This window comes from Tiliqua scincoides, chromosome 5, assembly GCF_035046505.1.
Source record: "Tiliqua scincoides isolate rTilSci1 chromosome 5, rTilSci1.hap2, whole genome shotgun sequence".
Taxonomy (NCBI): domain Eukaryota; kingdom Metazoa; phylum Chordata; class Lepidosauria; order Squamata; family Scincidae; genus Tiliqua; species Tiliqua scincoides.
This window is the reverse complement of record NC_089825.1, coordinates 89,168,488-89,240,247: the sequence shown is the minus strand read 5'-3', so window position 1 is coordinate 89,240,247 and position 71,760 is coordinate 89,168,488. Positions and strand designations below refer to the sequence as shown.

At 44.5% G+C, this 71,760-nt stretch overlaps 1 protein-coding gene and 1 non-coding gene across 2 annotated transcripts; one reads left to right on the top strand and one right to left on the bottom strand.

The window, feature by feature from the left end:
• Nucleotides 1–2,495: 2,495 nt before the first annotated feature.
• On the bottom strand, nucleotides 2,496–2,567 carry TRNAQ-UUG (transfer RNA glutamine (anticodon UUG)). Its single transcript has one exon. It is a non-coding gene; the product is annotated as a tRNA-Gln (tRNA).
• Nucleotides 2,568–30,988: 28,421 nt separating this feature from the next.
• LOC136652334 (beta-1,4 N-acetylgalactosaminyltransferase 2-like) lies at nucleotides 30,989–65,816 on the top strand. Its single transcript, XM_066629269.1, has 10 exons — nucleotides 30,989–31,017; nucleotides 36,896–37,033; nucleotides 51,264–51,370; nucleotides 53,943–53,983; nucleotides 55,645–55,825; nucleotides 56,829–56,915; nucleotides 58,832–59,019; nucleotides 62,074–62,214; nucleotides 64,266–64,485; nucleotides 65,605–65,816. The coding sequence occupies exons 1-10, from the start codon at nucleotides 30,989–30,991 to the stop codon at nucleotides 65,814–65,816; spliced, it is 1,344 nt and encodes a 447-aa protein (XP_066485366.1).
• The last annotated feature ends 5,944 nt before the right edge of the window (nucleotides 65,817–71,760 follow it).

Below are 71,760 nucleotides of genomic sequence, written 5' to 3'. Positions count from 1 at the left end.
CTATGATGTGTCTCTAATATTATCTTTAGCCTATTAAGAGTTTGCCCCATCTAGGATGCGGATTTTCAGTGAACAGAAAGTCTATATTTCAAACAAAGAGCCTAGAATTGTATAAAAAGTGTCCCACTCCTCTGAAGAGTGCTTTCTGGATTTAATCTGAGTCTCCCAGAGGCCACGGGCATGCCTTGCTGAAACAATAAACAGTCCTCATAGCCTTCCACCTCTCTGTGTCTTGCTTATTTGGTCTCAGTGGCACTGGACAGACCCACCCCTGTCTACCAACTGGCACTGCCCATCTGGGCAGGGCACGACATCCCCCCCCAGATTTTGTGGTTTGAAAAGCAGAAAGCAGTGTTTTGTGTTTTTATTCCAAGTTCTAATTCCATTCTAAACTCTAATTTGTATTAATTTTAAACACTATAAAAGTGTACCAGGTAGGTGACTTAGGTGATACACTATCAGCAGATGCAGCCAGTTTTTTAAACTGGAAAAGTAATCTATTTTAATTTCTGGAACATATCTTAAACACCAAAATGGTGGTGTTTTGTGTTTTATTTGGATATTTTTAACACCAAGTGACAGTGTTTTTATTTGGAGATTTTAAACACAAAATGGCAGTGTTCTATGTTTTTATTTGAATATTTTAAACACAAAATGGCAGTGTTGTGTGTTTTTATTTGGAGATTTTAAACACAAAATGGCAGTGTTATATGTTTTTATTTGGAGATTTTAAACACAAAATGGCAGTGTTTTGTGTTTTTAACAAAAAAACAAAAAACAAAAAAAGCACCCCTAGCAATAACTCAGCAGTTCAAGAAAGGTACTCTGCACATGCTAGGAGGCCCTCTTGCCTTAGCATATTCCAAGATTGTCCCAGCTTTGAAGAAAAAAAAAATTGATCCCTAGTCAACGGGATTTTGCATTTAGTGTTGCACCAACAGGAAACAGTGTTGCAAAGTGAATGCTTATTTGTGCCTCTCTGGCAAAGCTAGTCCCATGAACCTAAACCACAGAGTGAAGCAATGATTAAGAGCAGTGATTTTCATCCTTTTTCATCTTAAGGCACACTGATAAGGCACTAAAATTGTCAAGGCACACCATCAGTTTTTTGGAAATTGACAAGGCACACCACACTGACAGCAGGGGCTCACATCCCCCAGTGGCCCTACTAACAAATGATCCTCCCCCAAATTCCAGTGGCACACCGGCAGACCATCCGTGGCACACCAGTGTGCCACGGCACAGTGATTGAAAATGGCTGATTAAGAGAGTGGCGCAGGGCATCAAGCTTTAGGGGGGGCAACAAGTTGAACTTGACACTAGTGACCAAAATTGTGAAAATCCAGGTTTATATGAATAATACCATCATGTTATATATCATTGGAAAGGTAATTTAATGCTGAATGCAATGAAGCAAACCACATCGGAATATCTGTATTCGATCAAAGGTTATGGCCAATTAACCAGAATATGAAAACACAACTGCCTTATGGAACAAAAAGTGAATTTTTGTAACTCAAAACTGACCTATGAGACTGATTGTTCTGAGAGCCAAAGACATTATGTTATTGACATGTTGCAATGACATGTTATCATGATACAACATGAAACCAATAAAGTGTTAATATGACTCAGCTCACATTTCCATGTATCATAATTCAGTTACCCCTGCTAACTGAGTAAAGAGGCACTTTTTCAAGTGGTGCCCCTCTTATATTTAGCAGGGGGAGGGTAACCATTCCTCTTCACCCCAGCACAGTATCTCGAATGAATCAGGGGCACACTTTTTATTTATTTACTTAATTAAATTTGATTGGGGGGGGTACAAATCTTCTTTGACTCCCAGGTAGCAGATAGATGCCTTAGCTATGCCACTGACTGGGGGAGGGGAGCAGAAGAGAAAGTGGGTGGCGAGCTGCTGGGGGAAGGAGGTGGGTGCCTTCCAATTTTTACTTTTAAAAAGCCTGGGTGGGATGTCACTTCCGGTTGTGACATCATGTCCAGGGCAACATTTTGAGCTTGGCACTGAGCTACACAATCATTAGCTACACCCCTGCCTGTTAGGCATCAGCTTAACTTAAAATGGGGGTGAGGTGAAAAGAAGAGCGGTGTCAGCACAAAGACAAAGGACAGGAGACAGACCCCTATCAAATGCATTGCACCAGCATTCCACCTCGGGAGAAATGCGCATTGCTTGTTTCAGATCCGCTTTCCTGGGTTTGCGCGTCTTAGCCAATGGCTGGGCGTCAGAGGGAAGCGTTCCAACCCCGCTGTCCAATGAGAGGCCAGAGAATGTTCGCCTGTTCTTCCTGCTGCTGCTGGATTTCCCTCCTCCCCCACTTTGCCTTCCAAAAGTTGCATGCATAGCCGTTGTAACGCTGTGCTCTTGGCGCGGGCACAAAATAAGCCCCCTTCTTCGCTCTTGGTTGCCTACAGGGGTTTTCCAGGGGGATCCCCAATGCCCTGGAACTCTTGTAGTGCAAAAATGTCCCACGAGGTCCCACCGAGATTTGAACTCGGATCGCTGGATTCAAAGTCCAGAGTGCTAACCATTACACCATGGGACCTGCTGACTCCTTTCTGCACCAGGAGGCTCTCTCAGTCACTGTATTTGTCTTTCTGGCACGGTTGAGCACCGCTTGAAAGCCAGAAGCAAGCGGGTTAGGCTGCAAGAGGATTGCAACGTTAAAAATGGGGGGGGGGAGAAGCAAACATGAACCCAGAAAAGGGGTTTCCCCTTCAAGCTGTCCAGGCAAACGTACTGCTCAGCGGTTAGGCTACTGGAGCGTGTACCGATTTTAAACAGGAGAAAGGGGCATGCACCAGATCAGTGCACAGTGTTTGCACCAAAGGCAGCCTCTGACATTGAGCGTCACGCTGCTCCCTGCAATTAAAATAAATAGCTCATTAGGTAAAACGTTTGACGCTGATGTGCTATTTTTCTACCTGCAGGGACATTTTTTTCCCCCATCGGGGAAGCATTCAAAAACATGATCTCTCTTCAGTCTTGAAATGCTACGATCCCCCTCCCCACGTCATGCGCTTGCATGTGCAGGCCCAGCTATTCCTAGGGCACAAAGCCCACTTCTGCCATACAAGGCTTGGAAATGAAATGAAATATAGTTGCTGGTCTAGGGCTGCAGTGGTATGTACACCCAGTAGAATCATTGCAGTAGCCTGACAGCCCAATCCTAGGTATGCCTACTCGGAAGTAAGTCCCATTGTAGTCAACACGGCTTGCTCCCAGGTAAGGATTGCAGCCTGAGCGAGGAGGAAAAGGGAGGTGGTGGAATTCTGGAACGTTGCACTTGAGAATGGAGATGTGGGCGGGGCATATTTTAGAAAGCACCCCATGCAAAAAAAAAAACTCCATGCATGTACAGTAGTAAAATGAGAACATGGGGGGGGGGATTTAGCTCAAGCCTCTGGGATCTGTTAGATTTCCTGGTCTGTTAGATTACCATATGCAAGATGCAGAGTTTTTGCATGGCAAAGGATTCAAAAACATAACTCCCCCCCCCCAGCAAACTGAAATGGAACAGTTTAGAATTCTACCCCATCAGTTCCTGCATAGATACAGTAATCAGCACCTTAATCACTGAGTGTCTCTTCAATCTGTGCTCTTACTTTGAAGTAAGCGCACTGAACTCGGGGGAACTTGCTTCCTGAGTAAACATGCATAGGAATGGCATGTAGATCAAGCTTTGCAGGGAAAAAGGAGTTCGGAGAGTGGATATGGCCAGGAAGGGGTTTAACACAAATCATCTGTTTGAAGCTCCCCAATGAAATTCCGCAGGCAGTCTGAATGTATTATTGAGCTATACCCTGCTAAGATGTTCTCTTGTGCTAACCCAATCGCTATGAATGGGAACTTCATAGGAGGCTCTGGTGCAACTCCCATTCATTTAAATAAGGCTTGCACAGTTCACAGAATGTGTACATTGTGACTTGGACTGCGGCCAGACATAGGGAGAATGTGGAAGGGGGTGGGTAAGTGCCCCCAGACAATGAGCTTCACTTCCCATCCCCCCCCCCACATCATTGCTGGACTCATTGAATCATGAACTGGAAATACTGTAAAAGATTGCAATCCCTTTAAGCATGATTGCTTGAAAGTTAATGCCATTGTTGCAAGGTGCAAAAACCAAGATGTTACAAGGGATCCTAGATGTTACAAGAGATCTCAGATGTTGCACTGTAATCCCAGGTACCAAAGCAAACTCAGTAGACAGTGGTGATCAAATCCAGGCTTTTATTGTAAATCCATCAGCAAAAGATTGTAAATCCATCCACGTCTCCAAAGGAGACTGTGTAAACCCCAAAGGAGACTGCTTGCACCAGAAGTGGGGAGAAGAGAAGCGTGTAACGCCTCCTTTAGCTGACTTTTATTACAATCTGGGGTTCCCTCCTTGAAACACATTTGGAGACAATTCATTGGTGGGTTCAAAACATCCATTGTTTTATAATAGGCCATCTTATACATCCATCATATACAATATACCCCCAGCAGTTAGCCAATGGCACTGCACACAAACCTGACCTCATCCATAACCATCGGATGATGTTCTGTGGCCTTCGTAAGGCAACCCGTGAAATGCAACATACTTGCTATTGGTGTGTGTGTTCATCTAAAAACTGCTGTGAAATGATTTTCTCTGGGAATCTGACCTTTGCAATGTATTAATCCGGAAGTGCTTTGATATCATGTTTCTTTAAACTCTAGAATACAGTTAGTCCACTAAAACTCAGTTAAAATATTACTATTTGTTAGTCACACTTATGTGTACCCCAAAACTGATTTCAAAATGAAAAACAAGGAAATATAAGAAAGCTAAGCTTACTAGTGTTCTTCTATGAGAGCTGGTGTGAATATTTGCTTTCTAGCATGTGTGTGCACAGCTTAGTGCTCTAAAAGTCTTCACACTGGACGTTAAAGCAATGTTAAAACTTCAAGCCAAATTCAAACTGCTAGATTTTTTTTTTCTGTGCTCTGAAGACAAAGACTTCATTCAAATGTATCAACATTGTTCTAAGAGAACATCTTGTGGCAGGCTGCCCAATCCCGGCCAAATGCTTGTGAGACTCAAGTTGAACTTGCTTGGACATTCAGAGAGAGAGAGAGATCAAAAACCATGCTGTTTACATTTGCAGGTAAGCATCCTATACCATAACTAACAGTCCTTGATACCTTCCAACACCATCAAAACCAGAGTAATTTCAAAGAAAATATGATTAGGATGGAAACATAAGCATGAAATATATACTGTAATTCTTTCACTTTAAGAAATCTAACAACGTTTCTACCTCCCCCAATGCACTATGCCACTTTGGTCCCTCTCCCCACTGTTTTACTGGGTGTTCCAGAGGTTTCAGATCAGATAGTGTGGCTTCCAACTGAGTAAGGGAGATCCAGGCTCAGGCAATGGGCAAGTATATCATGTCACAGACTAATGTACGTATTCTTCCAAGTCTCATCCACACTCCTTACCCGTCCCTGTCAGTCTGAAACCTGAGGAACTGATAGAATCAAGGCTCAGCCCAAAACCTATTTTCCTTTCCAAGGCTGAGGCCGCAGATCATGTGACATTAAGAAGCTGGTGTTCCTGCACATGTGCAGAGTACTTTCTCCTCATCACAGCCTAAGGAACCATCATCACATTTTGGGGTAGTGAATTTCATAAGCAAAGCAATATGAGAGAAGCAACTAGGTCTGAACTGGGAACATCTCAATCTGCATTCAGTGGTTGAGTGTGGCAAGGTATCCAGAAATTAAGTGGAAAGACATTATGCTAAGTACTTTATCACAACACCCACTGCTGAATCTTTAACTTGAGTCTTGAATCCCTGGTACCTCATTTTTTACACTTTAACACAGGGCCAACCCAAGACCCCGGTTGGCCTCATGAATGGACTGGACCTGCTTTAACCCTTGGACACAGGAAAACTAATTTCTGCAGGGGCAACCCAAAATTAATATGTTTTCCCTTCATAGTTGTAGCTGGACCTATGTGCCACTGCCCTTGAGGAGTTGGATGTCTTTAAGCTGGAGACTACCTATACAGTACAACTTACAGGTGTCCCAACTTAAGGAATGCTGAATGACATTTTTACAGTCTGTCCACTTTGATGTTTTTGCTCAGGTGCAATAGCGCAGGTTTCTGGAATGGAACAAAAGGCTGGTTTGGGAGATGGAGAGAGATGCTGTGTTTTTGAGAGGGAAAGAGACACTGCATTTTGGAGACACAAAAGTGTAAGAAAAGGAGAGCCAGTGCAGTACTTAATACAATTGTACTCAGGTTCCTTTCCATCTAATATAAATGCAATTTGTAACTTGTTTTAAAATGTAAAATGCAAGTTGTAAAAAAAAAATGCAATAAATTCAAATGTAGTCCCCCCCCCCCATCTAAGCTGCGCTAAAGCCCACTGTGTGGCTTAAAAAAAAAAAACAGGGTTACCACAGAGTATGTGTTCACTAGGGAGTGATTATTATTATTATAGACCAGTGGTTCTCAAACCTTTTAGCATTGGGACTCATTTTTTAGAATGACAATCTGTTGGGACCCAGATTGCAGACATGATTGCAGTTCATATTTCAGACATGGCCAAACCATTGCAGTCTGCATTTTTGGATTTGTTCTTTGACTCATGGTTGATGATAGTACCTTATCTAAATTGCCTTGTTAGGATGGCAATCATGAAGAGAGACACCCAGGATCTGTCTCAAGCTAGGTGGATGCAAGGGCCAATCGGGAAGGCATATTCATATGTCATAGCTTCATATATCATAGCTTGTGCAAGGCACCCTGTCCTCATACAGATTTTTGATTCCTGAATCAGCATGCAATAACTAGGAGCAGGATAGGCTATGAGTGATCCTAAATTTTGGATACACCTGGACAAATACAGAGGCTATTCCAAGGGAAAGTCAACACAAGATTCCTGTTACTGATTGTGGAGACTGACCAGGCCTTTCTGTAACAGCTTAGGCTGTCATTTTGCCACTTGAGAGAAGGGACAAGCCACTCTATGTCTAGAATGATTTATAACATAACTGGCCCAAAAAGTATTGAAGGGCTTGAGACATCAACACCTGGGAGACAGGCTAATAAAAACTTTTTACATAGTATTTGCTGCACCTGTGGCTGCTTAGAATTGGTGGACAGCAGGTTCTTGAAGGCCCCTGGCTACAGCCTGGAGGGTAGAGGTGGAGCTAAAGGGATTTCAATACTAAAGGCAAGGGTGGGGTTTAGATACACCTGTATGAATAGAGTTCACAAGTTTGTACAGCTAGTTTAGTCCTTTGCTGTCTTAGATGTTTTCTAAGGTGGGCTCATCAACATGTTCCGAAAGTGCTGGAGGTAAGTGGTTCTTGGAATTCTTATAGTAGCAGCTGGGATTCAAGAAATTGTTCTGATGAGGAAGAAGAGCTCTCCAGTTTCTCTCTGAGATCTGGATTTTTAAGGGCAATTGGAAATGTCTATTTAGAAGCTATAATGTATGATTCTTTTTCAGTTGATTTTTGTGGTGGGTGACTCCTCTAGATTTGCTGGGTGGGCTGTTCCTGGCCTGAAGTAAACTGGTGAAGGGAAGGTGAAGGAGAAATCCTTGGTGAGGAGCAAGGGGATTGAGGGTTGCCAGTCAACTGAGTTGCCCTGGGAAGGTCTGAAAGGATAATTACACCCTTTTGCCTGGAGACTGACTCCCTTGGTCATTTTTTTTCTCGTTATGCAAGAATGTCTCTCAACGTGGAAATATAGATAATGTTGTGTTGTCCTTTAGTGCCTTGCTTCTCTGGCGACATACGGCTTAGAGTTTTAAGATGTATAGGACCTATTTCTAAAAAAATATATACAGTATACCTTCTTTATGGTGCCCTTTTCAGATAGTGAGAGACTGCTCTCAGGCATGTTTCTTCTTCTGCTTCCCATTTTAAGTAGTGGCAAAAAAAGGGAATGAAGGTATTGCAGCCCATGCTGCCTATCTCATGCATTAGAGCGCATGTAGGATTTGCATGACCAGCAGTGCAGGTTTCAACTTGCATGGCTTTGTAGGATGTCTTCGGCATCCCTGTAAAAAAAAAAATTGTAGGGTGCAATCCTAACCCCTTATGTCAGTGCTTTCCAGCACTAACAGAAGGGCAATGCAGCTCTGAGATAAGGGAACAAACATTCCCTTGCTTTGAGGAGGCCTCCGTGACACCCAGCTGCAGGATGCAGCACATGTCCCATTAGCACCGCTATACCAGTGCTGGAAAGCACTGACATAAGGGGCTAGGATTGCGCCCATAGTGTGTGAAAGGCAAGTTTATCCTGCTGTTGCCAAAATAACCCCGAGACAAACACCCTGGCAAAATGGCAGATGTGTTTCAATGTGAGTAAGTGAAAGGTAATGCATGTTGGGGCAAAAAAAATCAAAACTTTACATGTAGGCTAATAGGTTCTGAGCTGTCTGTGACAGATCAGGAGAGAGATCTTGGGGTGGTGGTGGACAGCTTGATGAAAGTGTTGACCCAATGTGCTGCAGCTGTGAAGAAGGCCAATTCTATGCTTGGGATCATTAGAAAAAGTATTGAGAACAAAATGGCTAATATTATAATGCCGCTGTACAAATCGATGGTCAGGCCACACCTGGAGTATTGTGTCCAGTTCTGTTCCTCACATCTCAAAAGGGACATAGTGGAAATGGCACCCAATTGTTCTTTTGTTTTTCAAACTTTCACTTAGAGCCAAATGTTAATGCATGCAAGACTAGGTCAGAAAGGAACCCCCAAAGGCCAAATCTGATGGAGAGCTACATGCTAATTGAGGCCCTGCCTTCAAGTCAAGGTACAAAAGAAGAGGCTCCCATCTTTGTAGAAACTGGTTTATTGATAAGTTAGAAGTGCTACACAAACTTTAAATAGCAGTTCAGAAGTTTACCTTCACCTCTTATTGTTGCATTTGTGCAGTTGTGGGGGGGGGGGGACTGCGTGTGTGCATAGTTCCCAGTCACCTCCTTGCTTTCTTCTTGTGATCTGCACTGAGCAGCAGCTGGTCAGGCTCATAAAGCCGCTTTAAAGGGTTTTTGCAGGTTGCAAAATGTGATAAGGTGCAGCAGCAAACAGTGAGGCTATTGGTAGTTACCTGCATGTGTGTGTGAACACACACACCCATTTGCGGGGGGGGGGGGGGACAGAGGGTTGCCAATTGCCTCACTGCTTGGGGGGGGGATAGTGTGTTGAACCCCATTAGTTCCTTCTAAGATTGTGGCCTGATATAGGCCAGTTAATGTTAGGAGAAAGGATGGCTTGAGTAGTAAGCCCCAGATACAAAAAACCTGAAGGTGGCACATGGCATAAAAAAGGTTGGCCACCACTGTACTGGTGAATAGCTGTGTTTGGATAGCAAAAGTTAATTGGAGAAGGTGACTGAAGCTTTGCGGGGGGGGGGGGGGGGGAGGAACTGTTAGGATCAAAAAAGGTGGGGGGGAGGAAGAATACAAATCCTATTTTGCTGGAGTTTGAATACAAAGTCTTTTTGAGCAGCCAAGGGCAGGGTTGCAAGGACTGGGAAGCATGATGTGGCCATCTTTGTTGTGGGGAGGAAAGATGACTCCAAGATGGAGGAAAAAGAAATCTCCCAGATGCAGCTTTGCTACGGAGAGTGAGATCTCCTCCAAAATGGAGCAGAAAGAAGCTCAGAAAACACAGAGAAAGGACACTCCCAGAAGGCTTTAAGGAGTGACCAATTTCAGCTTCCAGTGTTGCAAGGCGTTGATGTTGTGTCTACAGCAAACTTCAAACAAGCTCAAACATGAGCTTGAAAATCAAAGTTGAAATCAAACTTAAAATAGACTCGGTAAGCAAGCTTAGTGAAATGAGCAAACATTTATTCATTGCTAGCAATGGGCTTCTCTCAGTGGTTCAAAATGGGGAACACAGAGAGCTGTGGTCTCTCAGTGCCCCAGAGAAAAAGCAACTTTCCAATGCATGTGTCAGCTTAAATACCCCTAAGGTTCTTTGTTTGAAAAGTCTTACTGCTATTCGTTAAAAGCCCATGATGTCAGAAATGGAACTTTCTTTGATTGTCTACAGGCCTCTAGCATTGATTGGCTGTGCCATATATGGAGAGTACATTTGAATATCTCAGGTTACCGCTTGTGCCATATTTGGAGAGCTCCTCCCTCCTAGTGCTATCATATTTCCAGAATGCACTGTCCTTAAGATTCTTCAGGGGGCACTGTGTGCCTATTTTAATTCTCTTAATTGTTCTTGTTTCTTTAATTATGCTTTTAATTAATTAGCGTTTAGACTTCTTTTGTTTGTTTTCAAATGTACTAACTTATTCTGATCTTGAACAGTCTATATTTTGCTTCTAAACAAAGTTTTTAAGAGTTTTATTTCTTCTGTAAAATCTCAGCTTTGCTCTGATATAAGTTGTATTTTCAAGAAATATCTCCAACATTCTTTGTACCAGGCTTCATTAATGTGTTGCTGACCAGTGGACTTTCAAGAATGTTGGCCAATTAGAAAATCTCATAGACAATTTATTACTCTGTCTAGCTGTTTTCTACTATTTGTCCTCATTAAAGTATCTATGTCCAGTCTTGTTAGACAAGATTAATGGCTGCTTAGCTCAGACTTTCTTAAAATGATTTAAGTTATGTCTTTTGTTTCCAAAATGCTCTTTTGTCCAGCTTGACTTTCAAGCTTTGGGGGTGTATTTTCTGTTCAGCCTGGCTCCATTTATCAATTCAATTAACTTTTAACAACTGGATATTCTGAATTCAAGATCATCATTTTGGCAGGCTGCCAAGAGCAACACCTTTCAGCAACTGCCTGACCAGCTTCCACTCTCTGAAGTTTTCTGAGCATCCCCCTAAATTTGCCTTTGTTTATTTGTGAAATGCTTAAACACTTAGGCTTCTAGCATTTAAAATGTTCTGAGCATATCTGTAAACTTTATTTGTTTATTTGGCTAAAAAGGGGAAAACTTGTTGAATCACATTCTAACATTCAACTTAGCTTTTCCTATTGCATCCTTTTTAGAAAGAAAAGCCTATTAAAACTATACAAAATACAACTTTTGCTAATTAGCTAATCATTTTGACATATCAGTTCCTTTGGCAGTTTGTCTGGACATTCCTTAAAACTGGACATTCCTTAGGCTCATTCAGTGCCTGCTTGAAGCTGGGACCTAGCATTTGATTTTTGATCATTCAGGTTCTATCACATTTACCAATAACTAATCCATTGGTGTATTTTAATCGTAGAGAAGCCTAAATGAATTTTATTTCAAACCTTTGCTTCTCCTGGGTCACTTACTTAAAAAGGGAATTTTTCTGCATTTTAGCTGGGGTCCTGTTTGACTCTCTAATTCCTTCAAAAGAACATCTGCTGGCTGTCAAATAACACTTTAATTGGGCTTATTTATGGCTAGCTGTACCTTTGGCCTACATCAGACTGTTTCAAACTTGAGAGAGGGCAGAAATGAATCTAGCTGGTTGTCTATGGCAGGGGTGCCCAAACCCAGGCCCGGGGGCCACATGCGGCCTGCGAGGCTTCTCAACGCGGCCCTCAGGGAGCCCCCAGTCTCCAATGAGCCTCTGGCCCTCTGGAGATTTGTTGGTGCCTGCACTGGCCCGATGCAACTGCTTTTAACATGAGGGCAACTGTTAGACCTCTCACGTGAGCTGTTGGATGAGGGCTCCCTCCACTGCTTGCTGTTTCACATCTGTGATGCAGCAGAGGCAGCAAAGGAAAGGACAGCCTTGCTTTGTGCAAGGCCTTTTATAGGCCTTGAGCTATTGAAAGACCTTCATTCATTCATATAAGTTCATCTTTAATATATTCATTTATGTAAACTTATATACAAATTTATTCAAATTTTAAATGTAAATTAATTGTTTTCCCCCCCAGCCCCTGGCACAGTGTCAGAGAGATGATGTGGCCCTCCTACCAAAAACTTTGGACACCCCTGGTCTATGGGAACATATACAAACCTGACTAATTTACCCATAACATTGCATTAACAAGCATTTGCATAAATGATTAGTTTCAGCATAAGTAAACATGAGTAAACATTTAGCATTAGCGGCTTACACTAGCCTCTTGCACAAACAGACCCTCTCAGAGAGAAAGAGAGAGCAAAGTTGCTTTTCTGGGCCTGCTTGAGCAACCAAACGAAGACAGGAGGTTGCTTCTGAGCAAACATACATTTTGGCTTACTTTGGGTATGCTGGACTCTTTAAACATACATCTTCTCCTTACATAACATAACATTTGGTTGGCATAAGTTCTAATAACCCAAAATGCTCTCTCATGAGTCTTGTTTGTGAGATGCACTTGAACCTGGAATATTTTGATTCAGCATAATGGCTACATACAACTTGTAGCTTCCAGGGCCTTCTCTCACCAGAGCAGAACCTGATTACAGAGCTTTTTACAAAGGAAGTTGAGCTTCTCTTTTGCTACGCAGCATGAGCTTCCTGTCCATCCAGGAGGCACATGACAGGCTGACTGGTTCCACAATCAGAGAGGTTCCTGCAGGACCATAGGCATAGCCAGGTGAGTCCAGAAATCTAAAATGGAGTTAAAGCCCTATACTGCTCTGGGCCAGGGTATCTCAGAGATCGCCTACTTCCGTAGAATCCGGCTCGTCTTCTTAGGTCATCAGAGAAGGCCTTTTTACAAGTGCCGCCGCCTAAGGAGGTACGTGGGGCGGCGGCAAGAAATAGGGCCTTCTCAGTAGTGGCACTGCTGCACGGCGAATCCGAGTTCAAAACAATCTCAGCAGACTTAGAATTGTGGTTATCTTCAAGCTTTATTCATTGCCAGCAATGGGCTTCTCTTGGTGGTTCAAAATGGGGAACACAGAGAGCTGTGGTCTCTCAGTGTCCCAGAGAAAAAGCAACCTTCCCATAGGTGTACATTGTTTAAATAGTATTTTGGCTCCTTTGTCTCTAAATCTCACACTCTCATTTGCTAGAAATTATGACATCAGAATTAGCTCGTTTTACAGACATTTGGTTGGCTAGGTTGAACTGACCTATAAGAAAAATAGAAATTTGCATAAAACATGTCCAGAGGCGGCACTGTTCACCCAATTATTACTGTCTTTGGCTGTCTCTGCTTATTCTTCTATTGGCCTGACCTTGACTTCATCTCTTTAACATTCTTAGTACCAGGCTTCATAGGGGCTGTGTGCCAGCATTGTTTAAACTAAGTTTTCTCTTATATGTGTACTTTAGGAGATGTTAGCAAGGTATAGTAGTAAACATATATTTATTCTGTACAGGGAAACTAACTTTTAAATAAAGATTTCCTTTTTAGAACTCTTTTCCTATTTATTTTAATTAAACTTAACTTTTTCTGTCAGCTTTTAGAAGCTTCATTAATGTTTTGCTGACCAGTGGACTTTCAAGAATGTTGCCAATTAGACAACTTCATAGACAATTTATTACCTCATTATTTTATTCTTTTGCAGGTGTTTCTCTTATCTTTGGTTAGCTGAACTTGATTTACAAGTTTCCTTATTAGAGGGACTAGATTAATGGCTGCTTAGCTCAGACTTTCGTGGTGCTAAGAGATAAGTTCTTTAATTATCTCATTTCCTGGCCAGGTGCATCTTTGACTTCTCATTATTTTCAAATCTCCTTATGAGTTATGTTTCAGTTAAAACATTAAACAAGACTTTGAATCTTACAGAATTGGAATGTACTCCAACTAACTTTTATTCTTACAATTAACCTATTAAATTCATTTAAAATACCATACTTGTATCAATTATACTTTAAAGAATAGCTTCAGTAATCATTAAAGCTATTTTCCTGGTTTAATTATGTCCAAATTGCTCCTTTTGTCCAGTTTGACTTTCAAGCTTTTGGGGGTGTATTCTCTGTTCAGCCTGGCTCCATTTATCAGTTCAATTAACTTCTTGACAACTGGATCATTCTGAACTCATCATTCTGGCAGGCTGCCAAGAGCAACACCCTTCAGGACTGCCTGACCAGCTTCCACTCTCTGTCCTCTGAGCATACCCCTAAATTTGCCTTTGTTTATTTGTGAAATGCTTAAACACTCAGGCTTCTAGCATTTGATATGTTCTTAAGCATTATGTATACTTTATTAGTTTATTTGGCTAAAAAGGGAAACTTGTTGAATCACATTCTAACATTCAACTTAGCTTTTCCTATTGCATCCTATTAAAACTGTACAAAATACAACTTTTGCTAATTAGCCACTCATCTTGACATATCAGTTCCTTTGGCAGTTTGCCTGGACATTCCTTAAAACTGGATATTCCTTTAGCTGGGGTCCTCTCTAATTCCTTCAAAAGAACATTTGCTAGCTGTCAAATAGCACTTTAATTGGACTGATATATGGCTAGCTGTACCTTTCGCCTACTTCAAACTGTTTCAAACTGAGAGAGGGCAGAAATGAATCTTGCTGTTTGTCTTATGGGATCATATATATAAGCCTAACTAATTTACTCATAACATTGCATGAACAAGCATTTGCATAAATGATTAGTTTCAGCATAAGTAAACATGTGTAAACATTTAGCATTAAGTTGCTTACAGTGGCCTGTTGCACAAGCAGACCCTCTCAGAAAGAAAGAGAGAGCAAAGTTGCTTTTCTGGGCCTGCTTGAACAGAAGGCTGCTTCTGAGCAAACATACATGTTGGCTTACTTTGGGTATGCTGGACTCTTTCTCATTGATATATCTGGGCATCATACATTCATTAGCACATGAACATGTATGCAGTTTGATTACCTCTGCCAGCTTGCCTCAGCACCAACATTATGGAACTCCCTTCCCCTTGACTTGAGAATGGCTCCCTCTCTTGAGACTTTTCGGCGAGGCGGTCTGAAGACATTTTTGTTTAAAGAAGCCTTCTGAGTGCATGGCCTTTTTAAACAACTTTTCTGTATCTTTTTTAGTATATTTACAGGCCTGATTCCTCTGATCTGCTACGTTTTGCTCTTTTTATCTGACTATGGTTTTTATGGGTATATGTTAATGTGTTTTTAATATGTTTTTATTCGTGGTTAAATTATGTTTTTAATCTGTTTTTAATAAGTTGTGAGCCGCCCTGGGTCCCTTCGGGGAGAAGGGCAGCATATAAATAAAGTTTTTTATTATTATTATTAAACCGACATGGAGTTAGTCTGAATTGCACACATATTGGGAAACTGAGGCTGCTCGTAACAGCCTCCCTATGGGTGTTTAAGGCAGTGGTTCTTGAACTTTTCTGGCTCGCGCCTCCCCTGATCCTTGTAGCCAATGGCCACAGCTCCCCATTACAACACCTCACCTCAGTTACCCCCAAAATGGGAATGAAGGTGTTCTAACTATACACTAGAAACAACAACAACAACAACAAAACAGCTGCCAGCACTCTGAGGCTGCAATCCTAACCACACTTACCTGAGGGTAAGCCCCATTGAACAAAATAGAACTTACTTCTGAGTAGACCTGGTTAGGATTGTGCCCTGAGTTTGTTAGCAGCACACTTGGAAAGTTTTGGAAAGGGGGGGGGGAAGTTATGAATTTGCTGGGGGAGGGGAAGACTGTTTTGTGTGTATCTGCTAATTGCAAACTGAGACTGTTTGGCTGCAATCCTAACCTCACTTTCCTGGGAGTAAGTCCCATTGAACACAAAAGGATTTATTTCTGAGTAGATCTAGCTAGGATTGTGCCTTTTGTCTTACAATAGCAGCCAACATTTAGCAGCCAACAACAGTTAACCCCTGCTAACTGGTAAGAGGCACTTTTTCAAGTGGGTTCTCCTCTTTTATTTAGCAGGGGGAGAGTAACTGGCCCACCTCCCCCCAGCAGTGTTTTTTTCCAGTGGCTGTCTGCTGATGTTGCATCTTTTTAGATTGTGAGCCCTTTTGGGACAGGGAGCCATTAGCTGTTGTTTTTTTTCTTCTGTAAACCACTTTGGGAACTTTTTGTTGAAAAGCGGTATATAAATACTGTTAATAATAGTAATAATAATAATAACATGGGAAGTAACACCCCCCCCCCAGGAGGCAGAAGGAAAAAGGAGATGGCTGAAAAGGATGACATCCCTAGTGACATCCAGATTAGATTACTGCGATGCGCTGTACGTGGGGTTGCCTCTGAAGACGGTCTGGAAACTGCAACTACTGCAGAACGCTGCAGCCCTGTGGTTGCTGGGGCTCGTTGGTTTGACTCAGTCGGGCCACTGCTTCGGCGGCTACACTGGCTGCCAGTTTGTTTCCGGGCTGAATTAAAAGTGCTAGTTTTGACTTTTAAAGCCCTATACGGCTCGGGTCCAGGGTATTTGAGGGATCACCTCCTTCCATATAATCCAACCAGTCCTCTCAGGTCATTAGAGGGGGCCTTTTGGACTGTGCCACCACTAGTGGAGGTGTGGGGGATGGTGGTAAGAAAGAGGGCCTTCTCAGTGGTGGCTCCCCATTTGTGGAACTCCCTCCCCCTGGAATTGAGAACAGCTCCCTCTTTAGAGTTCTTTCGGCGGGGGCTTAAGACCCTTTTATTTAGGGAGGCCTTTTATGCTGACACCAGGGGGCATGGCATTTTTTTGAATGGATTTTAATTTGGGATCCAGGTTTTTATTGTGTTTTATTGTTTTTAATGTCTTTATATATGTATATTTTATGTTTTTAATTGTGAGCAGCCTTGAGTGTCCTCATTGGATAGAAAGGCAGGATATAAATAAATAAAATAAATAATTCATGCACAGTTTTAAAAAACCCAGAATATAAACAGTATAACAAACACTACTGACTTTTTTAGGATTTAAAAGGAAACTAAAATGGTTGCTGTTCTCTATAAAACCTGCAATGTGGTGTTAGGTGTCTGTTGCTATGAGTGGTCTACCCTACCCTCTTCTGCTGCTCCATCATCCTCTTACCCTAGCACAAGGGCCCCTTAAGTGTGGGGCCCAATTGGTCCTGTAGCTAGTTTTAGCTTTTTGTGATTGAATCCTTAATATGTAGGCCTTTACTTGTGCACTTCCACTTAATAGAAGATGAACATTCCCAAAGCATATAAAAAGCATTAAATGATGTACCAGATATTTTCCCACCCTGCCTCCAGACTTGTAGGTAGCATGATGCAGTCACAGTCACATGGGGTATTCTGGTCATAGAATTCCACCTGCACCTCCAGGAAAGCAAGGCAAAGCTTCTCTTAAACCAGTCAACTAGAGTTAAGGAGACAGTTACTCTGATGAACCAAGTTTTACCTTCCTGAATTCTGTGAAACCTGAGACCTCTTACCATTAGCCCAACTGAAGAGGGATAGTAGAACTCAATTCCATTCTCAAAATGCAGCAAACATCAAAGTTGCAGGTGGCACAGAACAGTTGAATTGCCCATTGAAAATGATGGCTAAATTAAACAAATGGGAAATATGAATGGTTAAAATCATGTGTTTTTGTTTTGCACCTTCCTTTTCTGCACCTTCCTAGAAAATGCTATGCCATGGTTCGATTACGGTTTCTGGATGTAGGGGAATTATTCTGGCTTCCCTTTTCTCTTTTACAAGAAAATGAGCATTTTGTGACTTGCCTATTGTATATTATCCCCTGTTTGGGAAGAGCTGGGGAGGGTGCTGATCTATGGTGGCTCTCCTCTTATTTGTCAGGGAGTCCCAGAAAGTAGTGTTAGGGGATTGTGCTTGACCTTTGGTATATGCCAGGGATGGCCCAATTACAGCTCATGTGCCACATGTGATTTTTTGACATATAATGTGTGGCTGACCTCCTTTTTGCATCACAATTAATATAAAGGGTAAATTAAAAAAAAATTCAAGCTTTATAGTCAGTCGGTCAGTAAGACCTTTATTGGCATAAAATAGAGAAAAACAAAATTTAATTATTTACCGGGATAAACTGAGACTCAACTGGATTAAAATGTAAGTTTAAGGAGTAAAAATATTGAAGAATGTCAATGCTTCTTAAATACTGAAGCTCTTAAATATTGAAGCTCTCAAACATCTCTCTAGCCGTTCTCAAACTTCTGAATTTTAATGTATGTGGCTTTTATGTTAAGCAAGTTTGGCCACCAAGGGCTTTCCTCAGCCTCGGAATGCCTTAAAAGGCATAAAAAATATCTTCCGGTATCCCAAGGGAAATCAGAAGTAGCGTTCTTTTTGGCTCTAACAGCCATTCTGAAGCCGGCAGAAGCAGCAGGCAGACTTGCACTGCCTTTCTGGGCTTCATAAAGCCCTCTGGAGGGGATTGGCGCACAGCACTGGTCATTTCAGAGGGCTTAAGGGGGTGAAGGTCACAGATTTAATCTTCTGTATCAGCAAGGGTTCCGAGAATGGATCCCCCACAGATACCGAGGCCCCGCCTCTGTACTGATGCCACCTGGCTCTACCTTCCATTTTCATCTGGTATCAGGAAGCTATGGACTGGTGCTCTGTAGCTATAAGTGGCTGGAGGTGGGTAAACAAATTGAAACTTAATCCAGGTGAAATATAGGTGTGTTTGTCAGTAGGAGAGTGAATTTACAATCTGTCCTGGATAGGGTTTCATTCCCCTTAAAGGATTAGGTTTGCAGTCAGGGGGTGCTCCTGGACTTAGCTGTGCTCCTGGAGGTGTTGGTTGGTGTTGTGGCCAAGGGTACATTGTACAGCTTCAGTTAGTGCATCAGCCATAGCCTGTCACGAGGATATTGTTAAACAACTTTTTTTCCTTTAATTTAAATGGCCCTTCTAATTGCATGGAGATAAAACCATGGATAATTAGGTTATAAGTGTGGAAGATTTATCTTCTCTTGAATCTTTGCTTTTCACATGAAACTGTGCTCCCCTTTCCATCACCATCGAGATACAGTTAATGGGATGTGGCCCATTTTTTAATGGCCACCCACAACTTGAGGAATTCCTTTCCCTAGGAGGCCTGTCTAGTCTCAACACCGCCCATTGCTGAACACTGATTTTTTTGGGGGTGTGCTCTCTGTTGTGTCAGTTCCATACTGTATACTCTATGATACTGTGGCTTGGTCCTTACAAATCTTTTAAATAAATGCTAAACTGATCCTTCACCTTGTCTTCCTGCAGCTGGAAATACTTCTCTGTTTCTTTCTTGGGCATAACCATTGTGTTTTACATTTCTACTCTGAAATTTTGGAAAATGAAACTTGAAAGCGAATTGGAAGTCCTGACTCCTTTGAAGCTCCTTCCAGAAGAAAAATATAGATCTATGTTCATGTCTGATGGAGTTTGGTAAGTTCTGGAACCATAGCTTTCCTCTTTAAAGATGAATGAGACAAGGATGTAGCATTGTTCTCACTTTAGCTTTTCTCACCACAAAGTCTGGAATCTACAATTTTGGCTCCAACCTCCAATTTTAAGAGCCCATTTTTTAATGACTGTGTTTGGGGGTCTGATTTTAGATTACACCATGTTAGCTGCAATGCCACTGTGTCCGCCAGTTTCAACTGATGAAGTGGTGGCACTTATTGGACAGATCAAGAATGGCAAAGCGGCCGGTCCAGATAAAATCCCCCTGATATGATTAAGACTGCACCCCTATGGTGGGCTTCCATTCTTGCTGACCTATTTACTTGGGTAGACAAAACTGGTATTTTGCTCAGATCTTGGTTACAATTAACGATAGTACCTATCTTTTAGGTATCTTTTTTTAAAATCTGAAGACGACATTTGATTCGGTCAATAGAAATTTGTTATGGTCCAAATTATCTAATTAGGCAATTATAGAGCTAGTCTCTCAAAGTAAACAAGGGAAAGCTCCTGGGCCAGATTTGGTATTGTCAGAGATCCTGAAAGTTGACCCCGAATGGTGGGCCCCTATTCTATCCTCATTATTCACAGTGGTGGACCAAACAGGTATAATACCAGCTGAATGGACATATGCTACTATAGTGCCTATTTACAGAAAAGGCGACCATCATGATCCCTCCAATTTTAGACCTATAAGCCTTTTATCAGTGGGGGGAAAACTTTATGCAAAACATCTTTTAAACAAGCTGCTATCCTGGATGGAAGATCTGGGCCTTCCAGGGTGGGATCAGATAGGATTTCGAAAAGGATCTTCACCAATTGTTCACTGTGCTGTTTTAGCTCATCTGATTGACAAGTACACAAGGCTAAAAAATCAAAAATTATATGTTGCTTTTCTGGATCTTAAAGGAGCCTTTGACTCCGTTAATAGATCGCTGCTATGGGACAAACTAGTTAAACTCAATATAGACCCTAGACTTCTAACTCTTATTCAGAAACTTTATACAGGCACCACCTGCCAAATTAAATTTACATCTTCGGGGAAATTGACCCCCAAAATTCAGGTCGAAAGGGGAGTGAAACAGGGGTGCATTTTAGCACCCACTCTTTTTAAATCTTTTTCTACATGATTTTACCCCCTTTTTGCTTCAGATAGATGGACATTTTTCCAAACTAGGTTCAATGCATATTCCAGCATTGCTTTATGCTGATGATGCAGTGCTAGTATCCTGTACACCTATTGGACTTAAGCGACTTTTAAATAGAACTTCTGACTATCTGAAATGTAACAAACTTGAACTGAACTCTCAAAAAACCAAAGTTATGGTCTTTTCAAAATCATGGAGCCCAGGCACTTGGTCTATTGGAGGGGAGAAACTGGAACAGATCAAAAGCTTTAAATACCTTGGAATTCACTTCCACTACAATCTTTGCTGGGGTACTCATCAAAAATTGGTTACCAACTTGGCCCGTGTCACTTTGCAGAGCACCAATCGATTCTTTTTTAGTCAGGGCAATCGTTATATACCAGCTGCTCTCAAGGTATTTAATGCCAAGGTATCGGCACAGCTCCTGTACGGGTGCCCTATCTGGATTAGCTCTATAAATCACACCCTTGAGAGTATCCAAGCTAAATTTTTGAGGGCTATCCTGGGTTTACCTAAATCTGTACCATACTCTGCATTATGTTTGGAGACCGGACAATCGCTTTTAATATCAAGAGCATGGCTTTTAACCATACGCTATTGGCTCCAATTACATTATAACGTGAAACCAGGCAGTCACCTATCCAGAATGCTATCTGAGTCTGGTTCTTCTAAATGGTATAGCCAAATTAAATCAAAAATCGAATCAATTGGTTTTTCATTGGATTTTTTAAGTTTCTATCCATTCCCTGGAGTTTATCAAAGGATAAAGCAAAGAATGCTAGACATTGAGGCACAAAACCTCTTTGAACTTGCTTCTAGAATCTGCTCCCCTCTTAATTTCTCTATCCCATTAAAGTATGGGCAAATGGCTCCTTATCTGAGTATTCTGATCAACCCTTCCGAACGTCGTGCAATCTCTTTGGCAAGATTCAATGTGTTTCCATCCAAGGTCACAGAAGGCAGATATAGGCAAATACCATATAAAGAACGCCTCTGCCCTTGTAATTTGGGAAATGTTGAATCAATCATACACATTCTTTTTTATTGTCCTTGGCACACTAGATCCCGCCACACTTACATGACACCACTTCTTGGCAAAATGAATGGGCTTTTGGATGAGGCAAAACTGAAGTGTCTCCTAAAAGACTGCTCACCAGATGTGCTAGAGGGAATTTCTAAATTTTTATTTTGGTGATTTCTAAGCCTTCTTAATGTAATTTGTCAAAAATGTTGATACTTTATGTTGAACTGTAAATGTTTTATTAGTAATTTAGTATCTTAACTCCGTTTTTGATAAACGGGATTAGGACTAATTATGTTTGCTTTTATGATTTCTCTATCTATGCCTAATAAAGGTTCATTCATTCATTCATCTAAATTAGGCATCAATCCCAGATTATTGTTTTTAGCAAGAGGCTGCATTCCAATACTTCATGTTGAGTCAGATTGAACCTGCAAGATAATCTCTCTGACTCTTTTTGTACCAATAAAGCAAGTGAAGCAAGGTAGTGTCCTTGCTCCTGTTTTATTCAATCTTTTTATTAATGATTTAATATCAAACTTGACCTTCATTGATTTGCACTGCCTCAAACTTGGTCATTGGCCAGTACCTGTATTATTGTATGCAGATGACACGGTCCGATTTCTTGGACACGTGTCAGGCTAAAACGCCTGATAGCAGGATGTATTCAATATCTTTCTGTCAACAATCCTAATTACACTAAATCTAAAATTCTTGTGTATGAGGAATCTTGGCAGTATCGTTCCTGGGTTTTCCATGGCAAGGCGATCCAACAAGTTAAGACATTTGGGTATTTGGGTTTGAATTTCCATTACAGATTGTCATGGTTCCATCAATGCATTTAGCAATTTATTCTGCTAAACTTTCATCTCAGGCCCTTTTTTTACCCTTTTTTTACTTGAAAAGAAATTCATTCATTCCAGCAGCTCTATGTATTTTTAATGTCGAAACTTCAGCCCAACTCCTTTACAGGATTCAGATTTGGCTGCCAGCCGTCAATCAGGATGTTGAGAGTTCTCTCAACCTTTTTATATTTGGCTTGGTCCACTGCATTCCATATGCAGCCTTATGCCTAGAGGCTGGGCAGTATAGACTTGAGATTTAGCTTGGGCCAAATTGATCAGGTTATGTCTGGAGGCTGGGCAGTATAGACTTGAGATTTAGCTTGGGCCAAATTGATCAAGTTCTGGCTCAATGTTTGCTTCAATGTGGGGCAAGCTCCTCTTTTCCAAGCCTTACTTTCTGATTCCTGGCAATCTACAGGTTTTCATTGTTTCATCCTTAAAATCCGTTCTGTTGGCCTCTTGCTGGATACTTTGGACAATGATACTTTGAAGAGGAACAGCATGAGCATCTTGTGCAGATTATGGGACATAAAGAACATAAGAACAGCCCTGCTAGATCAGGCCATAGGTCCATCAAGTCCAGCTTCCTGTATCTCACAGTGGCCCACCAAATGACATTGAAAGCCAGGAAATTAATGCAGCTGCTAATAAGACCTGTTCCCCTTTTCAGTGGCAGTTACCATTGTTCCTTGGTTGTCGTCCTAGATATCTGTGTGTGCGAAATGATTCACAGATCCGTTGAGCTTTTACAGTTGCTCAATGTAATATGTTTCTATCTCATGAGCTAGAAGCTAGATTTTGTCAGCATTCTCAGATTTCAACCAAATGTGCATGTAATCTGGGGGATACTGAATCCTTAGCTCATATAGTACTGCACTGCCCTTATTATATGGATATTAGAAGCAAGTTTCTAAATCTACTTTCAGGTGGCCCTTTATGGGCACGGGTTGATGAAATTCTACGTCTGCCTCTAGTGTCTACTGACACACTGGTCATAAACCAGCTGGCTAAGTTTTTGCATGATATTGTAACTAGATGCAGCATCATATTCCCTATCCAGCCTAACAATTCTATTTCTTAGGCAGAGAGTCTGTTTATATTTTGCTTTGTCTGTATGTCTGTTTTTTGACTGACTGCCAATGCCCAATAAAGGTTTTTGAAATTGAAAAACTAGCTTTTCATTTGGAATAGGGGCAATGGGTGTAGCAAGATCAGTGCTTTAATGACCAATATATAAGTAGGAGGGCCTTGTGCAGGTTGAGTTCCCCTAGGCCTGGGGTCGGCAACCTGCCATTCTGGAGCCACAAGCGGCTCTTTCAGCCTTCTGCTGCGGCTCCGTGCGGGACCAACCTGGCTGGGGGGAGGGGCTCGCCCCTCCCGCAATGCAGCTGCCGCTCACCAGTCTGAGCGCACTAGCACAGCTCCCACGCATCCCTCCTGCCTGAGCCACAGTGCAAAAGCAAGCAATTGAGTGCAGCTGCTCAGTCCTCTTGTGCATGTCTCCTCAAAAGTAAGTCCCATTGTGCTTGCTCCCAGGAACGTGTGCCCAGGATTACAGCCTTCAAGCTGCGCAGTCAGCATTCCCCCCGTCACTCACTCACACTCTCACTGCTCCATTTCCTTCACTTGGAAACTTGAAAGGGGTTTGGAGACCCCTGCACCAGATGGTATTCTGTATATGTTTGTATACTGTATGTGTAACATACTGTATATGTAGCATCAAAGCATATTTCATTGTTGGGAAGTAATCACTGTTAGTATGCCTTTTATTTTATGCAGTTTTGAACTCTTAGCTTGTTTGTTCAGGAGCACTTTTGTGAACAGTGTTAAGTAGTACTAAGTGGTCTTGTTCAGAGGTAGTATTGTGTGTAAAGGCATTTACAAAAGTACAGAAGTAAATGACTGTAAAGAATGACAGTATCTTTCACAAGCAGTTCACCTGTGCACAATCTAAAACAGTTGTTTTCCAAGTGTGGGTCTGGACCTGATTTTTAGTGGGACCTATAAGAGGGGAGTGTATTATATAACTGGGACCTATAAGAGGGAAGCACAAACTATTTATGCAGTGTTATCTTCATTTTAGATGTCAAAAGGGTTTTGTGGCTCCCGAGGTTTTCTTTTCCTGGAAAACGGGTCCAAATGGCTCTTTGAGTGTTTAAGGTTGCCGACCCCTGCTCTAGGCTCACACCCAGTGCTTTTTTTGTAAATAAAAAGGTGCAGGAACTCACAACTTGTTAATCTTTTATTTATTTATTTAAAACCATTTTTTATTGGAGAAATAAAATATTTTTTATGTGCTTCCCCCATAAAGATGAACTTACTTCTGAGTAGACAGGCATAGGATTGGGCTGTCAATCTCCACATCCCCTTCCCCCTAGCTGTTTTTCCTACACATGGGGAAAAATACTGTACAGGTGCAATTGTAGCATGTAGTATGTAGTGTGGCACTACTTCGAGGAGAGGAAGCAGTGAATGGATTCCAAAAAATGGCTTACATGAGTTCCATGTAGTAAAATTCCTCTAAGCAACTGTGGGAGTAAGAACAAAAAAGGAATTCTTACACGGGCGGGGTCCTTAGGTGCACACAAACAGCTACATTTGCAAACAAGCGATTAAATATGGTTTAATTCAGGTATCAGAATACTCTGTGTCTTTGGGAAGGTGCTTGGCATGCAATTGTATGTTCTCTGCTGCACTGAGCAGCTGCTGTGCATTGCTGGAGAGGAGCTGCAAACGCTGGCTGGTGGAGGGCATGATTGTGGGGGAAGGATGAGGAGGATCTCTAGCAAGGCTGGACAGCATGTTGTACACATGTAGAATCCCTTTTTACCTGCCCTTAGCATGTGAAAACGGGTGCAGATTTATATCTCTGCCAGGATTAAGAGCCCAATCCTAGGTATGCCTACTTTGAAGTGAGTCTTGTTCTATTCAATGGAGCTTACTCCCAGAAAAGTGCCTAGGATTGCAGTCTAAGAGCCCGATCCTATGCATGTCTACTCAGAAGTCCACTTTAGTGAATGGGGCTTACTGTGGATAGGATGGCAGCCTCAGGGCCCAATCCTGTGCCTGTCTACTCAGAAGTCAGTCCCATTAGAGGCAGTGGGGCTTCCTCCCAGGAAAGTGTGGAGAAGACTGCAGCCACAGAGCCTTTCCTCTGCCTGTCTACTCAGGCTGCAAGGCTATGACACTTTCCTGGGAGTAAGCCACATTCAACACAATGGAATTTACTTCTGAGTAGACATGCTTGGGCTCTCAGGCTGCAAGGCTATGCACCCTTTCCCAGGAGCAAGCCGCATTGAGCACAATGAGACTTACTTCTGAGTAGACACGCCTAGACTCATGCTGCAGATTGGCACGGGGGCTGCACCAGCCAGCTTCCTTCCCCCCCTCCTCCGCCAAGCCAGTACCTGGGCATTGTGTGGGTGCTGCAGCCCATCTCCCTGGCTGGCTGGCTGCCCGTCCTCCTCCTCCTCTGCATCGGCGCATGCCCCCTGCGCCCTCCACTGGCTTGGAAGCTGCGCTGGGAAGCAGAGTGTGGGGGCAGGAGGGGGTCGTTGTGCGGTCAGGCAGGGGCCAGGCGCCCGCCCACCCTGCACCCCCCAGCACCCACCCAGCAAATGCCTCTATTTTGCTCCCCCCCTCCTGGAATGCCTCCAAAGGGGAGGGGCCCCTGCAAAAAGGTGCCGGAACTCCGTCCCCCCCGCGTTCCATTAGAAAAAAAGCCCTGCCCACACCCTTCTATGGATGGCTGTGACTCAATGGGACTTCCTGCTCAATAGATAAGTGTAGGATTTCACTATAGGTCTCTTACAGCCGTTGTGTACATGAGAGAGAAAACTGGGTGAAAAATTAATACATCTTATCCTTGTTCTATCCATGTTTGCTAAATGCCATCTTGGGCATTTTTCTAAATAATAGAGGACTGGGGAGCAGTCGTGCTTAAGACCACTTCACTTGTGTTTGCAATAAGAAAGCTGGATATTTAAATTTGTCCTTGTGGAAACCAGAGTGACCTTTAGGTAGGGTAATACAATCTGTAAAAGCATGACAGGGTATTGGAACCTAAAGGGGGCAAAAATACAAAACACCTATTTGTTTTGGATACTTTATTGCTGTGATTTGGAGTCCTTGATTGTAAATACATGCATGGTGATTAACTTATTTTTTTAACCTTTTTCAGAGGTTGAAAAAAAATTTCTTTTTAAACCTATTTTTAATTTTGTTTTTCAGATAATGAGAACTTTTCTAGGAACCAGAGTTGCATTCTAGATTAATTCATCTAGAAATGTACAGAAGTAAAAGCACATAAATATATTATACTTTAAGTAAGGCACTTGGTTTTATAGCTGAGATTTATATACTGTAACAAAACAAAAATATAAACACAACTGAAACACAAAGCTAACATTTACAACTTGGTCAATGGAATCAATATTGCTCCAAGCAGTAAGTAGATTTAACCTCATAATCAGTTTGAAAAGAACAACAATCATAAGGTGGGGGAGGAAGAAAAACAAGATCAATAGAAATAAGTTAAAACAAAATTCATATAAATGACAAAACCACTGTAGCTACTTATAAGTTGATCTCACAGTTAAGTCGAGGGCAGGTTTTGAGCTAAAAATCCTGGAATCTTTTGACTGCTGAATAAATCGGGCGGGGGGTTAAATTTAGGAGGGTGTCTGATTATAATTTTGTCTGATTTTACCCAAGGCCAGATCCTGAAAAATAACCTACCAGTAATTGGTACCTAAGAACTGTACAGCCTCTAATTTATTAAAAATACAGTAAATGATCATAAGGTAGAAGAGGTCAATGGCAAATGACCAAAGGGCTGACAGAAGTAGCACTGGCTTGACACACTGCATGGCGACATGAAAATCATTCGCCTACACCCAGACTAAGCCCACAACCGAGAGAAATGGCGACTCCGATCCAAAATAGCAGACCCCGCCACCACACCGGACAAACGCTGAGGAAGACAGTAAATGATCATAAGATATATTTGTATTCATTAACACTTTAAATTCTGGTCTTCACAACCTTTTTGTAAACACTATCAGAGTAAGTACACTGCAGACAACATGCCAGTAGAATCATTAATCAAATCCTCCTTCAAGGTGGCTGGTGTGTGAAGCCAGAAACTCTCTATATAACATATAACACATAACTGGGAGTGTGCAATTCAGTTCACAGCAGAGAGACACTCAAAAACCAGATGATAAAAAAAAACCAGACCTCTGCCAAACATTTGCAAATGAGAACAAGGGGCAGTCTCCTTGTCTAATTGCTGGCATTTCAATATCGTGAAATATTTGAGTTTGCAAAGAAAGGGGGGCTGGTAGTATTCTTATTTCTATATTTGTAAGCAAGGCCTCTGAGAGGAATTTTATCAGAGGGTACAGAGTTTCTTTTGGGCCCCTTTGCAAAGGGAGAGAGTGGTGATGGGCAAGCAGAATAGGGGCAAAACAAGGTGGGGGGAGGGTAGAGACAGCTGGAAAAATCTTTGCTGCCCAGGTCTACCAGCCCACATGGGTTGATAGTGTCACCAAGATCCCCTGTGGGTCACAAGTCTGAGTACTGTAGATAGGAAACTGTAAGAACCCAGGAAATTCCTGGGCCCCTTCCTTTGGCTCCTGGGCCCCGCTTTTGACCCTGGGCCCCAGGTACAAATTACCCCCTTTACTCCCCCCTCTCCTAGGCTCTGTTTGTAAGATGTATAATCTTACAAATTTATCAAACTCCTCCCTTTTACCTGCATCCTTTTCCTTGGCTTTTAAATACAGATGTGTGCCACTTAACAATAGGGATAATTCTCAGATCCCTTTTATGCACTTAGGTCATTAAGTGAACATTTAGTCCAATCTATTGCCTTTGTTGTGTAAACACACACTCTCTGCCAGACACTAGCTGGCTGTACAGGCTAGAAATAGATTGCCTCTTTGCATTAAGAGCCTCTCTGCTGCAGGCTATGGGAGATATGATTGCCTAATTAAGAGCATCTTTATTGTGCTTTGACCACCTGCATATATGCAGTCCCTCAAGCAACCAGTTAAGTGGCACATGCCTGTAGACTCTTGGTATTATGTTTTGTTTCCCCTTTTGCTCTCCAATTGGTTTATTCCCCCCTCCATAAGTGTATCAATTTTTTTGTAAAGTGGCTATTTGGATGGAGTATGGATGCTAGGAGAGGATTCTGAGTTAGGGTGATTACTTGCTAATAGTTCACTATAATCGAAAGTTTGTTTGTACTCTACTCTCTGTTTGTACTTCTTCTTCTTTCTGAAACCTTTATTGGCATATCAAATGATAACAATTGTACTTTACAATTGACATGACAATTTGCATAACACACAACAATTTAAACAAGATACTAGAATTATTTAAATTCTAACAGTGTTACTTTAAGGATCTCGGATAAATAACCAGCAACAGCTGCAGTTAAGGAATCACAAACATCACTCATAAACTTGGAGAGAATAATATCAGAGGGGATAAGGTCAGAAGGGATCCAAGAACCAAGGTAATGATTCTGAATATCAAAGTGTGCTGGGCAAAGAAAGAGTATATGAAACAAAAAATCAGGAGTCTCATGACAAAAGAGACAGAGCCTTTTCTCCTGAGGAATGTTAAAAAAACGGCTAGAATGAACTGCCGATGGGAAAATGTTGAGGCGAGCTAACATAAAGGCTCGTCTATGTAACGGATTGGTTAATGTATAAAAATAATTAGATGCATGATTAAAGGATGGGGCCAAACCAAGGGAAAGAGGGGAACAAACAGAATTGAGACTATTACTTAGATAATTAAATTCAAATGCTAAGAGCTTGTCTTTTATGAATGAATATGCTCTTGGAAGACTCATATATGTTAGGGATTCTAATGAGAGGTCGAGAGAAGCAAGTTTATTTTCTACCAGCCGAAACCAAGAAGAAAAATAAGAATCTCTTAACAAATCATATAATAAGGAACCGGAATGAGAATTTAAAAACAGTTTAAGCCAATATTTAAAAGTAAGTAACCAGGCAGTAGTTGTTGGAAGATGGATACCTAATTCTAGGATAATTGTGGAAACACGAATTAAATTTGGAATCCCTAGAATTCTATAAAAAAAGATGCTGCGATCTGATCAATATCCTTCTTAATTACTTTAATCCAAATTGGGGCACCATAAAACAAATGAGAAAGAATTTTGGACTGAAAGATCTGGATAGCAGCAGGAACATACTGGTTACCTTCATTATAAAAAAATTTTAAAATTGCTTTAAGTTGGGGAGAAAGAGATGAAGTGATAGCTTTCTTATGAAGAGACCAAGGAAGTTTATAATGAATTATAAGACCCAAATATTTATAAGACTGGACTTGCTTATATATATTTGGACCTATCGTCCATGTTATAGGGGACCAAGAGCGGGAAAACACCATAATTTGAGTTTTGTTTGAGTTGATTGTTAGGTCATTTCGTGTACAATACTCCTGAAATTTAGCCAAGATGCAGCGAAGTCCAGATTTAGTTAGAGATAATAGTACTGCATCATCTGCATATAAGAGAGTAAAGACAGGGACCCCGTTTAGAACCGGAGTAGAATGAGTAGAAGAAGAAAGAAAAGAAGGTAAATCAGATAGAAACAAATTGAATAATAAGGGAGCAAGGACACAACCCTGGCAGACACCATTGTGAATAGGAAATCTGTCAGTGAGATTAGAATTTGGAATCCGAACCTGACAAATTCTGAGAGTGTAATTGACGTAGCAGGAATAATAAGCGCAAGTCTATTCCCCATTTAAGTAGTTTGGACCATAAAAGGTCTCTATTCACGGAATCAAAAGCACCTTGGAGATCAACAAATGCAGCAAAAAGGTTAGCTTTATTATAAATAAAATACTTCTCTGCTAAATAAGTCAACGTAAAAATATGGTCAAGGGTAGAAGCTCCTGCCCGAAAACCAATCTGTTCCTTTCCGGGGAGGTTTTTAGAAATTGCCCAGGAAGAGAGTTTTGTTAAAAGATACTTTGAATACAATTTTCCAATGTTTGATAACAAACTTATTGGGCGATAATTTGAAGGTGATGAAGGGTCACCTTTTTTATAGACTGGAATGAGAGTAGATGTCAACCAGGCATCAGGAAAACGACCTGTGGAATTAACCAAGGTAAAAAAAGATGCAAGTGGTTCTGCCCACCAATTGGGATTATTAGACAAAATCTCATTCAAAATGTTATCGGGTCCAGGAGCTTTACCGGGTTTTAAAGAAAGAATTAACTCATATTTCATTAGGGGAAACTGGAGGCCATTCCAAAAGATCATGTGGAGTATTGCTGGGAGGTTGAATTGGGGACAAGGATGAGAATTTTTTTGAAAAAAAGTCAACCCAGGTAACTGCAGAGATAAATGGAAGCAAATTTGAGATTGAACAGGATGACCTGGAAACTAAAGTCCAAAAGGCCTTTTGATTATGGGAAATAATTGCAGAATGTAATTTATCCCACTTACGCAGAGCATACTGGTGTATTTTCTCATCAAATAAATCATAGCATGTTCTGCGTAAATAAAAATATCTCTTAAAAAAGATGGAATTGGATGAAAACGGATTTTAAAAAAAGAGCGTATTTGTTTCTTTAATTGCCAACAATCAACATCGAACCAAGAATTATGGTTAAAAGGAACCCTGGATGGTTGTGAGGAACTAGAGGAGCTAAGAAAATTAACTAGAGAATCAATTAAAGAATCATAATCTCTTATAGCTGAGGATGGAGAAGAAAAAGAAAGAAGGTTACGGGTAAGAACAATAGTCTCCGGGTGACTAGTCCACTGGGAAAAAGCTTGTTGTGAAGTAAAGGACCATTTATAAGATCGACTGGGGTTAGAAGGAAGTGAAGAAGAGTGGGCCACATCATGGGGAAAAGAAAATGTTAATAAAAGTGGAAGATGATCTCCCTCAGAACGATGGCCCACTGAGAAATCAGAGAGGAAAGGTAAGAGATCAGGGGAAACAAGGGCATAATCAATAACACTCGGGCCTCTCACTGAAAAATGAGTAAATTCTCCTGGGGAATCATTACCTCTAGAGCCATTTAATATAACTACATTAGCAGAGGCACATAAATCGACAAAGGAAGCAGCATAACTATTAAAGGATAAATCTTTGGAAACCCTTGGAAGATGGAGCCAAGGAGGGATTTGGTCATCCATAAACCAGTTCATATGTTGGACTAGCGCAGAATTACTGGGGCCAATTCTAGTATTAAGGTCTCCTATTATTATCAGCAAAGCAGAAGGAAAAGCTTTTAAATTTTCTTCTATAAGTTTTTCAAGAGATTCCCATAGATTGGAGGGAGTAATAGCAGCAGGGGGGATATACACATTAAACTGCAAAATCTTAAGAAAATTTATCTGTAAAAGAAAAATTTGACAATACAAGGATTGAATTGGAATATGAGAAAAGGAAAAAGGTGATGATAACTTTACAAGACAACAAAGACCAACAGGTGGACGTCCCAAAATATTATTTTTGAAAGCTGGTAAATGCTAGGGAGTATAACCAGGAATGGTCAGGGAAGACAAAGACCATGTCTCCTGAAATAAAATTACATCAAAAGTTTTCAGATAATTGATGAAATCTTTATCTGAAGCTTTTCTGGACCACCCCGAAATGTTCCATGAAATTATAGTAATAGTCATAACGTTATGCAAGGAAGGAGAACAACAATCAGTTAGTCAACAGGGAGAGGGGAAAACAGAATGACTTTTAGGAGAAGCTTGAGGATCATGTGAAACCTCTAGCTGAGTTATAATTGAGTTAGGAGTGGTGGTCTGAGTAACTAAAGGAGGGCCAGATGTAAATTTGTTAATCTCGTTGTTCTTTAACGTACTAGAACCAATAAAATCAAAATTTAAAGGCAGGGGATATTGAGAGGAAGCATCAATTAAACGAAAAGAGTCAGATAAAGAACTTTTCTTAATAATACAAGTAGGAAAAAGGGATGTATGTGAAAGGGGCATCAGATTCGGGTTAGAAGGAACAACTGGAAGAGATAGAACATCATTTGGAATCAGAGCATCAGTAGAGATTTCTAAATTCGACATAATAGGCATTGGCGAAGGCTGACTAAAACAAGGATCATCTGGTCCTACAGAAGAATTAGACAACAGATTTTTTTTGGAAAATGCAATTTCTGGTTTAGCAGCCTCCAGAGGGCAAGGAAGGGGAAATAATTTGGAAGCAGACAAAGAGCAATCCAAAAGAGGTATAGTAGAGGAACCATTCTTTGCCGAACAGGGAGACTGTGCTGACGCAGGAATGTCCATATTTCCTCCTTGAAGAGAAATTTTAGATGGAACCAGTTTGGTTATGGAGGTATCACGAAAATAACAATGGACAGATATGCCTACTTCCTGGAAAGAGCTGGTGGTGGCAAATAGGAGTCTTGGAAAATATGAGGAACGAAATTCCAGGAGGAGACGAAGAGGGCGACGAACGGAAGGTAGATGGACTGAATTCCGTAAATCCACTTTAGAAACAGGAACATTCAGCAAGGAGGCCAGATGTCTTCTGGCCAAATGGATTGTAGACCGGGCTGGGTGTCTCCTAGGTGCCAGTTGATCGAAAGATAGCACAGCTGCAGAAGCTTGATAAACCAGTTGGCTTGAATGTTCCATCGAAGTTGCAGAGACAGACTTAGAGTGAGATGTTGAGGCTAAAGTAGAATGTCTCATCTCCAATGCAGATTGAGAAAAATTTTTAACAAAAAAATTTGATAGCTTAGAAATCATTTGGTGCTGCTCCTTTAAAAGGCTCAATATATGGGAGATCTGAGAAAATATAGAAGATACTGTCTGGGCCGTCAATTGAGAATATTCCTTGAGCTTCATAGATAATTCACAAGGATCTCCATCAATCATTTGTGCACTCCCCTCCGACTGAGATGACTGCTGAGTTTCCAGCAAAAGTTGTTCTTTCGAAAGGGGAGACACAGGCTGGAAAAACTCTTGCAGAGGCGGTTGACTCAGAGAGAGAATTTTGGAATTAGAGTTGCAGGAGGGCATAAACTTCTCTAATTTAGTTTGTTTCAAAGAAGGTAATGATGCCTCAAGGTCAGGACTAGACGGAGACAAAGCTCTTTTACGCCTCATTTGGGAAGATTGATTAGCTGTAGTTTTACAAACAATTGAGCTCTGCACAAGGAAATGGTGGTCAGATAACGACAGACTGACTGAAGATAAACAAACTCAGGGGCAAGGCATATCAAACTCGAGCACTTGAAGTCTATAAAAGCAAAAACATGCTGGGAAGAAGTTCCTTAGTTCCAAAAAAAACTCTCCAAATTAGCAGGGAAAATTAAAACAAAGTACAGTTACCGGAGCTCCGAATTCCAACGTCCTGTGGCTTGGACTCTCCCACGTGACCCCCCCTGTTTGTACTCTTACCCTGGGAAGGAGGTCTTCCTGAGGAAAACTACGTACTTCTGCCTTGCTGCTTAGCTTTGGAGGATAGCAGTGAGTCACATCACTCTATTCCCAGTTTCCCCTGTAAATGGAGGAGGGGGGAGCCAATGACAGGCAGCCCGATTCAATTGCAGGACAGTGTTGGTGGCTTCTGCAGTGGCAATGGCTGTTGCAAATGTACTTAAGGCATGTTGCTGTAGCTGGGAGCCAAAGGGCACTGACAGAGAGGCCACCTGCAGTAAGTTCCCCACCAAGTGGTGGGGAGGTATTTCTGGGTAGGTGGAAGGCAGGGAGAGGGCAAAATCAGGTGGGCGTAGGCCCAGAAGGGGGATGGGAACTGCTGCCACAGAATCCTATCCCTCTTTCTGTGCCTTGGAGCTCCACACAGTTCTCCTCGGTTCTGCACCAGCTTAAATAGATGGCGCAGCCCCTAGGACAGGGGTCGGCAACCTGTGGCTCTTTCAGCTTTCTGCTGCGGCTCCTCCAGGTGAAAGTGGCAAAGGGGTTAACAGGAGGCACCTGTGTTGGGAGGGCAGGCTGCTTCCCTCCGCCCCCTGAGCTCACTGCCCTCCTCTCCCTTCACTCCCACCTGCTCCACATTGGTTTCCCTTTTCAATTTTGCCCCCTCTGCAGGCTTAAGCTCCCTGTTTTTCCCTTCCCCAACTCTCCAGCAGGCTCAGCCAATCAGCATCCAGCAGGCTCCTGGCTTTTTCTGTTGGAATGGCTCAGGGCTCTTCACTGGCTGACCACCAGCCAATCCTGAGCTGCCCTCCTCCTCAGCCATTGCAAGCCCTTGCAGCCCACCTTTCCTTGAGCAGGTCCCCACTCAGTGCAAGGAGAGGCTTTTCCTCCACAGCAGAGGAGACATCCTGTGTGTCTACTCAGTAGTAAGCCCCATTACAGCGGATGAAGCTTACTCCCAGGAAAGGGTGCCTGGAATGGCAGCCTTGAAGCCTGCTCAAGGCCAAGCTCAAGGATAGGTGAGTGGGAGCCCGCGCAGGTCTGTTCCAGAGTAAGCCCCGATGTAGTCCCTGGGCTACTCCCAGGAAGGTGTGGAGGGCTGTAGCTTCAACCTCCTCCTGTGCAGGTCTACTCACAAGTAAGCCCCGCAGTAGTCAGTGGGGCTTCCTCCCAGGAAGGTGTGGAGGACTGCTGCATCAGCCCCCTTCTATGCAGGTCTTCTCATAAGTAGTCAGTGAAGCTTCCTCCCAGGAAAGTGTGGAGAGGACTGCAACCTGAGAGCTCCAACCAACTTGTCTGCTCAGAAGTCCCATTGTAGCCAATGGGGCTTACTCCCAGGATAGTGTGGAGAAGGTTGCAGCCTGAGTGAGGGAGGGCAGGCAGGCAGGGCAGAAGCTGGCCTGTGGCTGCCCCCCCTTCTTCTCTTCCCCACCTCTGGAGTCTGTGTCTTTTTTCCTTCCAGCTGGGTGCCTCTGGAAGGTGGGGAGAGTTCTTTATTATTCATGTAAGATAAGCAGATGTCTTAACCGCCATATGTATTGGAATCCTAGAAGATCTGGTGAGGAGGTAGATGTGGTGTCAGCAGTGGCCCCTTTAAGGGTAAGGCCTGGGCATCCAGCAGAGTGTGCTGCACAGCTGCAGCCACTTGAAGGCAATTGGGCCCTCAGGGATATAATGGGCACCTGAGGAAGGGGGTGTGGGTTGTAGAAGGAGTGCAGGTTGGAGAGGAGACTGACTGGGCTTATTGACTTGGATACTCTGACTGATTTGACTGACTTACTTTGGAATCTGACCTTGGACTGTGACTTGGCTTATTGACTTTGGATTCTGCCCTGGATACTCTGACTGACTTTGTGACTAACTGCTGGAGACACTGGAGTTTGAAGTGTGGCTGCTGTGCCCAAGACCTGCTGAGGACCAAGGGGCTGTTGTAGTGGTAGGAGGCTGCTGGCAGGAGAGAGGACCTCTGCAGGTTAAACAGGCAAGCTACCCTGGAGGTGGGGTCCAGCAGGACTACAGGGCAGAACCAGGGTCATTTGTTGGGGGAAAGAAGGGGAGCTAATTTGCTTAAAGTGGGCATAATTCTCCAGGCAGAGAATGGCCTTGGAATCAGGCAAAATACCATAGAGGACCAGGCGTCTGAAAACACAGGCCAAGAATGTATGACAAAACTAACTAAAAGCTACAAGAGGGGGCTACATTATAAAAATGGGACCTATAAGAGCATAAAGGTTAAAAAAAAAAACTATACATGCAGTATTATCTTCATTTTAGATGTCAAAAGGGTTTTGTGGCTCCTGAGGTTTTTTTCCTCCAGAAAACAGGTCCAAATGGCTCTTTGAGTGTTTAAGGTTGCCGACCCCTGGCCTAGGAGACCTGTAAGGGCTGCTGGGGCTCTACACAGGGTGAGGGAACGGATGTTCCTTACCCTAAGGAGACCTCAGGCTGCTTTCCAGGCCCTGCAGGATACAGTGGTAGCCCTTTCTGCTGTACCAGGCATTACAGCCAGATATAAGATTAGGCCCTAAATGCTAGGTGCTGTACCAGATCTACCATGCCAAGAGGCATGTGAAAAATAAAATAGAAATCCAGATGCTACTAATGGGGTACAATCTCTACTCTTCCCTTACAAATGTCCATCAGAGTTTGGGAAGTTGACATTCTCCAACTGGGCTGAAGGGGCAAAGGAATGGTCTGAATCCAGGAGACAGTTTGAATTTTGAGATAATCCAATGAAGGATATCTGACTGAGACTGAGATCTGGGATGTGGGTGAAACTGAAGCATCTTTGGAACCTGCTGTTGCATTAGCAACTGTGGGCCCACTCCTATCCAATTTTCCAGTGCTTTTGCTGCTGTGCCAGTGGGGTATGCACTGCTTCCTGTGATGGGAAGGCAGTCACAGAGGCCTCCTCAAGATATGGGAACATTTGTTCCTTTACCTCTGGACTGCATTGAGGCAGCACCGGTGCTGGAAAGTTGGATAGGATTGGGCCCTGTGTTGTCTGCACAGCTGGAAAAGTCTGTTTTCCATTGCTCAACTTTTCTTCTATGTTTGCAAGAAAATAATAAAGCATTACTTCGAACCCCTTTTTCCAGATTGAGCGAGCTGGAAAATCAACCTTACCTGGTTGATGGTAGAATAGACCAATCCAATTTAATAATAATTTAGGAGTTCTTTTTTAAAAGGAGTAACTTGAGAAAAAAATGTGAAGATGTCTTTTGTGAATGGTCTGTTTCCCCTCTCATTAGGTTAGTGCCAAAGAATAGCTGTGACTGCGCTAGACTTCACATGCGGGAAATCTATCAGCTGGATGACTACATCGACAAGGATAAGCTTGCTTCCATCGCAGAAAGACGTGAGAAGGCATTTGTTGCTTTTCGGAGAAGGTAACTTTCCCCAGGGAGTAGGGCTGTGTTCAGTGGTGGGATTCAAATAAATTAACAACAGGTTCTATATCCTAATGACCATTTTAAGTATACCAAAAGATATACCCAAAGGTAGTTTAACTCTTGGGTGAATGTCATCAGGGCCCAGTGACTTATTGATCTTTAACTTATCAATGAGGTCTGAAACATCTTCTCTTTTAACCTCTATCTGACTTAATTCCTTGGTCAGGAGGGACCGTTTGGGCAGCGGTATCTGCCCGAGGTCTTCTGCCGTGAAGACAGATGCAAAGAACTCATTTAATTTCTCTGCCATCTCTAAGTCTCCTTTTATCTCCCCTTTCCCTCCCTCTTCATCCAGAGGGCCAACCGCTTCTCTGGTGGGTTTCCTGCTTCTAACATATTTAAAGAATCTTTTATTATTATCCTTAATGCTGCTGGCCATGTGTTCCTCATAGTCTCTCTTGGCCTCCCGTATCACCTTCTTACATTTCTTTTGCCACAGTTTATGTTCCTTTCTGTTTTCCTCATTAGGGCAAGACTTCCATTTACGGAAAGAAGCTTCCTTGCCCTTTACGGCCTCTCTAACTTGGCTGGTTAGCAATGCAGGCACCCTCCTGGACTTAGTTAAGCCCTTCTTCCTTTGCGGTATACACTTCCACTTTTTTTGCACCTTTTCCATTTCCACTATGTCCTGAGATGTGATGACCAGAACTAGACACGATACTCCAGGTGTGGCCTTACCATCGATTTGTACAATGACATTATAATATTAGCCATTTTATTTTCAATACCTTTTCTAATGACCCCAAGCATAGAATTGGCCCTCTTAACCACTGCCACACATTAGGTCGACACTTTCATCGAGCTGTCCACCACCACCCCAAGATCTCTCTCCTGATCTGTCACAGACAGCTCAGAACCCATTAGCCTATATGTGAAGTTTTGATTTTTTGCTCCAATGTGTATTACTTTACACTTACTTACATTGATAAGATAAATGAAGTTATAAGAATGAATATACTAACAGATTACCCAAGTCAAACTTAGAAGCTAAGCATTTAAATAAATTAGAGGAAACCAATAAGAATTTTTGGAAAAGTTGGGCTGAAAAAGAAGATCACAGCTTAGCAACATTTTTCCTGAGTCACTCCATTTTAAGTGGACAGATTTTGCTGTGGTAGTTTGCTTTGGAAACAGACTTACACCAAAGTCTAGTCCATTAGTCTTATACCGAAGGACTAAATTCCAGATGGCTTTCACTGAAGCGTCAACAACACACAGAGACAAGTGCACAACTTTCCACCCAAGGCAAATACCAGTCATAGGGAGAGGCATGATCAGAATGATGGGGTAAAGAGTTTAAGCCATCTCTCTTCACTGTGCTTTGCATTGGGACCCGACAATTTACATTTGTTATTCTAATAAAGAAACCAAGCATACCATGTTGGCTCCAATCACACAGTTTTATTGTTTAGTTTAGCCCCAAAGTTTCAATACACCTGAAATCTGGAGATTTACTTACTTTGGTATTTGTATTGGCAACCTTCAGTCTCGAAAGATAACCACTAGTAATGTAATCAAGTATTCAGGATCGAGTACAAAGTCCTTCTTTACAGTTTCAGCAAGACTTCTTGTTAGCACACTCCCTCTGTGAAATAATAAGAACAGTATATAGTGAGTATATAATTAAACATTTTTAATTTGGTCTAGCAATTAACATATGCAGGAAACAATATTCATTGCTCAAATGTACTTTGGGTTGGTAACACAACTGGAACAAATATATTAAAAAAAACAACTGTATACTGCACCTTTCTCATATGATCAAACACTGGCCATAGGCCCATCTAGTCCAGGTTCCTGTATCTCACAGCAAATGCCCCAGGGAGCACACCAGATAACAAGAGACCTGCATCCTGGTGCCCTCCCTTGCATCTGGCATTCTGACATAGCCCATTTCTAAAATCAGGAGGTTGCACATACACCTCATGGCTTGTAACCCGTAATGGATTTTTCCTCCAGAAACTTGTCCAATCCCCTTTTAAAGGCATCCAGACTAGACGCCATCACCACATCCTGTGGCAAGGAGTTCCACAGACCAACCACACGCTGAGTAAAGACATTTTCTTTTGGCTGTCCTAACCCTCCCAACACTCAATTTTAGTGGATGTCCCCTGGTTCTGGTGTTTTGTGCGAGTGTAAAGAGCATCTCTCTATCCACTCTGTCCATCCCCTGCGTAATTTTGTATGTCTCAATCATGTCCCCCCTGAGACATGATCCCTCTTTTCTAGGCTGAAGAGGCCCAAACGCCTAGCCTTTCCTCATAAGGGAGGTGCCCCAGCCCAGTAATTAGCTTAGTCCAGGGGTTGGCAACCCATCTGCTCTGGGCAGCAGCAGCAGGAGGCACGCAGCTGCGGAGCTGCACCTGCACTTCACAGGGGAAGGCAAGTCTTCCCTTGGCTCCTCTCACTGGGGACCTTGAGCCCATCCAAGCTGGAGAAGTGTGCCAGGGAGACATAAGCAATCTTCAGTCCCTTCCTGTGTGAGAGATGGGGGGGGGGGGTTTGATGTCTCTTAGGGGCAAAAAGTCTTCTGTGGAGAGCCACTGGTGGGGTGAGATCCAGGGGGCAGCCTGGATCAAAGGTGGAGGGGGAGCCCCAAAAACTTCTGCAGTCTGGAGCTGGAAGGAGGAGGTGCCCCTTAGAGGTCCCGGGGCTGCGTTTCATTCTCCTCCAGAATGACAATGCAATGCTAGGCATGTCTACTCAGAAGTAAGCCCCATTGTGTTCAATGGGGCTTACTCCCAGGAAAGTGTGGATAGGATCGCAGCCTCAGTGATGAAGATGAGATGCTTCCTTCTTCGCCTTCTGACTGACAGTGTCTACTCAGAGGTAAGTCCCACTGTATTCAATGGAGCTTACTCCCAGGAAAGTGTGGCAGAGTTTGCCACACTTTCCTGGGAGTAAGCCCCATTGAACACAATGGAACTTACTTCTATGTAGGCACTGAGCACAATCCTAACCAGGTCTACTCAGAAGTAACTCCTATTTTGTTCAATGGGGCTTACTCTAAGGAAAGTGTGGTTAGGATTGCGGCCACTGTCAATCAGAATGTGAAGAAGGAAGCATCTCATCTTCTTCACTGACGCTGCCATCCTCAGGGTGCTGGACAGGCAGCTGAACTGCTCCTCGTCAGCGAGGCAGCATGCTGGCACTGAACTGAAGTCCTCGTCAGCAAGGCTGCATGCTGACTGCGCCTGTTGCCCTCATTAGTGGGAGGGGACACATAGCGACGGGGGGGGCTCGCCCTTGGGGTCAGCGGGGGCTCTCTGAGCGGGAGTGGCTCCAGCGCCCCCCTCTTCCTCCCGCGCCCCCGACCCACCGGGAAAGCTGAGCCAGCTAGCTCAGCCGGGGAGGACAGGTGCGGGGCGGGCGGCTGCTCCTGTTTCCCTCGTTAGCGGGTGGGCACACATGGCGGCGGGGGGGCTTGCCCTCAGGGGCAGCAGGGGCTGTTTGAGTGGGAGCGGCTCCCACGCCCCCCTTCCTCCCGCGCCCCCCCCACCCACCAGGAAAGCTGAGCCAGCTAGCTCAGCTGGGGAGGACAGGCGCAGGGCGGGCAGCTGCTCCTGTTTCCCTCGTTAGCAGGTGGGGACACATGGTGGCGGGGGGGGGCTCGCCCTCGGGGGCAGCGGGGGCTCTTTGGGCTCCAGCGCCCTCCTCTTCCTCCCGCGCCCCCGACTCACTGGGAGTGCCGAGCCTAGCCGGGGAGGAGAGGCGCGTGGCGAGCAGCTGAACTGCTCCTCATCAGCGGGGCTGCACGCTGGCCGTTGGCGTCCTCTCCTGCATTCTCCGCGCAGTCGCAGTAAGGTTATAGCTGTGCATGCGCTCCCCAGCCAACAGCCGGTTCTCCGAACCAAGAGATGAACTAGGAAGCGGTACTATAGAACCGCCGCGAACCGGCTCAATCCCATCACTGGCTGTGTTTCATATAATTATGCAACACAACAGGAAGGGCTCTCATGGGTCTTGCTGAATTAGTTCTTCTAGTCACTGTTGTGTCTTCAGTAGCTTCCTGGCCCATGAGTAAAGCCATCCCTTTTAGATTATTCCCTGTTTGTGATAATCAGAGGACAGGTCACCTTTTACCTGTGAGGTTCTACTCCTTGCTGTTAGAGCTGACATGGCCTCCTCTTTTTTCTGTTCTTTTGCTTTAAGTAGTTGTGAAAAGTATGTATATTGCCTTTCATCAGAAAGTTATCAAATGGGCAGCCCAATTCTAATTTTCACTGCTTAGGAGTAGGGGTTTTTAACATCATGAATATTATCTAGCTCTACCATGGAGCGGAGATTCAATAGGGGAAGGCTGAACCTTCTCCACCTTGGAGAAGAATGAAATCAATGGGCAATCTAACATGATTAACTATCTTTTGTAATCAAAATAAAGTTTTCATAATATTAATACATGTTTCTTGATGCTCATTATGAAGCAGTGACCAAGCCATTCACAGAAAAGATTGCTGTGCTGGGCTAGAGGTTGATCATATCTGGATCTCATCACAGGGATTCTACTGTTTTTAACACTGGCGTTTTGGAGAGGGTGCAAAGGGGTGCATTTTTGTTTGGACAAATTTTTGCTTCTTTGGCTGTTTTTATTGCTTTCTCCTTTTTGATGATTGATTGCTTTACATTGTAGTTTAAACTTGCTAGTTGCCTTGCCCTTCCTTTTCAGGAATAAGAAAGGAGTATTAAATCTTCAAAATAATTTCATACCAGAGCAGATACAGATCAAGGAATGAACTTGGGCTTTGGGTGATAGGAGTACAGAACATAATCTGGAACCAATAGGGAGATGGATCTGAAACCCAGTCCTAGGATCCCTGTTGAAAACTGTGGCTGTGAAAAGTTTGGAAACGACCTTCAGAGTAGATGGATCAACACAACCACTGAAACAGAACAGCCAGCTTTTGAGTTGGTGCTCAAAGCACCTTCTATAAGTCTTGTGGCTAGGCTGGTCCTGCTCTAGTTATGGCTTAAAAACAAATAGGAGTGGAGTAGTAGTGGACTTAGTGCTGGGCAAAGGTCTGTACAACTCTAGGACCACGCGGGAAGCCTCATTGGGGCTCCCAACGTGGTCAAACTGTGCTTCTGGTTTTCCGGAAGTCTTAGAAGGCTTCTACAGTCAGTCTCACAGTTGTGCAAGCTTTGTTGCGCTCAGACGTATGGGGTGGCTTTGCACACAAGGGGCATCTCATGGGGGGGTGACATCATTGACCTTTGCCCCATGTCATGAATATGTACAGTTTAGGCCTAGTAGCATTGCAAAGCCTGAACCACAGTAACCCAATGAAGCAATCAAGACACACTCACATGTTTAGGGTTCATGAAGGGAGCAAAGCAGGCTGGCAAGCTTCAGGGAGAGAGAGCTCACACACGGGAGTTGCACTCACACACACAGCCAGCCTCCTCACCTTCTTTTATTAACCTCCTTCTCCGCCCAGTACAAAGTCCAGTAGGTAAACACTGTAAGTTCCACTCTAGCCTAGTCCAAGGGTCAGTCGGTGAACAATGCAAGTTCCTCAAGGGATTTGGCACTTTGTGGATTCAGCCTGTTTACTCAGTCTGCTTCCGAGCTCAGGCATCATCCAGTCTGCTTCCTGACTCAGACCTCACCCCGTGTGCCTCATGACCCGGGCGTCACCCTGGAGTGTGCCCCGAGGGGGTGAGTGTGCTCACTGGCCTTTGTCACATAAGCACAAAGGGTAAGGTCCGGGTAAGGTCCCCTGATTATTTCCTTCATCCCCCCTTTTTTTGTTTTAGTTTTTTGGGGGAAGGGTAGTACCCCTGTAGTACTCAATTCTTGTGTACTTGTGTATTAGTACTTGTGTAGCAAGTCTAAGCCTTGTGAAAGAGGCTGAGTGAAAGAGTACCAGGCTGATGTTTTGGGGTCAGCAAACGCATTGTCAGACACAATGAGGGGATACATTGAATAAAACAACAGATAATGATTAGAATAACTATCCCCAAAAATCCCATACCCAAAAGTCTGTCTAAGCCATGCAAAGTTTGGTAGCCATTCTGTAAGCCAATTCCAAAATCCACTAAAGTTTACATCTTGTTGTATTTGTGCAATTGTCTAGAGTTGTCCACCTCCAGTGCTGGGATTACTACTAGGGAGGCTGCCAGTGAAACATACTCAGCTTTGCTTAACAATTTTACATTTGAATCACAATCATTGTGGAATGTTAGAGTGTCAGCGCCTTCAGATCTCCCCAGGTTATGGGATGAGCTTCCTGTCTCAATCTTTTGGCTGGCCGTCTGTTCCTTGGCTGCTCCTGTAGTCCCAGCTGGACTCATCTGGATATTGGGGATCGGATTCTCCAGGCCTTGGTGCCTAAAGCGTTCCTGTGGGAGTAAGCACAACAGCATAGCCTCGCCCCCAAGTTACCAATGGGGCTGGGTAATGGTTTCCTGACTCCTTCATGTCTTTCATTAGGAGTAAACCTTTCTGCATTTAATGTTAAAAAATTTAAAGTTTATAATAATAAAGTATAGAGTATTTCCTGAATATGTATTAGCCCAAATAAACAATGTCTCATATCCCCCTTTTTTTGTTTAAATAAAAAGGTTTTAATAGATTGTGTTTGCACTTGTGAAAAAGGGATGGAAAATTGTTTACCATCTTCCAGGACTGATGAAAGCTATTCCCAGACTGATGAATAGCTGACTAGCTATTGGATCAGAGAACAGGGAGGGAGTTCACTGATGAAATAGGGAGGCTCCTGAGAGTCTGATCAGCTTTTGTCATTTCCTTCAGATAAGAACCTTGAAAGGGGGTTGTGACTATGAACGTGGGCTGCAAAATAAGGTTGGGTCCGGTTTTGAAGCAAATTCTGCATGTTCCTTCCATCTTTGGTGTTGGGGGTGTGTGTGAAAAGAAAACACATTGGTTTAGAGTACTTCTACATGTTTTTAAAGCAGATAGCAAAAAAAAATCATGGTACCAAAAATGATACTAAGCTCAAAAATAATAAAAGAAGATGTTGCAATAATTATCAGACCTGTCACAAAAGGAAAGTCTACAACTTCTTTCATACTGCACACACATACAACAAACATATAGAGCATTATAGTATCTGTATGGGGATAAGCAGTGAATGTAAATAAATTTATATAAGTTTGTCATTACAATCCTACTATAAAAAGAAATACTTCATTAGTATTAAAAATACAGATATAGGATCACTGCTTAGCTCCTGTAAAGGAAATTGAAATTAAGTAAATTTGTCCTCTGGAGGACATGTCCTTTGGAGGACAAATGCTTTTTTTTTCTTTCTCTGTCCTTACTTGCTACTGAAACAAAAAGTTGCTATATCAAGCAAAATAAAATGTATATATATGTCCTGTAAAAGAAACAAGGTTTAGTAATCTTTAGTCCTTCTCTTGAGAGCAAATGTTTTCTTTTCCTGTCCTTTCTTGCTGCTGAAACAAAAAGGGTTAAAACAAAAGATTGCTGATATTTTGCACTCTGCGCATACTCTGTGGCACGAAGGTTAGGAGGGTTCCTTCTGCTTTTCTTTTCCTTAGGAACCATGCACTGTCTTCTTGCATTGCATACTTGAGAAACCTAGAAAGTTTTAAGGAAACATTAAGTTATTGTTCAAACTTCTGTTGCTGGTTCCAGTGGCAGGGAGTTCCAGTGGCCAGTAGGATCTATTAACTTAGCATCAAAGAAACAAAAATGTTATTAAGACCTCTTAATAGGTTTTAAAATGCATGGAACACACACATGGTTCAGTTCTTGCTCCAACAGGATCATGTCTTCTGATAAGAAGTGGAGAATTCCCACAAATGAAGGTTTTCATTTTTTGGTAAAAGGCAATTTAATTTTTACTACAGCCTTGCCTTGGAGCCTCACTGCTCTTTCTGGCCCCTTTCAAATGAGAGCAGTGATAGCCTTCTGATAAGATAACACATTCCTGGATGGGTTGGCTGACTGACAAAGCCATTCAAGAATGTATACCTGAGTTTCTGTTTTAAGGCTACAAAGGTGGGGGTATGGGTCAGAGAGTAGAATTACTAGCTACAAAAGATGGGAACTGATCTCCAAATTGGTGTCTCATGAGTTGTTGTATTTCTTGTAGGGAATTATGAGCTTCTGGAGAGAGGGTGATTTGCTTTGCTGGGTCTTGGCCCTCTTTAAGGTGGTCAAATACTAGCTTTAACAGCTGTGTTTGAAGCTTAAAATACATACCTAATGAATATGTCCCAGTAACTGCTGCAATTGTACTAAAGTCAGGCATTGGGAGATTTTTAATTCTGGGGTTGCAGGCGCAGCATAAGTTGTTAATACTTTATGCCCTAGATACAAATAAGGAACTTGTTGCTGTACTTTTTCTGGTGCTATGTGAAGACCAAACTGTTGTAGAATTTGAGAGAGGTCTTGCAGGAGAGAAGAATTTAATTAGGGACCTGCTATCAATATATCATTCCATACAATGATATAGGTACTATGAGTTCTGGATATTTATTAATCAATATGGAATGGGTTAAAGTGGAATGGGATAGTGGGTTAAAGGTTTTTACCTGGATCCACATGGCACTTTGTTGGGAGGTCTTCTCCCCTCCTACCTATCCTCACAACAACCCTGTGAGATAGGTGAGGCTGAGAGAAAGTGACTAGGGGAGATTTGAATCTGAATCTTCCAGGTTTAAGTCTACTTCCCAAACTATCCTGGCTCTCTTTGAAAATGACTGTTTTTTCTTTCTTTCTTTTATATTTAAAGCGCTCTTTTTTGGCTTTAGAATTTTGTTGTAGAGCAGCATCGAGTAGGCTGTAGAGCAGGCTGACCTTTGGACCTTGAGTACCTACATTCTGACTTGTTCTGATTGTCTGCAGCAAGTTTTAACTTTAACTCTTCAGCTGCCTTGGGGGAATTCAAAGCTTCTTTTAATTGCTTAACAGGATTAACTGGGCACTGAGCTTCCCATTGAGGGTTAAATGGAGACTCTGGCCAATATCCTGCTTGCAGAATGAAGGGTTTGGATGGAACCTTCTCTTTTACTATGAATGATGCTACCTTGGAATTTTCTACTTGGTTAATGATTGCCTGCTGGAGGAGTTTTGCAGAATCCACATATGGTCCTGCAGCTTCCTGCCCGACTGTTGCAAAAGACTTTCCAGGCTTGCCTGTTGCCAGAACCTTTTGCAACGCCTGCAGGGCACAATTAGCTGTCTCATTCAGATTTGGGTTTCCTAATTGCACTTGCCTGCCTGTCTCATTCAGAAACTGATCTACTCGGATGACCTGTCCCTGTGTGTTCTGGCCAGCCACTGCAGGGCAGATCATTGAAAGCTCAGGATATTCTTCTGCTTTTAAATCTCCTGATTTCATGTCCTCTCTGACCATGCCTTCCATGACTGAAGCCTGCCTGTGAGGGGTAGTTTCTGACTGTTCTTTCTTTTCTAGAGGAGCTGGTGCAGAGGGGGGAGAAACACAAGCTGGTGGGGGGAGATTTTCCTTAGGATGGGGATTGCTTTCTTTAGGAGGGGGATTGCTTATTTTTTCCTCCTGTTCCTGTAACTCTGGCTGCTGAGCGCAGTGTCTAATGGCATCAAAGCAGAGGTGCCACATTTGAAGGACTGGAATAGGGGCTCGGGGTTCTGCATGTAAAGTCCACCCAATTTGGTCCCAGTCTTCCATCTTAAATGTGCCTCCTTCGGGATACCAGGGGCATTGTTCCCCGATGGTATGAACTAACTCTGTGACCTCCTGTGAGGGAACAGAGTGCTGAGCCTTTTGAAGGAGGAATTGCAAATCATTGCAATGCTGAGCTTGAGCAGCTGACAGAGAAGCCCCCATACTCACCGGGATCCTGAGGAGAATGCGAGGACGCGTCTGTAACCCTTGCTGGGCGTGGTGAGCTGGTTCTCAGGCTGTCTCCTGTCCCTGTTCTAACAATTGTTGCAATGAATGCGAAGCAACCAGAAGACAAAGTCAGGTTGCTTGATGTAGGAAGGAGCAAAGCATCTTGTCTGCTATCCCTGGCTGTTCTAGGGGGTCCCTGTTCGGGCGCCAGATGAAGCAATGAAGCAATCAAGACACACTCACATGTTTAGGGTTCATGAAGGGAGCAAAGCAGGCTGGCAAGCTTCAGGGAGAGAGAGCTCACACACGGGAGTTGCACTCACACACACAGCCAGCCTCCTCACCTTCTTTTATTAACCTCCTTCTCCGCCCAGTACAAAGTCCAGTAGGTAAACACTGTAAGTTCCACTCTAGCCTAGTCCAAGGGTCAGTTGGTGAACAATGCAAGTTCCTCAAGGGATTTGGCACTTTGTGGATTCAGCCTGTTTACTCAGTCTGCTTCCGAGCTCAGGCATCACCCAGTCTGCTTCCTGGCTCAGACCTCATCCCGTGTGCCTCATGACCCGGGCGTCACCCTGGAGTGTGCCCCGGGGGGAGGGGTGAGTGTGCTCACTGGCCTTTGTCACATAAGCACAAAGGGTAAGGTTTGGGTAAGGTCCCCTGATTATTTCCTTCAACCCAGTAACACAGAAGGGGCTTGCAAGGGGCTTGCAGTCCTAGCTGCCAGGATTTACAATTCAATGGAAGGTGATAATGTAGCACCTAGGCAACCAGAAAGACGCCCATCAAGGATGGAATGCAGATGCAGATCTCCAGGGGGGAGGGAAGAGCTGAGAGGGCGAACTTCCAGCCCCACTTCCAGAGGACAAGGTCTTTGTTCCTTGTCTCTGAGTGAGAGAGGTGGTGGGTGCACATCCTGCCCCACTAGGACCATGTGGCCTCTTAGATAACTGAGGATCTACAAAAGAAGCTGACCCAGGTGAGAGTCAGAGATTAATAGAGTTAGCCAGTTAGCTTTGTTGTTTTATGCTGATATGTTTCCTAGAAGTTTTATGCCTCTAGCATTTGCTGCCTTTTGTAACTTTTTGTAACCCTATGTATTTAATAAAGTAGAAAATCTTTTTACCATGTTGGTTCATTGTCTGTTGGGGACAAAGGTTCAGAATCCTGCCTAGCCGTTCAGCAAGCTACCAAAAATCCTCATTGTGGACTAGTAACTTGAGGACTGAGACTTTAAGTAAAGAAAGTGCTCAGTGCCTACAAGGGATATAGTTTAAAGGGTCTCGGGTTCCCTGGACTGAGGCACTGGCTCTTACAGGGTGGTGGCAGTTCTACTGAACAGGGATCTTTGAGGGCTCTAGGGTTCAGAACCAACAACTCTGAGCACCCCAAAACCCTGGCAGTGAGACCAAGGGTACGACACCCCAGAAGCAGGGTGGGGTAAGTCTGCCACTGCTCAGGTTTTAAAAAGATGTTAACAGTTTATAGTACTGCCTAAAGTGATTTGTTTTGGCTTTCATGAAGGATAATCCTGCCAAAAAATGGAAGGAGTTAGTTCTCATGTAACTCTGTCTTGATTTGGGTAAACTGAACAAATTAGAATTGGCAATTCAAGTTCTAGCGATCAATAAAAATTCCAAACTCGGCCCAGAAATGCAACTCCCATGTATACCAAAAGCTTCTGCCAGTCAGAGCATGCACAACTGAATTGTAAAGACCTATCTAGCTATGACCTCCTTTTGTTTTGTGCTTGGGTACAGCTTCCTCAGAAGCAAGAGCTTACTACCAGACTCCTCCCACCTGGGTGGATTTTTCTTAAAGCAAAGCTACTGGGGTTCATGTCTATCTGAAAGTCACTCTGAAAATGTTCAGAGGCATTCCTTTTTGTTGATCCTTTTATATATTATAGAGCTCAGCCCTGGCATTGAGAAGAGGTTCTGGGGTTGAGAGTTTAAGCCCATCAATAAAGCAATAATCATACAGTAGTCACCACTCATAATGCTGGAATGGTTGGGTGTGTCCATTTGCAGCAAAGGGGTGGTATTTGAAGAAGGTGATCATGCTGCAATGAAGCACTAAAAAGCGGGAAAGAATATACTGGTACAGGAAATTTATCTGCCCCATCCCTAATTCTTACATGGCAGTGTGCCAGCCTCTTTTCCTCCCACTCCATGAACTGAAAAAGGAAGTAGCTAATGGAATCGGAGAGGAAGTGGGGGAGGGGGAGAGACAGGTGGGAGGTTAAAGCAGTTCTGAGCATTCTCTTCTCTTCCATACTTTCTCTTCTGCTCTGTCCTCCGCTTCCTGTTCCAAAGCAAGAATTGGGAGGTGGTTAAGAGGGAGCAGTGGGGGCAAGTGGGCAGGTCCAGATGAGTGTTGCCCCCCCCAACCTGCCCCCTGAGACAACTACCTCTGCTGACCATACAAGCAGACCAAACTTGGCTTCTTCTGGGGCGTGTTTTACTTTGGCCACCTTGGGTGGAAAGCTGGGGGAAGCATTAGCCTGGTAAGGACGTCCTGTGCATTGGTGACTCATCTGGCCTCAGCTGGGCACATTTTAGTGTCTCCTCAAACTTGCTCAGCAAGCTGCGCAAAGAGAAGGAAAGGATGGCAGTGGCTGCTCCTTTCCTGCTTGCTGTCGGCCTCCCGCCCCCGTGGCAAGGATGCTGTAGCAGCTCTCAGCAGTCACTGTCTGTTGCAGTATGCAGCTGTCACTGCAGCTCCAGAGACTCAAGGTCAGGCAGATATTCCAGGTAAATAACGAGGCATAGACACGGGAGTGCTCCACCACCAAATGTCCTTTACTTGAAGTATGTACAATATTTACAGTGCAAAGGCAGCTCAGCAAGCAATCAGCAGATAGCACTTTTCTCAATTCTCCGATCACCAACTCCAGCAACGTAGCTTCCCGCAGACACTCCACATAACATCTCCCACACAGCAGCTTGCACACACTGCAATATATACTGGCACTGGCCAATGAGAGGCGGGCTATGATCTGGTGATCGCATGACTCATTGGCTGGTGACATGGTATTGCAGGGTATTGCATCATCCCTGCTGTGCCCTGTTGTATCAGCCAATCCCATGATGCATCAGTGCTACACCATGTATGCAGGCCGAGACATCAGGGCCTAGCCTTGCTCTATCCAGCCTGTAAATTGACTATAGGCCTGGGGCATATATCATAACACTGTCACTGAGTGCAGGCACAGGGGAATGAGTGGCAAGAGCAGTGATATCATTCAGCTGCTGGTCAAAGTAAGGCAAGGCCAACAGAGAGGACAAAGAAATGTTATGATGCTTTGTTCAAATGTATGTTTGAAAAGCAATCCAAACTTGTGCCAACCAAATGTTATGTCATGTTAGGGAGAAGATGTATGTTTAAAGAGTCCAGCATACCCAAAGTAAGTCAAAATGTATGTTTGCTCAGAAGCAGCCTCCTGTCTTTGTTTGGTTGCTCAAGCAGGCCCAGAAAAGCAACTTTGCTCTCTCTTTCTCTCTGAGAGGGTCTGTTTGTGCAAGAGGCTAGGGTAAGCCACTTGTGCTAAATGTTTACTCATGTTTACTTATGCTGAAACATGCATTGGAAAGTTGCTTTTTCTCTGGGACACTGAGAGACCACAGCTCTCTGTGTTCCCCATTTTGAACCACCGAGAGAAGCCCATTGCTGGCAATGAATAAATGTTTGCTCATTTCACCAAGCTTGCTTACCGAGTCTATTTTAAGTTTGATTTCAACTTTGCTTTTCAAGCTCATGTTTGAGCTTGTTTGAAGTTTGCTGAGGACACAACATCAACGCCTTGCAACAAAAGAAGCTGACGACAGAAGCTGTGGTGGCGGCGGCAGGTGCTAGAACTTTCCCGCTTACCCGCCAGCACCTGGGGAGCAAGCAGGGACAGAAGGGTCCTGATTGCTACAGGCCAAAATAAACCTGACTGAGCTTGTATGAAGCCCACATGTTTGTATACGAACAGAGCAAAGTATAAAAGATGGGTCTGTTTTTTAATGAAAAGGAATAGGGGGTGAGTCTCAGATAATGCAATTGGAGATCCTTGCACTGGAAAACAAGGAAACCTCCAATACAAACAACCTCTGAACTGTGTGTCAGTGGAGCTGCCACCTTGCCCATTGCCAACATCCCTCTTCAACATTTTAGCTGGACTCAAAAGACTCATTTTAGCGGGTCTCAAAATGACCTTGAGAAGAAGTCAAGTTTAAATGTGCATGTTGACTGCTTTAAGCTTGATTGAAAGGAAGCATTGCTTAAAATGCTGTAGTTCTTTTTAAATAGTTTATTATGTATGTGCCTTTTTGAAGACTGCAAATTTACTGTGCTGCTTTTGTCTTTGTGCTTGAATATAGGTATCCCTTTGCAGCTAAAGAAGTCCTTGTTGCTCAGCCGAACACTCCTTTAAGCTACCCCATTCAAGGAGCTGAGGTGATGCCTTTACACACAATTATAATTCCAGGTATGTTGGCACCGATAGCTGAGCCACTGCCAGAAGAATGTTTTGGTTTTTTTTAATTGGGGACACTGAGTGAACAATGGAATTCTTTGGCTCTGTTAAGACAGAAGTTGAAATTTGACTACTAGACTTGTTGCTTGCTTTTGCTTTTCTGTGGCAACTTAGGCAGACCTTGGCTTGGCTGCCAGTTTTTCATATATCAGTGTTTCATCTTGAATGAGATCATTCCATGAAGTCTCTGGATTTGATGCCAAGTTCCAGGCACCCTTGCCAGATGCAGAGCCTACAGACTTTATCATTGGCAGACGGAGGCAAGAGAGGGAATGATGAGTGGACCAGTAGCAGTTCAGAGAGAGTCTAAAAGGCGGTGTCCAGGTTCTTTAAAACAACCCTAAATCCACATTAAGGGCGTGATTCTAACTGTGCCCTATGCTGGCACAAGTCCCTTGGGCCGGGCTGGAAAGGTCGCAAATGTGCCGTAAAGCAAGTTTGCGCCTCCATGGGAGAAAGCCAGGCTAGCGCTCTCAGAAGCGCTGGCCAGCAGAGGTCTCCATGCCGGCTCCCTCACAGTTCCTTGCGTTGGCTGGGATGCCCCGACACAAGGGTAAAAAGTAGGCGTGGGGAAGGCGGGGAGGGGGAGGGAGGTGTTCCTGGGCAGAGGGAGGGAGGGCGATGGGCGGCCCATGGGGCAGGTGGGCAGGGAAAGGGAGTTGGGGCTGGGATCTGGCAGTTATGCCGGATCCCAACCTCGGTCCCCATGGAGAATGGAATGGCTTCAAGCTGCTCCGCTCTCCTTTGACTTGTGCCGCCTCAAGAGGTGGTGCAGGTCCAAAGAGACCCATAGGCACCAACAGCCCTTACCCAGGGTAAGGGGAAAGGTTTCCCCTTACCTCTGGCTGAGCTGCTTCTCTCCACAATCCTGCGCTGGATACAGCGTAAATCTTCTGGCTTGCCTGTTCCAGCACAAGTTTGGATTGCGCCCTGAATTGCACACTTTTTCTAATGATTAGTTTCTTACAAACTAGTAGAGAAAATGACTGTCATTTCTCCAGAGCACCAAGATCCTTTCTCTGAAGTAGGTTGCTACTGAGCTCTGACCCAGAACCTGTTTGCAATACCAGCACTCATCTTTTGGCATATGTGAACTAATAGCATACCTTAGCATGTGCAGTGGGCAGGAGGTCTGGTCTAGAGGGTAGAGCCGAAGATAACATCGAAAGGTTGCCAGTTCGAGGCCATTGGCAGCTCTGGGAATGGCGAGACCTTGAAGCAGCTGACAAACTGAGCTGAGTTATTCCACCTGCTCTTTGGTGTGAGTGAAGAAGCGTCTTGACTGCCCTTCAAGTGAGAGATGGAGGAGCTGCTTGTCAGCCAGCGTGGGAGGCAACTGGGGGCCAGAAGTGATACCAGACCAGAAAGATCCATCTGAAATGTTGTGTGGGTCTTGCAAGACAGAACCTTTCTATGATTGTACGTAAAAATCCCCTTGGGGATTTAGAAACAGCCTGCCTATGTGAGGGGGTGCCTGCCTTGAATAAAGTCAGAGGAGTAATCCGATGACCAGAAAGGCAATATATAAATATCCAGTTTATTATTTTTCTCAGAACCAACCTTCACATGGCAGGCAACACTTCCAGATCAGAGGGCAGGGTTCCCAGTTTGGCCCGAGTTCCTGAATTCCATTATATAAGTGAATAATTGATCTCAGAAAGTACTATAGAAATGCTCAGTGTTCCTGTTGTCAGACTCTCCTTCTGAGGAGCTGAGAGTGTAGTATATTATGTGTATTCTATTGTATCAACCTTGTATGGTAGGTTAGGTGGCTTGATACTAGTCCAAGGTCACTCAGAGAGCCACGTGGCTGAGCAGGGACTTGAAACCAAGGCTCTCCCATTTCAGTCCCCCCTGTTCTCTATACCACACTGGCATCTATTAGGTAAGCTGAGAAACTTGGTTGCGGCAGCAGGTTCTTGTGCTCTCATTGAAGGACACAAGGATTAAATTTATATAATTATATAAATAAATATATAAAAATTATATTTCTATAAGGATTATTTAGTTACATTTTCACAATATGTGGGACCATTTGAATTTTCTTCCTTGGGCACCAAAGTATCTTCAGCCATTTTTCTGCTGGGAAAAGGGAGTGAGTGAGATCAGGGAATGCCTATGGAAAGAACTCTTTCCTTCCCCCCCCCCACCTTTTTATTCCTGCCCACCTCCCTTCTTGCCTTCCCAGGTGGGGTAAAAACAAATATGGGGTATGGGAATCCAACCCACGTATTTCTATGAGCATTTGGAAAGCAAAACTTGTGCTTTGTCTTTTGGGGACAATCTCTAAAAGCCAGTGTGACTGCAACAGATTGCCCTGACTTGTAATGCATTCCAATGGCCATTTGAAAGGGACCAATGCAATTGAATTGCATCAATCAGAAGTTTTCTTACATTGAGAAATGGGCTTGTTGGGTTTCTTTTTTTTTTTTAAATAGACAAATGTATTTAGTCACAGCATTGTTCTATGCTTCTTATTACTGTTTTCTGCATGAAGGCTGTCTCTTTCCTTTTGTCCTTGAAGGGCTTGGTTTCCATGGAACATATGAAGCAAGAAAACACCAGGTAACTATAAACTATAACCTTTTAAGAACTGGTTGCAGGTGTGGTGCCTCTCTGTTGCAATCTTCCTGATGTATTCAAGCTTCTTCTTAAGTTTCAGGTCGGTATTCAAAGGCATTCAGAAAGAATGTTCACAGCACAATCCTTGTTCCATTGAGTAAGTTCCATTGAGATCAGTGGAGCTTAATCCCAGGAAAGTATGTATAGGATTGCAGCTTTAGTGCAACCCCCTCCCCCCCCCCCCCCAATGTCTGAACTCAGATCTAGGAGATTGTTCCATGCAACTCTCCCTTTCAAAAATTTCAATATCTAACCCCCTATTCTATATTTTCCCCTGGGGGCTGGGGATAAGAATAGGCCCTCAGTTTGACTGTACTTGTCGTAAGAGGCGACTAAACAGCCACCGTGTAGATGAGAAGGCAGCTCATCCCAAACCTCCACTGCCTTGTGGCTACATCCAGTTATGGAAAAGGCTTCAGGAGTCAACCTCGAGGCAAAATCAGGAGCCAGAGTCCCTGAGGCAGTTCGTGGCTGAACACAGTCACGTCCTGGCAACTCCTGCGACGCCGCTGGAACCAACCGTATTGGCTTCTGCCTTTCCATTGGACCATTTCAGCGACGTGGAGAGGGGGGATTTGCTGCATGGGAAACAGTCTATCCTCCATATCTATGTTACCCAGGCTTCGTGCACTGGAGAGGACACTGTTCCAGAACCACCATTCAGAGCACGATACCATAGTCTTCCAAGACTGAAGGATGCCAACTAACTATTCTATATTAAACTGCAAATACTGAACTTAGGATGCCACTTGGAAAGATGTAGTAGGTAGTTATGACTAAACTTAAAATGCATCCCTGTATTTAAAGGTAACATTTTGGTGGACAGATTGAGTGGCAAATAGAGACTTCCACAGTTTTAATCTCTCTTCTGGCATAATAGGAGACTTTAAACAAGTCAGTCCCTCTCAGTTTTAGAAACAATGGGGGGGGGGGTAATGTCCTATAGGGTTGTTGTAAGGATTACATTGGGAAAATCCACATGAAGCACTTCAAACTCTCAAGAGCTATAGAAATACTGTAACCTATTGCTAGTCTGTGATAACTAAACTGGGGAAGCAAAGGCAAAAGAGTGACCTTGAACTGGCTGTTATAATTGAATGATGATTATTCAGCTGTTCCTTTTTGCTGCCCCCACTGCTGTTTCGAAAGCAGCCACCATCCTCACTGCTGCCACTGCAGTGCTCCTTCAACCCTCCTTGGCCCTGGCCTCACACTTTGCTTTTTGAGCACACAGTGGCAGGCCCTGCAGAGAGGGGTGGAGATATGGTTGGCTAAAGAGTGCCCATCTCCACTCTTTCATTCCAGCCTCTGTTCCCACCCCCTGCCATTTCAAAAGGCAAAGTGGGAGGCCTTGATGGAGGGAGGGAGAGATATGGGGTCTGGTGGCAGCAGGGCCTTTTCCTGCTGACACGTAAGTGTGGTGGCAGCCAGAGGGGACAGTGGCTGCCTCTGCCAATATGCTGCCATGAGGTTGACTGGGACTCATTAGCAGGCAAGCCTTGTACTTCTTTCCTCTTAATTGATAACCATATGCAAGCTGATTTACATGGATGAGGAAGAACTGTTTTGTCCTTAAAGCATTTGCCTTTCCACAAAACTTCTAGGTGATTCTCAAAACATCGCTTGGTGTTCTCAACACCCTTGCAGATGTTTCTGAAGAAGTGGTGCAGGGGCGAGGGGAGAAGAAGCTGACCATTTCTACTTCCAGCACAGAGCTACTAAATCACATCTTGAAACATGTCACATACACCAGCACCAAATATCTAATTGATGCAGTCGATGTGGGTAAGTGGGACTGCTACTGCTGAACTAGTCCTCTAACTTGGGTGCCCTTCAGGGAGAAAGTTGGAATACAAATCCAATAAATAAATAAATAAATAAATAAATAAATAAATAACGTGGGGAGCTTTGTCCTTTAATTGGCCACCTCTGTCTTGTTGAACACCTCTGCCCTGTCTTGTTTGAAATAAACAGGCTCTGCAGAGTGTGCAGGGAGTGCCCTGCTTATTTCAAACAGTATGGCACTGGAGAAGACAACAGCTGAAGGTAAGGGGGAGGGTGGGCTCTGGATCACCACACCTTGCCCACCCAGCTGTTGTCCTAAGCAGCCAGGTGGTAGTGCCAGGGGAGCTGGTAGTGGTGATAGTGGGTGGTGCAATCTTATGTATTTATTTATTTGAGGGAGTGCGTACCAGGGACTTGCAAGCAGGTGAGGCAAAGCCTCCCCTGACATACTTCAGATTCCCCTGTGATCGTGCATCCACTTAGAAACTGGGTGCAGCACAAGTGCAATCATGGGAGAGGCCAGTGGCATACCTGGAGGAGGGCCAGCAGGGCAAATGCCCTGAGTGCCAACCCTCTGGGAGCGCCTCCTCGATCCTCTCCGCTGCCACCCGCTGCATCTTTGACTTGTTGGGTTTTATTATCTATTACATCTGAGTGTAATAGGAGCATTTTTAATTTTTTTTTGAGATATTTATATAAATAGATGTACATGTAGTATTGGATGTGAGATGGATTTAAATGTGTTGTATGATTGTTGTATAAATGTTTTTATGTCTGTGTCTTGAAGCACACTGAAATTTTGTTGTACTTTGTACAATGACAATAAAGTATTTATCTTTATCTTTTTTAACCGACAGCTCCCCCAGCTTCTGTCCCTTTAAAAAAAAAAAACCCTCCTCCCAAAGGAGGAGGGGAGCCCACAGTGATACAACACCGGTATACAGTGATACAGGACTGAGCCACAAGAGTTGAAAACTAACCCTTTCTTTCTGTTGCTTTTCAGTAAACTTTTCAACAAGGACTCATCTTGTTAGTTTTCCTGTGACCATCCGACAGCCAGCAATTCCTAAGCTGTTTGACCCAGGACCAGGTGAGCTTTTGACCCTCAGTCTAGAGCCAATGTGACTTGCTATTACCTCTATTAAGGCAAATGAAGTCTAGAAAGTAGATCTATTTTTCTTTTCACATTTTGCACATCAGTGGCAATCTTAAGGTGTGCACCTGCTGTGGTTTAAACTGCACCTGCTAAAGTTTAAAGTTCTTCTGTTTCAAGCATATCAAAATAAAGACCCTCCTGGCTTTGCAAGTGCAAAATAAAAAACTTTCCCCTTACCAGTTGAAGCCTCTTTTCTTTGTCCTTCTTAGTGTGGGGGGGGGGGGCGCGTTCTGGAGCATTTGTTGTGCTCCAGTTCCATCGGATTGGGACCCTTCCCATGGCCTCACATTCCCCTTTGCCTGGCCTGACCAAAAGGCAAGGCATGTCCGCCTACTCACGAGTAAACATGACCATGTGGCTGTTTGCTTTCCATAGAGCTCAATAGACTGCAGGAAGGAGGGAAGGACTTCCTTCTCATGTATTTTGGGGGCTGCATTCATATGATCAGGACCATTCTGACGTCCTTGAAGTCCTCTCTGCCTGTCCTTACCCACAGACTAAGGCAGTGGTATTCAAATTGGGGCGTCACAACCCCCCCCAGCCTGTGGGTACTGGCCTCTGACCCCTTAAAGGGCAAGGGCAGCCAGGAGACAGGGGGAAGACAGCAGCGTGATCTGCAGGATCAAGCTGCTCAGGGGGGCTGCAGGGGCTTGGTGCACATGCCCAAGCCTCCTGCAGCCTCCCGGGGGTGTGGGGAGCCCTGCACAACCTTCGGAAGGGCTGCCCAGGTCAGGAAATGTGAAAGTGGAGTGATCGCGCCCCGCTCTGCAAAACCGGAAGCAGAGCACGATTGCTCCGCTTTCCCTTCTAACAGAGTTGCAGGGTCTGGGGTGCACCCTCCAGTCCCTGCAACAGCCGTCCCTCTGTGCGGGGAGTCCTGCGCGAACACCTGCAGGGCGCCCCAGGTCAGGGAAAGGGAAAGTGGGGCGATAGCGCTCTGCTTCTGCTTTTGTGGAAGGAGTAAGGGAAGTACACCTACTCATGAGTAAACACCACGTAGCTTCGTTTCCGGCTCAGACTTGCAGCTGGGAGGGAGGGATCTTCTTGGGTGTTTGTGGGGGGCTGCCTTCATTGGATCAGAACCATTCAGGTGTCACTGGATTCCTGTCAGCCTGCCTTTTCTGATGGACTATGGCAAGTCTAACTACTCGCGAGTAAACACACTATACAACTCACTTTCACTTTCCATAGGGCTCCATGCATTTTTTCCTTCTGGTTTTTTGGCCATAACTTTTGAAGGAAAGGAACTATTTCCATTCTGTTTCTTGCCTTGCACTCCACTGGGAATTCCGCATCCAACAGTGTATGGCATGATGGGCTAGTTCCTAAAGCTGCGGTGTTAACATGTCCTCCCACAGGGCGCGTCACCCTCCCGCTGCGTCATCTGGTGCGGCCTGCCCCCCCTGCACCTCTCTAGCAACACCAGTGCAAAGGAAGATGCCTAACTCAAGCTGTGGTCAAATATTTCGATCCATATGGGATTCAAGAGAGAGTGATACTCATAGAGTGCAGTATGTAGCCAATAAGTTTGGAGCCAAAAAGTTCTACCCAGAAAGTTTGGAGACCCCTGCTATAGAGTTTCCCTAACAGCCACTAGCTGTATGATAGGATATGCAAACCACTCAGCACCTGCCAGTCACACCTAAGCAAGCACCCAAAGTGGAAAGAACAACCTTGGAAGTACATGACTTCATAGGAAGATGCCGAACTCAAGCTGTGGTCAGAAATATTTTGATCCATGTGGGATTCAAGAGAGAGTGACACTCATAGAGTGCAGTATGTAGAGGTCACCCCCCCATGCGGCTGGTTGTGTAAGCACCCACTTTCTCCCCCCCCCTTTCATGTCTCAGATAACAACATTGCTAACCTGGTGACCATCACAACAAAGACTTTCTTGCGCTATCACAAGCTGCGAGTTCTCATCAAGAGCTTAAGACAGTACTACCCAGACATCAAGCTAATTGTGGCAGATGACAGTGAGCATCCAGAGAAGATTGAAGAGGCAAACGTTGAGCAATATATTATGCCTTTTGGAAAGGTACCCACAAGTGGCGGTGGGTGGGTGGGTGTTTATGGCTGCTTCTCCTCTGCACACTGGTGGTGAGCGGGATTTCCTGGTAAGGTTTCCAGCTGTCTGATAGCGGCATGCACCCCCCAACATGGTGTCAGTAACACGTGGGCCCCAGCTGCGAGCGTGCCTCTTCCAAGTGCAGCTGCAGCGGAGTTCCCCAGGCCCACCCTCTTTCCAAGCCGGGGGAAGCTGGAGGCACAGAAACAGAGCCGCATGGAGCATCAAGTTTGTCCGGTGGTGGCAGCAGCAGTGACATGCACATACCCCCAAGCAGGCTGCAGTGGGGGGGGGGGGAATAGGTAGTTCAGGGAGGGGATGGACCAGCTTCTGGGAAAGTGAGCAGGAAAGAAGGAGGGTGAGCGAGCAATGGGAGAGTGTGGGTGCCACAGTGAGTAATGGCTGCCCCTGGGAGGGAGGGCAAGCTAGCCAGTGTGAGGCAGAGCAGCACGAAAGCCACCACAGAGCCAGTTCTTTTGGCGGTGGCATGTGCTCCTGCCCATGACAAACAGCCAAGTTGGGGGGGTTTGAGTAGCCTGGGGGGCAGCTTCCTGGAGCTCGGAAGCAGTGAGGGCAAGAGGTGCGGGCAAGTGGGGCTGCAATACTGCCCTCACTTTCCTAGGAGTGACTGTTATGGGGCTTAATTCTGAGTAGACATGCAGAGGATTGGGCAGCCAGCCAGCCTGTGGTGCTTCTGATCCAGGGATGGGGAGGGGAGGGGAGGGGAGCCGGCTAGCCAGCCAGAGACTGCAGGAGTAAGGGTGGATGTGTGAGTGAGGCTGCAATACTATCCTCACTTTCCTGGGAGTAAGCCCCTTTGATTATTATGAGGCTTACTTCTGAGTAGACACATGCATGGGGTTGAACTGCCAGGCTGTGCTCTCTCTGATCAGGTGAGCCTCTTCTGCCGCTGCTCCTGCATCCTCCCACTGTGGCTCCTCTCCCTTCTCACTTTGAAGAGTGGGAGGTGCAGCTGCTGTGGCTCTGATTGAAGACCCAGCAAGAATGGGGGGAGGCCAGGAGCTTCCAGTTTGCCCACCAGAAATTCCCAAGCACGAGTCCTGCCAGAGCACTCTAAAGATCAGCCCTGGGAACAACACACCGCATTAGCTTAGCACAGGGCGACTTTCCTCAGGCACAGGGTTTCTCCCTGAGACCCCTTCAGGGGCTCCACAAGAGCACAAACAGGCTGCAGTCCTACCCACACTTTCCTGGGAGTAAGTCCCCTTGACTAGTATGGACATGCCTAGGATTGAGCCATCAGCTAGCCAGAAGTGGCCCTAATCCAGTGATTGGGGGGGGAGCCAGCCAGAGATTGTGGAGGTAAGGGGGGGCTGCTGTGTGGAAGATGCTGTTTTGTGCAAGGGGGAGATTATGGTGGTATGCACTGAACTGTTGAATGGTTAATCTGTCTCAGCATGAGCAGAGTGCACCTTCCCTGTGACTGAAAAACACTTTGGAGCATATGTGTGGCACAGTGTTCTGCTTAAAGATGCCCAGGCTGCCTGCCTGTGCTCAATTTAGTGATTGTGGAACTGAGATTTGGGGAGGGGGGATGGTCTCAGGTGGAGTGGAACAAAAGCTGTTGGATATGTGTTTGGGTGGGCTGTTATGTGAAGGATGCTGTTTTGTGCAGGGGGGGATGCTCTGATCTGTTGGACAATGGTGAATCTGGATGCAATAATAAATATTATAATATAATTTTATTTATTAAATTTTGTTATGGGGGCAACAATTTTATAGGCCCTGGGTGCCAGATGGTCTTCATACGCCACTGGCACCAGCCGCTACTGAGTGCATGTTTCCGCAGTCAGGAAGCAACTACCTGTACAACTAACTCCTGGGCAGTTACAGTGGCAGATACTGCTGGGAGTGCCTTGCATTCCAGCTGCCCTATGACTCAGGAAGAGACTGTGAGAACCCGGAAGTGATGTCCTAATGTTGCATGACATCACGTGATGTCACAGTGCTTCTGCCCTGTACGCCACTGGGAGCAGTACCAGTGTTGCCACACTGACAGAATGATGTAAGAATGGAACCTTCGGGGAGGAAGCAAGCATGGGCTTTCCCCATGTACTACAGAGCTTCCTGCAGTAACCCTGTGGAAAGCAAAAAGGAGCAGCACTGCAGAGGCTCTTGCACCCAGGGCCTAGGAGAAGGGGTAAAGGGGGGTAATTTGTACCTAGGCCCAGGGTCAAAAGGAGCACCCAGGAGCCAATGGAGGGCTCCCAGAAATTTCCTGGGATCTGACACTTTCCTGTGTTTCCCATATGGGATGCTGGGGACACTACCGATGCCACATGGGTAAGTAGACCTGGGCACCAAAGACTTTTCCAACTGTCTACCCTCCCCTCACCCTGCTTCGCCCCTCCCTCGCATTTTGCCTGCCTGTCACCACCCTTTCCTGCTCTGTTTCATCTCCCCCTTTGCAAAAGGACCCAAAAGAAACTTTGTACCCCCTGATAAAATTCCTCTTGGAGGCCCTGCTTGCACCACCAGAGCAACGCAAGAAGCATTGCTTGTTTGGTTGGCAACCTTCAGTCTCGAAAGACTATGGTATAAGCCTGCAGCACCTGGTATTTCTAGGTGGTCTCCCATCCAAGTACTAACCAGGCCTGACCCTGCTTAGCTTCCATGATCAGGCAATTGCAGGGTAACAGTTGCTGCTTTGCTTGGGGCATGTGTATAGTATTTCTCTTGGGTGACTCAGTTTAGCTTGGGAGCTGCTACTTACTGATGATGTTCCAAAAGTCATAAAACAAGCAGGCACATGAATGACTAAGTTGGGATGACCAGGCTGTATCCATGACAGCTCCATCTCTTCTCCTTCTGAAGCCTCACTTTGGAATGAGTTGCCAAAATTCACACACACTTGCCTGGGCTTCAGTGCAGTGTCCAGTTGTGAGGTGGAATGGCTTTCTGATTTCCATGGGGAGTGAGGCCACCTTTATGGAAAGGGCTCCTTACTGTGCATTCATAACATCTTCTGTGTCTCCCTCTGACCTTTCCTGCTTGTTTTGTTAGGGCTGGTTCGCTGGAAGAAATCTGGCCATCTCTCAGGTCACAACCAAATACTATCTCTGGGTGGATGATGACTTTCTGTTTACTCAAAACACCAAGATTGAGAAACTGGTGGATGTTTTGGAGAACAGCGACTTGGATGTGGTAGGCAATTGTCCCTTTCCCGCCCCCCTGATCTTCACCATGTCCTGTGCTAGTGTCTTCATTTGGCTCGTGTCTTAATTTATATTGTATCCCTGGAAGAAATTGCCCTTTCCCTTTCATGGCCCTGAATGCTAATCTACACTGTTGGAAAGATTCTTTTAGATTCTTTTCACTGACACAATGCCAAACAGTCACAAACCTTTTAAAAGGGTTTGGAGGCTTTATTTCTACAATAGTTTCACACAAGCCAATTGATTCAGTTTGGATACAAATGTTCACTCTTCATTTCCCATCCTGTTTCTCAAAGAACCACATCCAGAAAATCACATTAAATAATGTGAGATAAACAAGTTACCCATGTGACACTGTATGTCACTTCCACCTCCTTATTGGGCATATTATGACAGGCTTGGTGCATGGTCCCAGCTCCAATTAGGAGGTCATTTCTGCCCTGCATCTCAAAATGTTCGTGGCCCACAACTTAGGTTATACAAGATCCTGGAATTTTCCCTCTGGAAAAGTTATGATCTACATGTTCTGCCAATCATGATCTCTTAGGTTACTTTGACATAATGACCCTCCTATCCTGTTTTTTAAGGGGAACAACAGTCATTCTCTTGGCTCCATTTTCAGTTATTTTTCTTAAACAAGAGAAGATAAGTTAACCCTCTAAAATCTCTATCAACATGGAGACAGATGTCTGACAGTGTTTGGTTTTGTGAGTCAATATAGAATGAAGAGACAGCGCTTCTGACTGAGAGTCTGTCTCTTTAATGCCTGCTTAACATGATCAAAACTACCTGCATTGTGGGACTATTTCCCAGGATGAGTGGAATAGTAGAAGACACTATTCCATCATCATTGCCTGAGTATTACTCTCAGGAATGTAACAACACAGTGTGTTACAATAAAATTTGAGATTGGATGCAGAATTCAGCAGCCAAAAATTTCAGCATCTTTTCCCCTCCCTTCTTTTAATTGCTTTTTTTTTGGGGGGGGGGAGGGAAGGTTCAGAATATGTTGGCAATAGTGAAATTCTTGGCAGTGACAATGTGTTAATCTTCTATTTTTTATTTTTCACTTTTTTATTTTTTACCCTTCCTCCTCAGGAGGAGGGAGCTCAGGGTGGTGTACGTAATTCTTCCCTTTTTGTCCTCACAACAATCCTGTGAGATAGTGCCTGGCCCAAGGTCACCCAGGAAGCTTTGTGGCTTAAAGGGGATTTGAACCTAGGTTGAAGCCCAACATCCTGGCTCTTGGAATGGTGACCATGGGGCCCTCTATAGTTCCTTGTCCTTCCATGTGGCAGGTGGAGGTGGAAGAAATTGCATTTTGCGGGGAAGCTCACCTCCCACTATGAGTGGCATTGGAGGTCAACCAGTTGGGGCCAGGGGCCCACCTAGTCTGTTTGATGCCTCAGTTTCACAGATAAGTGCCCAATGCACCATTAAGGGGCAGGTGGAAACACCATGGGACTTTGCTCCAGAATCCTCCCCAACTTGGTGCCAACACTGTCTTCAGCTACCACAGAGCTGGCCCGAGGCTTTTTCATGGCTGGTGTGGTGTGCCAAATGCTGCCTCCCCTTATTCAGTGGCATGCTCCTGCTCCCTGAATTCAACAAGAGAATAACAAAGAGGAAGAAATATGCAGGCGGGTGGCCATCTAGCTCATCACACTACTCTACTCCACACTTTGTCTCCTGTTTCATTCTCCTCTTTTGTTCCCTGAGTTCAGGAAGCAAGGGCAGAGGAAGCAGGAAGCCTGGCAGGAAGCAAGTGGCACCCCCCCATACTAATTCACTACCTGAGCCAATTGCTTCTGTCAGCCTGACCCTACACCACCAAGCTATTTTTTGAAGCACTCAGATGAGCTTCCAAGGAACTACTCCAGACTTCACAGAATGCAACTTATAAAAACATTGACCACACCCATTCCTTGTATCCTGAGTGCCAACTTGGTGCCAATACTTCAGCTACCACAGCTGGCCCAAAGACCTCCTCCTGGCTAGTGCAGCATGACTGGGTGCTGACTGAAGCCCTTATGTTTATAGGTTGGAGGCAGTGTGAATGGGAATACCTTCCAAATTAAGATTCACTACGAGGAAGGAGATGACAGCAGTTGCCTACACCTGAGAGGTGGCTCCTATCACCGCTTGGAAGGCTTTCCAAACTGCATGGTCACCAGTGGTGTGGTCAACTTCTTCCTCGCTCGCACAGAGGAGAGCAGGCGTGTTGGTTTTGACCCACGGCTGCACAGAGTGGCTCATACAGGTAAACAGCTGTCCCACATCTATGTGCTCTCACCTCTAGGGGTTTTTTGTGTTGGACGGATGGTAGCAGCACCAACACCAGGTTGCTGAAAATCCTGGGTCAAAGTCCTACATTTGTCCCAGCAAACTCCACTTACTGGTGACAAGAGCAGGCAGTGGCTCCTCCCATCAGCACAGGAGAGGGGATATCTGCAGTGGCCAATGCTGCTCTAGGCATAGCTCATATGAGCTCTGTGTGTGTGTGTGTGTGTGTGTGTGTGTGTGTGTTAATTAATTAATTAACAGTATTTATATACCGCTTTTCAACAGAAAGTTCACAAAGTGGTTTACAGAGAAAATAAAATATCTAACAGCTCCCTGCCCCAAAAGGGCTCACAATCTAAAAAAAAATCTACAGTGCTCTTGATACAGAGCATCACAGCTTCTAAAGTTTTGTTGCTTGGAGTGGGACTCAAGGTTGCACAAGCCTGCTTGAAACTACCCAAGTTTATGCTTCTTGAACCTGAATACTGATGAGAGAGCATTCCAAGTAGGACTTCTCTGGTAAAAAAGAAGGTGCTTTTAATGTTCATCTTGCCATGTCCTGAGGATCAGGCTGGTCACAGAGATGAAGCAGGGTCTAAGGCCAGAGCTTCAATCCAAAATGGCAGCAGCATCACTGCCACAACCTGTGAGAGATACAAGGAAGCCGGAACAAAAAAGTGTGTTGAGAAGGGGGAGAAATGGGCAAATATCCTCTTGATTTTGCAGTATTGATGCCCAATTGTAAGGTTAGGTTTTTTCATTCTTTATTAAGGGCAGCTGTCTGGAATGAAAAATGCTCAGCTGTTGCACACTTCAGCTGTTGCAGACTGGCTGCTGACAGCAAGCTGCAGTCATTTTGCAGTCAGTCAGCGGCCATTTTGGGAGCACTGCCGCAAGAGACCATTGTCAGTTCCTGCCGTGCCTGCTCAAGCAGGTAAGGCAGTGATGGGGGCGAAGCTGTGGGGTGGAATGGGGTGGGGAGGCAGCAGGAAGTGATGGATCCAGTGGCGAAAGAGTTAAACGTTGAATGTTTAAAATGTTGTTCCATAACTGACTGATTTCTCCTTCACTTCCCCTTGCCCAATGTTCTCATCAGAATTTTTTATAGATGGACTGGGGGCCTTACGAGTTGGCTCGTGCAGTGATGTTTCCATAGGACATCAGCCAAAAAAACCTACAACTGACCTTCATGTAGCTGATGTTGAGAAAACATATGATACATTCCGGCACAATTCACAGGAACTGATCAGGTTTAAACTGGCTCTACTCTATTTTAAGAACAGATTGAAATGCTACACAAAGGTTTGATGGCCATATTCCATCTCCACCATCCCAGCGTCCCTGGATGTGATGTTTCGGGAAGGACTGATGCCCTTGGTTCAGTGGCTTTGGAAATCTTTCTTGGAGTCCCGTCTCCTGGCCAGAGCCAGAGAAGTTCTAAATTTGCTGACTGGAAACTGCAGTTCTGCTTCACAATCAATTTTCCCATTTGGGCGGTTCTCACAGCAAGACTGTACTGTGGCTGTCTGAGGTGTTGCTGATTTTTTTCTTCCTTCTGTATTGAGTTTGACATAAGGCAAATTGGTAAATCCTGTGTGATGGTAGACATTTTGTATGTGCCCTGAGTAAAAGATAATGTGTTGTTGTTGTTAACAGTACTTATATACCTCTTTTCAACAGAAGTTCACAAAGCAGTTTACAGAGAAAAATCAAATAGCTGATGGCTCCCTGTCCTGAAAGGGCTCACAGTCTAAAGAAGATGCAGAACACCAGCAGACAGCTGCTAGAAAAGAGACTGCTGGGGTGAGGAGGACCAGTTACTCTCCCCCTGCTAAATAAAAGAGGAGCCTCCACTTGAAAAAGTGCCTCTTACCCAATTAGCAAGGGTTGTCATGGCACATAAAGTGGAGGGGGTGAAACCTAGGGGCACAGTTTACTTGTCTTGCCTGCCACTCATTTCCATGGTGATTGTGTTAGAGTTATGCTGCTGTGTTGTTGTTTTTTAAGTTCAGCTAATTTGTGAATGAAGATACCAGCTTCACAGGGCATGCTGATTTAAAGTTGAAATGGGCACTTTTCTGATTCCATATGGTTAAGTTTTACGTACATATAAACGAAGGCTATTCTGAAACTAAGTACCGCTTGGCTGTTAAAAAAAAAAAAAGGACTTGAGGAAAACAATCTAATACAACTCAGAAGTTAAGTACCATGGCCACACTCCATCTCCATGCAATCCGCCTCTGAACTGAGGGAATTGTTATGTCATGGGGCAAGATTCTTTATCCCCTCCATGAAGAATGTTTTTACCAGGCTCAGCCAGCTCATAACCCCTTCTGCAGGTCGTGCTGTGTGTGCGTGAACCATGAATGGTTTCTCTAGTGCTCTCAGTCTCCAAACTGCTTCCCAGCCTGCCTGGCCTTCCTTCTCACAACAGCTTGATGGGGTAACAGAATATTTAGCCCTATTGGAAGCACTGAGGCTGAACAGATGGATGACCCGATCCAGGCAGATGATCCCTTGGTAACAGGTGCACAAATGTCTGCTGTGTTGGGGTGAGGGGAACCACCTCCAGCAATGTGCTGGGTAATCCGTGTAGCTTCATAGCGATCCCTGGGTACGCTGCTCTTGTGCACCTCGACGCTGTTTACTGAAGGGCACAGTGGTGCAGGGCCTCTGAGAGGAATTTTATCCGGAGGGTACAAAGTTTCTTTTGGGCCCCTTTGCAAAGGGGGAGGGGTGGAACCGAGTGGGGGAAGGTGGTGACGGGTGAGCAGAATGGGGGCAGGGAGGGGCAAAACAGGGTGGAGGGAGGATAGAGACTGCTGGAAAAGCCTTTGGAGCCCAAGTCTACTAACCCATGTGGCATCAGTAGGGCACCCAGCATCCCCACCATCCCATGTGGGCAACAAGTCTGAGTAGATAGGAAAACATAAGAATTCAGGAAATTTCTGGGCCCCCTCCTTTGGCTCCTGGGCCCCCCTTTAGACCCTGGGCCTGGGTACAAATTACCCCCTTTACCCCCCTCTCCTAGGCCTTGCAGCGGTGCATATGCAACCTTTTGCTGCTCCCATTTTCTTTAGGGTCAGGACAAGGACTTGCCTGACAATTCCCCACTGCAGCAGTAATCTGAACTGAATCTACAGCAAGAGTCTTGCGCTGTATCCAGCGCAGGATAGGGGCCAAAGTGGTTCGGTCAGAGGTAAGGGGAAACTTAGGCACCCTGGCCCCTATGGGTCTCCTCAGAATTGTGCTACCTCCTGAGGTGGCATAGGTCTGAGGAGAAAGGAGTGGATTGAAGTTGCTCTGAACCCACTGGGAACAGGGTTAGGTTTCTCCCTCCTGCCTCCTCCCTCCTCCCCTCCCAAACCTAGAGTCTTGCATTGGATGAACTCAGCTGATGCAAGACTCGGATGCTCAGCCCATGCAAGACTCCATTGGCGCAGATGCTTATGCAACCTCCACAGGCCTTGTCAACTCACAAGGAGGCACATGCATGCCTTATGGCACGTTTGCAGCCCTCCTGGACTGGCGCAAGGAACTTGCGTGTGCAGTCTGGATTGCATTGTAAGGCATGCAGTAAATGAGTAAGGCACAAACAGTGCATTACCCATATACATTAGGCCCGTGCTTCTTCAACAATGGGTTGCTAACCAATTTCAGGGGGGTCCCCATGCATTTCAGTATTTTATTTTTAATATATTAGACTTGATACTCCCATGGTATATATGCCTACATTTGGGGAAATGTTACAGATCTGTCTTTTTAACACTCTACTATGTATATGCTTTTAACAATGATAGTAAAGGGAACTTAGTATGTGTGAGGGTGTGAAATGTGGGTGTGATTGCAGCCTAGGATTGTTAAAAAATTTTCATGCTTGATGATGTCATTTAAGGTCCTGACAGATTCTCCTTCTAAGTTTTGAGAACCACTGCATTAGGCACAGCTGAGCCTCCTAATGCTGTTTGTTGCATTGTGTTCCTGGTCTTGCTGCTGGCTGGCAGATGTCCTGATGATCCTGTAAGTACCACCACACACCACCTCAAGTACTGCTGGTAGTACCCGAACCACTGGTTGAGAACCACTGTTGTAGAGAAACATGGGCAGTAGTGGACTAAGAGACTTTGAATATGCTAAGTCTAAGAGACTAACAGCCCAATCCTGAGCTGCCCGGCACACAGGGCTGCAGTGGCGCTGAAAATGGCTGCTGCTATATCCAGTGGACTCCAGCCATGGCTGCCTCCTCAGGAGAAGGTGTCTTTTGTCCCCTTCCACCTGGTAAGGCGAGAAGCCCCACAATGGGGCTATTCAATTCTATGGCGCCCCAAGGGTTGGCATAGAATTAAGACCCTCTGTGTCGGGCTGGTGGCAAAGCTCCACCAGTCCCTCCTCCCCCCTACTCCTCCCCAGCACACTTCTTCACCACCCTCTCTCCGCCTTCCACGTCCCCCTGCCCCAGAATGCCTCTTCCCTGCCTCCCCCCACACCCCCACCTACCTCTTCCCTGCCTGGCAGTGCACATGACTGCTGAGTTGGCAGAGCTCTGGGGCTCCACCAGTGCTAGCCCAGCGCCAGCTAGCAACGGTGCTGATGGCTGCAAACGTGCCTTGTTACATTTGCGACAGTGCGCGTTGCCAGTGAGCCAGCATGCACTGCATGGGAGTGGGTCCTAAGAGCCCAATCCTATGCGTGTCTACTCAGTAGTAAGTCCAACTGTAGTCAATGTGGCTTACTCCCAGGCAAGTGGGGTTAGGATCACAGCCCAAGACTGAATATTCTACTCTCGTTCTTATTATTGAGAAACCCATAAGGAGCTTCAATGTGACATTTGGGTTCCCCAAGACCTGACTGAAAACCACTATCTAATGGTAATATTTGTGCCAGTAATTTGCTGTATGGACTCTAAATACACTGGGTGGTGGGTGGGTAGCATTTTGCGATCCTGGCCTTGGGCAACATGGGTCAGGGTCACAGTTGTTGGTAGGGAAGGAAAGAGTGTATGGACATGCCCATCCCCAATGCTGATATGCTTCTGAAGTCCGCTCCCCATGTTTTCTGAGAAACATGAGGAGTGTTTTTCTTGGCATTCACTACCCAGGAATGCTCTAAGGTGGCAAATGTGAGAAGAAACTTTCCATGCGCACTGTTCACTGCTCCAACAAACACTCAATATATGGGGGGGGGGGAGCTGAGGCTTCAGGAGTACCTTGGCACAGGGGCAGAGCTTGCTAGTATGCTCTCTTCACCCCACCTCACATTCCTTTTCTCCATAAGTAATGTCCAAAGAGAGAATTCTATTCAAACTGTTTATGCCTCAAAACAAACATGGTTAAAGTGTTTGTTCTCACCCCATCTCTGGAAATTTAATGGTGGTGCTGATTGTTCTCTATTAAGAGATGCATGACCTGTTCAAAGGAGTGTATGAGGTGGGAGCAACCATAATAGTTATAATAATGATTATAACTGGATCTGAATTTAAAGTTGCATTAATACCAATGTTTCCTGTTTTAAGAGGTTATTGGGAATGCACATCAGAGCCCATAAAAGACCATGGAACTTTCAAGTATGCTTAATTCTGGTTGACTTTAGTTGGAGATTTAACATCCGATGGATTGCATGGCTGGGATGAGACAAACAAAGGTCAAAGATGTGAAGCAGCACAGAGCTTGGAAAGAGAAGATGGTCTCAAGGTTGGGGCACAATGGGATATTGTACACTGAAGAATTCCTGAAACTCTACGGAACAGGGAAACATCACTTGGAACACCAGCACACCGTGAAAGTATTCTCTTGCCCAGTTAAGATAGGAATTGATCATGGATAAGATAAATAAAACCCAAATCACCCAGGTTAACCATGGACCGTAATAGCTCAGTGACAGATTTTCTTGAGGAACTAAAAGAAAGATTAAAACTCACTCTACTGTCCAGGTTAAATTCTATATGCCACACAGAATGAGCTGAGGCATTAGTATAACTAGTAAAGTAAGATTTTGTTCCCCTCCAGTGGCGTCACTAGGGTTCACGACACCTGGTGCGGGATGTCAGCTCATCACCCCCCATGCAGTGGGCGGGGCAACACCCCTGATGGTGGGCGTGGTGATGTACCATCACTCCACCCCCACTATTTTTTTGGCTGTGCCTTTTGATAGAACAAAGATAGAACACATTCTGCATGAAATTACGCATTGATTGACATATAACATGATGGTGTTATTCCTCCAAACTGTGATTTTAGTGATTTTGGTCACTAGTGCTGTCACACCTCCCCCAGGGTGTCAACTTACTAACACCTTATTGCAGCAGTTCTCAAACTTTTATCACTGGGACCCACAATGTAGAATGACAATCAGTCCAAGACCCACCAAAAGTGATGTCATGGTGGTAGTGACATCAGGCAAATTAAAATAAATAAGTATAAATAATTAAAGTAAAACAATTAATTAAATAAGCAGAAGCCACCAAGTGAATTTCCTCTGTAGCCTACCTGCAATAACACCCCCACTCCAAAATCAGTAAGGTTTTCACTACCCAGTGCTCAGTTCAATTTAAGAACTTCAGTTTAAACCAGATCACTGTCAGGATCCACCTGACCTTGCAAGTCTCAAAAAAGTTCACCTTATCAGCTGAAGCCTCCATTTTGATCCTTTTTAGTGGGGGGGGGGGAGGCTGTATTCTGGAGCATTTGTTGAGCTCTATTTCCATCAGATCAGGACCATTCTGGGGGCTTCACATTCCCCTTTGCCTGGCCTGACCACCAGCCAAGGCACGTTTGCCTACTCATGAGTAAACACAACCATGAGGCTTAGTTTCGCTTTCCATAGGGCTCAATACATTTGTCTGCTTGGAGGGAGGGACTTCCTTCTCAGTTGTTTTTGGGGGCTGCATTCATTGGATCAGGACCATTCTGGTGTCGTTGGATTCCTCTCAGCCTGCCCTTTCTGATGGACTATGGCAAGTAAGCCTACTCGCGAGTAAATGCGCAATACATCTCAGTTTCACTTTCTATAGGGCTCCATGCATTTTTGGTTCTCCGGTGTTTTGGCCATAACGTTTGATAGAAAGGAGATATTTCACTCTGGTTTTTTGCATTGCATTCCGCTGAAAATTTCGCATCCAACAGTTTATGGCATGATGGGGTTACTCCTAACCATCATGATTTTAGTGTGTCACCCCCCAGTGTGTGTCACCCCCCCATGCGCATCACACAGTGCGGCCCGCACCCCCCTAGTGACACCACTGTCCCTCTCCCCA

What these genes read in the sequence shown, in the direction of transcription:
- LOC136652334 (XM_066629269.1), top strand. Translation starts at nt 30,989, where the DNA reads ATGGAGAAGAAAAAGAAAGAAGGTTACGG. An exon ending in AAAAAGAAAGAAGGTTACGG is followed by an intron (nt 31,018 to 36,895) that starts GTAAGAACAATA and finishes CCCTCTCATTAG; the next exon opens with GTTAGTGCCAAAGAATAGCT. An exon ending in AGAACAGCGACTTGGATGTG is followed by an intron (nt 62,215 to 64,265) that starts GTAGGCAATTGT and finishes TTATGTTTATAG; the next exon opens with GTTGGAGGCAGTGTGAATGG.